General features: G+C 40.3%; 1 protein-coding gene across 1 annotated transcript; it reads right to left on the bottom strand.

Annotated features, from left to right (window-relative positions):
- Positions 1–19,325: 19,325 nt before the first annotated feature.
- LOC129025639 (protein GVQW1-like) lies at positions 19,326–54,805 on the bottom strand (the record flags this gene model as incomplete). The annotated part of the gene is made up of 5 exons (XM_054473286.1): positions 19,326–19,342; positions 29,779–29,845; positions 30,515–30,550; positions 54,163–54,255; positions 54,683–54,805. Coding segments are annotated over 5 exons (336 nt in total), but the record flags the coding sequence as incomplete, so codon positions are not given.
- Positions 54,806–72,089: the final 17,284 nt, after the last annotated feature.

Raw genomic sequence — 72,089 nt, 5'->3', positions numbered from 1 at the left:
ACAGAGTTTTATTCACACCTTTTCTGGACCAGGCTTCTATCATACAGTGATGACGGTCATCTTGGTCCCCTTTTATAACCATAGGTGTAAGTGTCAGTGGCTTCAGTATTACTAATATGATTAAACTTATACTATATGTGAGCACCCTTCTGGGCAACAACCTTGGCAGCATTTGCAAAGATAACATGACAGTAAACTAATCAGTACAAGTATGAGTATAACTAACTGTGCTTGTAAATTCAGTCCACTATGCTTGTAAATTAAATCCACATTTACCTTTGTGTTGTTGACTTCCTCAGGCTTCGGCCATGCATAGACTAGCCAGCTTCTGGCTGTGTGACAAGAGCATGGCTTGATGTTTCCTTAAGGTTCAGCCATGTGTGGACCAACCAGCCTCTGGTGTGGTCAGCGCAAGGCAGTTGTCCTTGTCAGCGGTGGCTTAGTTTCACCTCAGGATCATCCATGTCAGGTGGTCTGGGTTTTGTTGACTAGTCCACTGGTCTTGAATTGCAGTCACTGCTGGTTTCAGCTGGCTATGATGAACCCAAGGTGTGATACCTGCAACTTTAACAGCAGTGGGGGTAGATAAGGTCACAGTTTGGGGACCATCCCATAAAGGCCCTAAGATGGCTGGGTTCCATCATTTGATGCAGACAGAGTCGGTTGGAAGGGATGTACTGCATCTCTGAGGCTAACAGGTATTCTTTCTCTTACTCATCCTTCTGTTTCCTGCATGTCCTCACCTAAGGCTTGCATTTGCCTTCTTAAGGTTAATTTCCCAATTTCTTTTAAATCCCCTTTTAACTGAGTTATGATTAGGCGTGGTCAGCCGAACACTATCGCATAGGGTGAATACCCAGTTAATTTAGTAGGGGTCCACCTGACTTGGAGAAGGAACATGGGCAGCACCTGATCCCATCTGAGATGAGTTTCTTGGCAAAACTTCTTTAACAGCTGTTTGAGTGTCCAGTTAATTCTTTCAACTTTTCCAGAACTCTGTGGATGATAAACTATATGCAGATTCCATTTGGTTTTTAACATCTGTGTTAGCTGTTGTACTATCTCTGCCACAAATGCTGGGCCACTGTCCGATCCTGAAGTTAGAGGCAGCCTAAATCTAGGAATAATGTCCTTTAATAAGATCTTGGTTACTTCCCGAGTTTTCCCTGTCCTGGTGAGAAATGCCTCTACCCACCCTGAGAAACTGCAGACAAACACTAGCATATACCGGTAGCTTCTAGCTTTTGGTGGCTTGGTAAATTACACAAAGAGGTTTTCACAAGGTGTAGCTCCAGTTTCTCGAATTCCTGGGGGCTGTGTTGGCCCGTGCTGTGGATTGTTTTGGGCACAAGTTAAACATTGCTCACAAATGGCTCTAGTGATGGCAGTTAGGTGTGACACATAGAAATGGTGTCCTGCAAGAGTCTCTAATGCAGTTTTTTCTCATATGCATTCCTTGATGAAACTGCTTTGTGAACCGGGGGGGTATTACTTCTGGTGTAGTGAGCCTCCCATCTGAGAATTTCTGCCAACCTCTTTTCTGGTAACTTCCACTCTCCTGCTCAAACCAAGCCTTTTCTTTAAAGGAGTAGTTAGGGGGTTCCATAAGGGAAAGCTCCAGTAAGGGCATGGTAAGTGTTTCCTCTTCCTTCTTAGTTACCTCTATCCTTGCAGTTCCTTTAGCTTCTCTGTCCCCTTTTCTGTTTCCTCTAGCCTTATCACCTCCTCCTGTTTGATGCCCTTTGCAATGGATGACTGCTACTTCTTTTGGAGCCCATATGGCTTCTGAGAGCTGCTGTACTTTCTTTTTATTTTTGATTTCCTTTCCTTCAGTAGTTAATAATCCTCTTTCCTTATATTTGGCTCCATGGTCATGCAAAGTGGCAAAAGCATACCTTAAGTCAGTATAGATGTTTACTGATTTTCCTTTGGCCAAGAGCAATGCTCTAGTGAGAACTATTAGCTCAGCTCTTTGGGCCAAAGATCTGACTGGCAGAGGGCAGCCTTCGGCTACTGAATTCAGTGTTACCACTGCATGTCCAGCCGGTTTGACACCTTCAGATATGAAGCTGCTTCCATCAGTATTCAACATCTGGATTTTGTAAGGGCAGCTCCTTTAAGTCTTTTAAGTTTGAGAAAACCTCATCCACTGTTTCCACAGAACAGTAATACTCTGGGCCACATAACGGGGGCTTTCCATGCTCTGCCCATTCTGTTGGCAGCAGTGTGGCTGGATTTAGAATATTCAGTCTCCAAGGTTATTAGGGGTTTTTACACAAAATTCCTTCACATGTGAGGGTTAGAAAGCCAGCAATGCCCCTTCTGCTCCATCAGGGTGATGACTGTATGGGGTACCTGAATTATCAACCTTTGTCCAAATGTGAGCTTGTTAGCATCTTCTGCCAACAGGGCAGTGGCTGAAAATGCCTTGAAACAGAGTGGCCATCCCATAGCCACAAAGTCCAGTCACTTGGGCAAATATGTCATGGGCTGATACCATGACCCTAGTGTTTGTACCAAGACTCCTGTAGCTATTCTTTTTCTTTCATGGACATACAGGTAAAAACGCTTTGTCATGTCTGGCAGTCCTAATGCTGGGGCCTGGATCAAGGCTTTCTGATTTCTTTGTAGGCCATGTGCTGCTCTTTTCCCCACAGGAGGGGTTCTTTTCCCCCACCCTTTTGTAGACTCATACAATGGTTTTGCCAAAAGCAAGTAATTTGGAATCCAAATGTGACAGAAGCCAGCTGCCCCTATAAATTCCCTCACTTGTTGTCTAGAGTCAGGTCGAAGAATGCCATGCACAGTCTCTTTTCTCTCACATCCACACTCACGCTGCCTTTCAGAAATGTTAAAGCCAAGATACTTTGCTCTTTGGACACAGATTTGTGCCTTTTCCTTAGACATCTTATAGACAGCCTCCCATAGAACACGAAGGAGGCTTTCTGTGCCTTGAAAGCACTCTTCTTTTGTGGGTGCATAAATCATCTATATACTGCAACAGTACACAGTGGCCACTTGGTAGCAGAAAGCCTTCAGGTCTGAGGCTAGTGCTTCCTCAAAAATGGTTGGGGAGTTTTTAAATCCTTGGGGGAGTTTGGTCCAAGTATACTGTGATGAGCTCCACTCAAAGGCAAAGATTACCTGTCTTTCAGGAGCTAGTTGGATGCAGAAGAATGCATCCTTTATGTCTAAGCATGTAAACCAAGCAGCATCAGCAGGAATTCACCCAAGCATTGTGTATGAGTTGGGCACAATGGCATATAATGTAGCTGCAACCTTGTGTATGGCCTGCAAATCCTGTACCAGCCAGTAATCTCCTATGGGCTTTAACACTGGTAACAATGGAGTGTTCCAAGGAGAGGCACATCTTTCTATTATCCCAAATTTAAAGAGCCGGATGATATGCTTTGTAATCCCATGGGTGGCTTTTGCTTGGATGGGATACTGATGAATTTGCACTGGGTAAGTTTCCCACAGCAGTTCCACCACTACGGGGGCCTGATTTACGGCTAGCTCAGGGAGACTGTCTTCCACCCAGATCCCTGGCAGCTTGAGAAACAATTTCTTATACATTGCCTCATTTTCCTGCTGGCAAAATGCATCCTTACAACTTTTGCATGCCTCATAGAGTCTCTATTCCTCTGTTGTGGGGATGGTAAGGGTCATTATCATGGCTTTTCTTTGACCTAGGTTTAGAGTCATGTCCCCTTCTCAGGTAAAGGAGATTTGTGCTTGCAATTTCTGGAGCAAGTCTCTTCCCAACAGAGGACCAGACAATTTGGCAAATATAAAAATCCATGCTGGACTTGCTGTCCTCCAACCACACATCTTTAAGATTTGAAGTAAGGCCTCTTTTCTATTATTCCTGTAGCTCCAATTATATTGACATAATTTTTAGACAGTGACCCAATTACTTGAGTTACTACTGAGTGCTCTGTGCCAGTATTGACCATAAAGTCCATTTTCTGGCCCCCTACCTCCATTGAGACCATATGCTCCTCAGGGCCTAATGAAATGGAGCCTGGTCTATCACAGTCCTCATAATAATCATTGATTCCAGCCAGTCCGATTAAATCCATGTCTGACTTCTGAACCCCTTGACCGGTGGCAGTGGGTTCTGGCAAGCCATTTTTTCCCTGATTGTTGCCTCTGTCCTTTTCTCTTTCTGGGCATTCCTTCTTACAGTGTCCCATCTGCTTGCATCTTGAACACTGATCTCTATCAAGCCTAGGCTGGCACTCTTGTCCTGGCTTAGCTTCTTGGTTTTGCCTAGCTTGTCCTCTACTGTGACTATGACCATGTCTTCTCACAAAACCAGTTTCTCATCCAATAAAGGCTGCCTCCAGCCAGTCTGCCCTTTCCTTAGCTCTGCATCTAGCTTTTCTGTGGCCTTCTCATCCTGATTTATAAACACCTTAGTAGCCACCTGGATAAGCTGGGTAATATTCATGCCTTTAAAATGTTCTAACTTTTGAAGTTTTCCCTTTATGTCTCCTTGTGCCTGGCTTACAAATGCCACGTTAACCATACACTAATTACCCCGCAGCCTCGGGGTCAAATGGCATGTAAAGCCACTAAGCCTCACAGAGCCTCTCATAAAATTCACTGGGACTTTCATCTGGCTTCTGGTGGACCTCTGAGACCTTTCCAATATTGGTGGCCTTTCCCCACCCTGAGCCTTTATTCCATTTAGGAGTACCTCTCAATACCATTGGAAACTTTGTAGCCCTTAAGCCTGGTTAGGGTCCCAGGCTGGGTCAGCCTCTATCAGGAATGCTTGTTGTGCATACTGCCTGATATCCCCTGTGCCTGCAGGTGCACTGTTCTACAGCCACTGGAGAGCAGCTTGTATAACTCTATGGTGCTCTTCCGTATTAAATAATGACAAAAGAAGTTGTTTGCAATCAGCCCAGGGAGGATTGTGAGTTAGGAAAATAGACTGCATTAGATCTGTAAGAGCCTGAGGCCTCTCTGTATAATAAAAGGGAGTATGTTGTCTCCAATTTAAGAGATCAGTAGTAGAGAAGAGCTGATAAACGAATAGCCATTCTCCCTCCTGGACTTCATTCTGTGCATTTTAAATAAGTTTCTCCCTGTGTTTCTCAGAGGGGCCTCTGCATTGCTCGGGCACGGTCCTACCTAAGGTGGCCAACCTCATCCCCCTGGAGTTTCTCCCTTGGCTTTTCAGGCAAGGGCTCTGGCTCCTTTCTGCATGGTGTTGCCTGAGGGATGCTTTCTTCTGAGTCTGAATCTCCAGAGGCAGCTGGGGCAGCATCCTGTCTAAGGCTTCCTGGCCAGGGATGGATAAATTGGTGCATAGCGGGGTGGACTTTCTATCTCTTCATGTGGGGCCTGTAGGACAGGTTTTTTCTGCTTTTCCGGTGACCCCTTTTCTTTTTCTGATGCCTTGCAGTCTGTGGTTCGTGCTTTTGTCCGGGCCATTAGAGTCTCACAGTAGGTCTCAAAGCAGGCCTGCAGCCACTTAGGGTGGGTTCAGCCAGCCAGTCTACATTGAAAGGCAGCCAGTCTGTCTCACAAAGGGTTCTCAGTTTCTGTGGCGTTAGCTTAACACCATAATCACCATTAAAACCTTTTTTAAAGTTTTTCAGCATGCACTCCAGTGGAGTAGGTTTTGATGTTTTTTTCCCATCATTTCCTCCCTCACAGCACACTTTAGCTCTCACTTTCACTCTTGGATCCACCAGACCGGACCCTATTATGCTTGGTTCAGACACTCCTTAGCCAGGAGGCTGCCTTAATTCCTGTCACAGCTAGCTGCAGCCATGGAGCTGCTCCTATGGGCTGTAGGCAGTGTCCTAGGTCCGTTTTTTCCCACACTCACCTGGGAGCACACAGTCCATGCTAAGAGATCTGTGCCTCCCCACATCACGCCCCACATTGATCTCTCCCAAGACAGTCTCTTTCACACACTTTCACAAACCTCCCCCATCCCTGAAACGTGTTTCCTTTCCGACCAACTCCTGAGTCCCACCCACATCTGGTGTCACTAGGGAGTGAGTTTCATATGAGTCAACAGGCCTGTCCCCGTGTTCTCAACCCCCTCGGGTCAGACTAGTCATCACACCCTGGGAAGTGATGAGGCTCCCCATCCGTCCTTATGGGACACTTCTTGACTTAGGGCCCAAACTTTACCGCGGTGGTTCAGATGTCTGTGTGCTGCTCCTGTGAGCGTCCTGCAACCCTTTCTACCGGTTCTGTTTGCGCTGTCAGGGGAAAGCTTCAGAATGCGGGATGGTGGTTCTCCTCCTGGGCTAAAATTCTCCCAAAGGCGCCAAAATGCGGGAGGGCCGTTCTCCATCGGGGTGAAACTCTCCCAGCGGCACTGAGGACCTCAGATCTCCTGTGTCCTGGGGCACTAGCCCATAGGCAAAGGAGACAGAAAATCTGCCGTCTTCAATCCCGGAAGGGCCCTCAGAAATGTTACGGGACAATCAAAGACTGGAGAGACTGAAAAAGGTTCAGGAGAGTTTGTTAAGGTGATCGCTGGCTCAGCCAGACATACGTCCAGAAAGTCTGAGCCCTGAACAAAGGACGTTTCCCACTTTTAAACACCTTATGGTGGGAACTACATGAGGTAGGAAGCAAGTTACAGAAGGGAAAAACAAAGACAGTTAATCAAGTATTACAACATTTCTTACATCTTGAGAAAAACATGTCTTGCAACCTAAACTTCCCAGTCTTGTGACCCTGAAGCTGTCCTAGTGAGGTAAGCAGGAACTCTCTAGGCCTGTAATAAACTTTGAGCATTGTGGAGTTGGGGAGTATAGATAAGGTCCACTGACCACAGAGAGAAGAAAGGCTGTTAATATTCTCTTTTAACTTCAATGTAAGGTGGGGTGGGGGGTCACACTTTGCAGCAACTTTAAGAGGATTTTGAAATTTGTATTACTACTACTACTATTAGGTTATAGTTGATTTTAATAATTCCTTCTTCAACGTAATATGTACACATAAACACATATATAAATTTTAAAATATTTACAGAATACACAATTGCATTATACAATGCAATTTTTAAGCTTTTGTGGCCAGTTCAGTAGACAGTCTGATTAAAGAATTTGAGTGACATCACTATATGGTAAATGAAAACATTTTTGATATGACCATACAACCAAAAAGCAGTATATCCTAGGAAAAAATTAAGTTCAGCTGAATATCTGATTCATTAATCACTTTTAAATTGTAGTTTCATACAGCTTGGCATATTAGGTATAGATCTTTGTTTTCATAGAGAAGAAAGCTCTGATTTAATTATAGATGCAGGTAAGGCAATTTAGTTTTTCACATAATAGCTTATGCCCGTAACTGTCCCTCGTTCTGCCATCCAGGTCATGAGCCTGTTTGGTGTATCAGGCCATGAGCCTATTTTGTGTATCCCCAGTTGTGTCACTTAAGACTGTGTCCATGGTGTGAGCCAGGCTAAGTAAACTTAGAGACCTGAGAGCCCATCTTGAAGAGCTGAGGAAACAGCCAAGAAACTTTATCAATTCTGTTGGATTATCAGAGCACCTAATATGATCAGAGAATTAAAATTTGTAAGAGTCATGTAATAATAGCTGTGATACAGATCCTGTAATGCCAGGTGCAGTTTCTTGTGACTTCATAGCTGTCTGGAGGCACAGTTTTCAGAAACCATAGACATCTGAGAAATATGTTTCTGGCTTTTATGCTCAAGCAAATTTATTAAAGACCACAAGGCCACAGCAATATTCAATAAATCATGATATGCTGGTTATTTCAAAAGCTCCATATAGCAGTAAAAAATACCACTTACATTTAATTAGTTTTATTGAATGAAAAGCAACTTTTGTTGTAATGAACCACATGTTAGGATTAAGGATGTGTTTTAATGACCTTTAAGTAATGTGAACAAGTTGTTGCTCTTGACCTCACAGCAGAGGCTTTCCTACATTATTGAAAACTTCAGAATGATTTTTAAGTTATCATGAAAAGCTTCAAATGACATTCTCATTATTATGTCTTTATTCAGTCATCTGATGTCGACTATACTAGATGAAATGCATTCCTCTCAATGCTGATGTGTGTGTAGAAATGAGCTTCTTGCCAACTTGTTCTTTATTTTAATGTATCCAAAGGTAGTTTGATGTATGAAAGTTTCATGTTTTGAAAATTACTATGACAATGTAATATTTACATTCTCAAACTCACTCTATTCCTGGAATCATTTGAGTACATATCAAACATTCTACTGGAAGTTTCTTAATTCTCAGGTTATTAGAGAATATTTCTTTTGGTGTAAACTAGCATAATTGTCTTGAAAATGAATTTCTGCTGTTAATAGTTAATACATAGTTTTAGCTGCAGTAACACTTGCAATGCGGTCAATTAGTATGGTCAACCTTTAGTCCACCCTGTCTGAAGCCTCTCTTCTTTAGAAAGGCTGAGGCAGGTGGATTGCTTGAGGTCAGGATTTCCAGACCAGCTTAGGCAACATGGTGAAAACCCATCTCTACTAAAAGTACAAAAATTAGCCAGGCATGGTGCTCTACCCCTGTAATCCCAGCTACTCAGGAGGCCGAGGCACAAGAATCACTTGAACTCCAGAGGAGAAGTTTGCAGTGACTCGAGATCCCACTACTGCACTCCAGCTTGGGTGAAGAGAGAGACTCCATCTCAAAAAAAAAAAAAAAAAAAAAAAAAGAGAGAGAGAGAGAAAACTGACTTGCGGATATCTTTCACAGTCTCTTTAAAGCCGTGTGAACTCACTTTCACATTGAACATACTTTCACAGAGCTTGTAAGGTAGGAGTGAGGAGGAGGTATCTTTTTGCCTGTGTGTTTTCTGCGGGCAGGTGTGCTTGGGGAAGTCTAAGCTCCTGCTGCTGCTGCTCTCCACCTTCAGGGCTTGGGTGGGAGGCACTGTGTGTGTGGTATTCTCCAAACCATGTGTGTCAGATGTGATCCTTGTCCTGGGTCTTCTAAGGACCAATATTTTAGAGAGTAATTTTGGATCTTCAGTCATGAACTTTATCTTTTCCTCTGATTTTGGAAACATATCATTTTGTGTATGAAGTCACTTTCTGCTACATGGTCTAGGATGGCATCTGTTTCCTGTACTGAAAAGTGACTGATACATCTTAAATCCAAAGAGTTTTTCACCCTCACCAATAGCCCAGGTTGGAGGTCCAAGGGCAGCTTTGTCATCCCTCATATATAAGTTTGCAGGCTGGGTCCCAGTGACTGCTCCACCTCCACAGTGGCCCACAGGGGAGAGGAAGCAAGGGCCCAGTGAGTAATTGGACCCAAAGGAACACATGTCCCTTCTTATCTTCTGCTGTCCAGAATCAGTCACCCGGTCCTAAACAGCTGCAAAGAAGTTTGAGAAATGCATTATTTAGGTGGGAAGCCACCCACCATCTAAAGCTCCAAATTTCTATTTTTCAAAGGAAATGAGAAGAAACATGGATGGTCTCTGCTGAGCCATTGCTTCATTGTCGTTGAGTGTCTGATTCACCCGTGCTTCTGCAGAGTGGAGTGCACTAAACCATTTGGGGAGTTCTCAGAGGATTGTGCTGCCCTGAGAGCAGGATGCCCCTTTAGAATTTCTGTTAAAATTACCAGTTTTATTAGCATCGATTATTATTACTGTTTTTTCAGACGGAGTCTCACTCTGTCACTAGGCTGAAGTGCAGTGGCGCGATCTTAACTCACTGCAACCTCCACTTCCCAGGTTCAAATGATTCTCCTGCCTCAGCCTCCCAATTAGCTGGGACTACAGGCATGCACCACCATGCCCAGTTAATTTTTGTATTTTTAGTAGAGACAGGGTTTCACCATGTTGTCCAGGATGGTCTTGATCTCTTCACCTGGTGATATGCCCGCCTCGGCCTCCCAAAGTGCCGGGATTGCAGGCATGAGCTAACATGCCCTGCCTTGCATCAATTATTTCACACGCATTCTTGAACAAGCTCTAAGCAGTTTACAAATCGCTTTGTTAATGACTCACATACACTAAAATAGAATATAAATGAAATATCAATAGAAAAATAGTATGTCTTCTAGAAATGAAAGAAGCCATATCAATTTTAGATGATTGTATCTTCTGTTTACAATTTTTTTTTAAATACTTTAAGTTCTGGGGTACATGTGCAGAACGTGCATGTTAGTTACATAGGTATTCACATGCCATGGTGGTTTGCTGCACTCATCAACCCGTCATCTACATTAGGTATTTTTCCTAATGCTATCCCTCCCCTACCCCAGCACCCCCAAACAGGCCCTGGTGTGTGATATTCCCCTCCCTGTGTCTATGTGTTCTCATTGTTCAACTTCCACTTATGAGTGAGAACATGTAGTGTTTGGTTTTCTGTTCTTGCATTAGTTTGCTGAGAATGATGGTTTCTAATGTCATCTGTGTCCCTGCAAAGGACATGAAGTCATCCTTTTTTTGTGGCTGCATAGAATTCCATGTTGTATATGTCCTAAATTTACTTTATCCAGTATGTCATTGATGGGCATTTGGGTTGGTTCCAAGTCCTTGCTATTGTGAACAGTGCTGCAATAAATATACATGTGCACATGTCTTTATAGTAGAATGATTTATATGCCTTTGGGTATATACCCAGTAATGGAATTGCTGGGTCAAATGGTATTTCTAGTTGTGGATCCTTGAGGAATCGCCACACTGTCTTCCACAATGGTTGAATTAATTCACACTCCCACCAACAGTATAAAAGCATTCCTGTTTCTCCACATCATCTCCAGCATCTGTTGTTCTCTTTTTCATGATCGCCATTCTAACTGGCATGAGATGGTATCTCATTGGGGTTTCGATTTCATTTCTCTAATGACCAGTGATAATGAGCTTTTTCTCATGTTTTTTGGCTGCATAAATGTCTTCTTTTGTGGAGTGTCAGTTCATATCCTTTGCCCACTTTTTGATGGGGTTGTTTTTTTCTTGTAAATCTCTTTAAGTTCTTTGTGGATTCTGGATATTAGCCCTTTGTCAGATGGCTAGATTGCAAAAATTTTCTTCCATTCTGTAGGTTGCCTATTCACTCTGATAATCAGTTTCTTTTGCTGTGCAGAAGCTCTTTAGTTTAATCAGATCCCATTTATTTCTTTTGGCTTTTGTTGCCATTGCTTTTGGTGTTTCAGTCATGAAGTCTTTGCCCATACAAATGTCCTGAATGGTATTGCCTAGGTTTTTTTCTAGGGTTTTTATGGTTTTAGATCTTACATTTAAGTCTTTAATCCATCTTGATTTAATTTTTGTATAAAGTATAAGGAAGGGATCCAGGTTCAGCATTCTGCATATGGCTAGCCAGTTTTCCCAACACCATTTATTAAATAGGGAATCCTTTCAAAGATCAGATGGTTGTAGATGTGTGGCATTATTTCTGAGGCCTCTGTTCTGCTCCATTGGTCTTGGTATGAGTTTGTTTTTTTAAGTGATAGACCATGACATACCACTCTCCAGCCCTTCTTAAGAAGCAATATGGTAGACAAGAGTTCTGTGCAGAAAACATGAGGAAGCCCTTCAGCCATGCTGCCGCTTTTCTGAAAGGATCACTGGAATGCATATGTAGAATCAACAGTAACGACAATGCCCAATACAAATGTAAAAGCTGAGCCCAGAGGAACAGGCAAGATTGAGGTGTTCAGGAACGGGAGAGAATAAATTCACATACCTAATATATTTAAAGAAATCTGAGAGGATGTTACTAGCAACCTAAATAAAAACAGAAGCTATGAAAAAAATCAGGTGTAAAATAACTCTAAGAAATATATGATTGCTGAAATTTTAAAAAAGTAAGTAAGTGTGGAAAATGAATTATTCCACATCCCTCAGAATGCAGGTCAGGGATGGGAAATACTAATTGATGGTTACCAGTTTCAGCTTGGTCCTCAGTGCTCCTGTAATCCTTGTTATAAAGTATAATCAACTGTGGTTCTTCTTACTGATGGCAGTGCTTTCAAACTTTTCCACTGTCCTTTAATTTCTGATCCAACTGTCTTTCCTTTACCAGTTCATCTTTCTTTACTGGGAAAATGGATTCTATCAAATAGAAATCTTCAGTATCCCACTAATAAATGAAGAACATTACCTCTATTCTAGCATTTTGCTGATAATTACAATAAAGGATCAGTCCTTCTAAGAATAGTAATTTCATGGCTTTCAATTGATCTTGTCCTTGAATAGACCTCTTTTGTCCTTGAATAGACCTCTTTTGTCCTTGAATAGACCTGTTTCCCTCACCTACCCTTTATATTGTACAAAACAGTGATCAATGGCAACATCCCACATGCAGTCATACATCTTTATATAAACTTTTAACTTCCTACAGAATTAATTATTAATAGCCTACTACTTACTGCAAGCCTTACTGATAACAGACATTTGATTAACACATATTTTATATGTCATATATATTACATACTGTATCCTTAAAGTAAAGTAAGCCTATGAAAAGATTACTAAGAAAATCACATTATAAGATATAATATGCTTATACTGTATTTATTGATATCGCAAGTAGAAATCATCTGTTTACAAGGTGAATTGTCTGTCTGAAATCGTGGGCAGCTACAAGCTGCAGACTTCAATCTACCACACATACTAAGCATTTAGCTTTTTCTTGTAACATCATGACTTTCACTTCTTGGGAGTATTTCCAGCATCACCAGGGACACTTCTTATGGGTCCCATGGTGTTATTCAATGTTCACATCATGGTATTGCACTAAACACAATGCAAAATGTGTGAGCACCATAAGCAAGCACTTGTTACTGTGCTTCATGGTGTCTTGGAGCAGAGAACTGCTCACACAGAGATCATTAGTTCCACATGGCATTTTCAGTGGATCCTTGCATCTCACAACAGGAGATGGCTACATTATTCCAGTAGCACAGAACATACTACAGTTAGTTTAATACAGTTAGGAATTAATACTTCATCTTTATGATTGCGTGTTTCTGGACTGCAGAAGATGGCATGTACTGTCTGTGTGTGTGTGTTTATTTTACTTTTAGCTTTTTATAATTTTATGATATATGTATTTATATTTTTATGTATAAATTTATAGATTTATGTATATTTTATAGTAGTGACAGATGACTTCTGCATATATTTTATGCTCTCATGTTACATCAACCTTTAAATATTCAAAAAAATATTTCTAGGCTATGTGGTTTGTCTTCAGGTTTTTTCAAATTGTTTAACAAATTCCCAAAAAGTTTTCTAATATATTTATTGAAGAAAATTCATATATAAGAGGACGTGCACAGTTCCAACCTATGTTGTTCAATGACTAACTGTACTCCAGCCTGGGTGACAGAGCAAGACTATTGCAAAAAAAAACCTAAAAAAAATCACCCCAAAAAATCCAATGTAGCTAAAGCCAGTTTGATAATAACAATGATGTTTAAATGACAATTGTGTCAGAAAAAAACACAAACAATAATGAACAGCCCCTATGTAACCTATCTCCAGAAACCCACATAAAGAAGAAAACAGGGCTGGGCATGGTGGTTCATGCCTGTAATTCCAACACTTTGGGAAGACAAGAAGGGAGGATAACTTGAGCCCAAGAGTTGAAGACCAGACCAGATGACATAGTGAGACCCCATCTCTACAAAAAATTAAAAAGTTAGCTGGGCATGGTGGCACATGCCTATATTCTGAACTACTTAGGAGACTTATGTGAGAGGATTATTTGGAACTAGGAAGTCGAGACTGCAGTGAGCCGTGATTGCACCACTGCACTCCACCTGGGAGAGAGAATGAAACCCTGTCTCAAAACAAAAATGAAGAAAAAAATGATACCTGTGATATTAACTGTGATCATCAGTGAGTGGGAGGATTATGGTTCTTCCCATTTTCTTTTAGCTTATCTTCATTTTTTAGTTTTCTGGAGGAGCATTTATTGCACTAAGAAAAAAAAAAATTGGCTGGGCTCTGTAGCTTACCCCTGTAATCTCAGCCCTTTGGGAGACCCAGATGGGCAGATCATGAGGTCAAGAAACCTAGACCATCCTGGCCAACATGGTGACACCCTGTCTCTACTAAAAATACAAAAATCAGCTGGGCATGGTGGCATGTACCTATAGTACCACTTCTCAGGAGGCTGAGGCAGGAGAATCACTTGAACCCAGGAGTCGGAGGCTGCAGTGAGCCCCAAGATAGCACCACTGCACTCTAGCCTGGGCAATAGAGGGAAAAAAAAATCACTTAGTGGTAAAAAGCTAAAATGACGTTGGCTAGTAAAATGTCATTAGTAAGAAACTCTGCCTTCATTAATGGACTTTTTTTCTTTCTTTTTTTTTTTGAGAGGATATCAGTCCAGGCTCATTTAGGCTGGAGTGCAGTGGTACAAACTTGGCTCACTGCAACATCCACCTCCTGGGTTCAAGCGATTTTCCTCAGCCTCCCAAGTAGCTAGGACTAGAGACGTGCCACCATGCCCAGCTAACTTTTGTGTTTTTTGTAGAGACAGGGTTTTGCCATGTTGGCCACGCTGGTCTGGAACTCTTGATCTCATGTGATCCATGTGGCCACTTTGGCCTCCCAAAGTGTGCTGTATTACAAGCATAAGCCACTACACCTGGCCCTTCTTTCTTTTGGCTAACTCTGAGCAAAACTCTTTCTGCCATGGGAGATTATTACCTTATCATTGGTCATTTTCAGGGTCTCCTGAGAACACAGACCAGAAGTACTGAGGTAATCTTGGCATATTTTCTAAACTATTTTATGCTGCTTTTCAAATACCTTATATATAGCTGGGAAGAAAGGTTTTGCTAGATGATCTTTCAACTTTCATGAAAATAAATATTTTACTAAAAAGTTTAAACCAGAGGCACTGATGGAAAATACAGAAGAAAACCTAAACAAAGTTTCAGTTCTCAGCCCCTCAGCAGCGACGAAGTGATGCGCGTTTCCTTCACTCCCCAGTGACCACTTATTGTTTGCCCTGCATGGTGCAGGGAAGCCAGAGTGGGCATGGGAGGAGCAGGTCAAGAAACAAGCCTTGGGTGGGGGCCACAGAGGGCTTGGGTGAACTCCCAGGACAGGGCGGGAAGGGAAGGCAGAAAGGCAATGAGCATGGCCTGCGCTCTCAGCTTTGGAAGGGCGCAGTGACCCTGCATCTGTGGGAAGTATGGGGCACAGGCAGCCCGAGCTGCAGCCTTAGAGTGGACTCATCTTGGGGTCCACCTGGCCGTAGCCTGGATTAAGTTTAAAATGATGAGCCCATCTGCACCTTCCATACATGACTTTGCACAAGTCTGACAAACACTTTTGGGCCTCAGGGAACAGCACCTTAAGTCAGAGTGCCTGCTTTTACCTCCGATCTTTGTCTTCTTCCACATTGAATTCTGAATAATCATCAGAATCTGACAGATGACCATCCACCAAATCCGCTGTTTTTAGCTTTATATTTGGGAGGTCAAGATATTTGTCTTGGAGTGTCTACTTTTAATGAGTTTTTTTTTTTTTTTTTTTAGTTTCTTTGTATGTTTTGTGTGCAAGTTGGAAATAAATGTGCTGAACTGATTGAAAAAGATGTTACTGCCAGTGGGTTGGAGGACAAAAAAGGGTCAATATGGAGCCATGTCCAGTTGGAGTCTTGGGGGCTGGGACTCTTTGTAGGCACTGCCTGGAAGGCTGGCAGTAGTCCCTGTACAAATACCTGAGCAGGAGGCTGACATAGGTCACTTATGAACCACGACAGTGGCTCGGTTCTCACTAGGGGCCATACCCTGAGTAGCTGAGGGCTGAAGATAGGAGCACCACCAGGCAGGAATTCCCCTGTGTGTCTGGCTCAGTCTTGTATTGGGGCTGGTTTGTGACCAGTAGGGTCATTGGCCTTTCCTGACCTTTTGTTTCTCCAGAAGTTACCTTGACACAAATGGCCTCTAGTTGTTTACATACACAAAGAAAACAAAGAACAAAGAAACATTGTGTTTATCAACATGTCCACAATTTTGCTTTCATCATTAATCCATTATGGACATTTTTTCTAAATTATATTTTACATATAAAAGTTTATGTAGAGTGTCTGTACTAAGGTAGTGTTTTTAAGACCTTTCTGACCAGAAACAGGTTGGGCTTAGTGGCTCATTCCTGTAATCCCAGCACTTTTGGAGGCCAAGTCAGGAGGATCGCTTAAGGTCAGGGGTTGGAGGTCACCAGCCTGGCCAACCTGATGAATCTCCATCTGTACTCAAGACACAAAAACTAGGATAGGTGTGGTGACTCACAACTGTAATCCTAGCTCTTATTATCTCTTAATTGGTCATGAAATCAGCTTAGTGGATTATGATTTTTTTTTTTAAGTGATACAGAAGAAGACCAGGTGTGATGGCTCATGCCTGTTAGCTCAGTAATTGGAGAGGCTGAGGCAGGCAGATCACCTGAGGTCAGAAGTTCGAGACCAGCCTAGCCAAGATGGTGAAACCCCATCTCTACTAAAAATACAAAAAAAAAAAAAAATTAGCTGGGCATGGTGGTAAGTGCCTGTACTCTCAGCTACTCAGGAGGCTATGGTAGGAGAATTGCTTGAATCTGGGAGACGGAGGTTGCAGTAAGCCGAGATTGCATCATTGCAAGAGCAAGATTTTGTTTCCAAAAAAAGAAAAGAAAGGCAATTACTAACTCCAGGAAAAAGAAAAAATAAAGGAAGATATAATCATTGTAGTCACTGGTTGATCTTTGAATATCATTGAAATCATCATTATAATGGAAACACTGATAATTTCTTAAACCAAATGTTGTGACCTAAATATTTAAAGAGTGTGGTAGGAGGGAAAGGACATTTGTGATTCCATGGAAAGGCATGCAGGAGAGTGTTACAGCCTGAGGGTTTCTTCTTGTCTGCTGCCACCCGAAAACCCAATGCACTGAGAACAGCACATGTTGCAGCAAAGAAGGAGGTTAATAATTGCAGAGACAGCTAAGTGAGGGGAATAGGAGAGATTTATCAAATCTGTCTCCCTGAAAAGTTGGAAACTATGGTTTTTGAAGGTACTTTGGTGGTCAGAAGGCCAGGGAACTGCAACAATTGCAACAATTGATTGGCTGGGGATGAAATCGAAGGAGTGTCTAAAACTCTCTTTGTGCCTGTGAGTCAGTTCCCAGGAAAGGATATCTCAGGACCAGCTGGCATCTCTTGATCCTGTCAAAATGCTAAATCTGAAAAATGTTTCGGAGACCATTCTTTAGGTTTTACAATAGTAATGTTATCTATAGGAGTAGTTCAGGAAGTTATGCTTTTAGTGATCCCTGGTTACTTGACTCTGGTGCAGTGAACAACTTACGGGAAAACACGCTAAATGATGGCAGGTCATTGATTAATTATGCCTATTGTTCAGCACAGTTCAAGCCCCTACGGTAATTCTAACCTTGTTTTCTGAATGTAGGTTGAATCTGCAGTCAAGGAGTGGGGTTAGTTTCCTTGCCTCAAAGTTTTATGTACACTCCCTCTCTGCCTCCCTCCTTCTCTCTCTCTCTCTCTCTCTTTCGTGTGTATACAATTATTTAGTTATTATTACTTTTTGAGACATGGTCTTGCTCTGTTTCCCAGGTTGGAATGCAGTGGTGCAATCATGATGGAGCCACCAAGAGCTGGAAGAGGCAGGAAAGATCCTCCCCTAGAGCTTCCAGGGGGAGCTCAGCCCAGCCCTCACCTTGGTCTCAGATTCCTGCTCTCCAGTACTGGAAAAGAAGAAACGCATGTTACTTTAAGCCACCCCAGTTATGGTTATTTGCTACAGCATCCATAGGAATTTAAAACCTAAGAGGTATGAATGTTATTTTGCTGTCAAAAGGCTTCTTCTGCAATAAGTAGATATCTCACCTATATAGTTGTATCTTTTTCTCCTCTTCATTGAGATTGGAAGTCAGTTGATGTCTTCAGTCCTCCTATCTCAATGTTAATTTTACTTTATCTTTAATTCTGTGTTCTAAAACAATGATCCTTTTTGTATTGCTTAGTTAAATATCAGTGTCTTTCTCGTAAACATGAGACTAAAATCCTTTTTACTTTGGGTCTAAGAGGAAGCAGTATTCTCCTTCTCCTCCTTCTCCTCCCCTTCTACTACTCCTCTTCCTCATCTTATTCCTCCTCCTCCTCCTCCCCCTTTCCCTCCTCCTGTTTCTTTTTCCTCTTACACTTTCTCCTTCTTCTTATCTGTCTTTTTAGAGATGGAATCTCTCTCTCCTGCCCAGACTAGAGTGCAGTGGCATAATCTAGCTCACTTCAGCCTCAAATCTCCTGGACTCAAGTGATCTTCCTACCTCAGCCTGCTGAATAGCTAGGACTACAAGTATGCACCACCACCTTTTGTTTTGCACTTTTTTGTAGAAATGAGGTCTCACTATGTTGCCCAGGCTGGTCTCAGGCTTCTAGCCTCAAGTAATATTCCTCTGTGGCCTCCCAAAGCACTCAGATTACAGGTGTGAGCACTACACTTTGGCCTGGTGGGTTATGCAGTAGCAGAGCAGGGATGGTGGTAGTGGCTCCATATGGATTCCTACAGAAAGTGGCATGGGTGAATACTGGATGCCCGGTTATGTAGGAACATCTAAATTCCTGAGCTAAATTAGAAAAAAGAAGCAGCTCTTGAAAAGAGTGATGTTGTGAAGGAGAGATGCTTGGAGGAACCAGTATTCAACCCTTATAAATAATCTGATACCATTGGTTTTGATGCCCGGTCCTTTTAAACAGTTGCTGATTGAAATGACACAGCCAGTTGGGGTGGCTCAAGCCTGTAATCCCATCACTTTGGGAACCCAAAGTGGGTAGATCACCAGAGATCAGGAGTTCGAGACCAGCCTGGCCAACATGGTGAAACCCCATCTCTACTAATAATACAAAAATTAGCCAAATCTGGTGGTGCACGCTTGTAATCCCAGCTACTCAGGAGACTGAGGCAGGAGAATTGCTTGAACCTGGGAGGCAGAGGTTCCAGTGAACCGAGATTCAGCCATTGCACTCCATCCTGGGTGACAAGAGCAAAACTCCATCTCCAAAAACAGCAAAGAAATGATACATAACTCTAGCTGACCTTTTCCAGATAAATTGCCCTGGAACATCAGAGTTTCTCAGATAAATTGATGTGGAATTTCAGAATGGGTTGTAATGTCTAAGATAGTAATGTCCAACATTCACCTCAGTGTGGGGAAACTGGTTGTGACCAGGGCTGGTTACAAGCTGAGTTGTATGGGTGACAAGTTCATCTGATAAACAAAAAAAAACATGTGAGTCCTGGTTTGTGAGGATTGATTTCACAGACAAATAGTGACCATGGAAGTCAGTGTTTAAAAAAAAAAAATAGATTTGGCCAGGCGCAGTGGCTCACACCTGTAACCCAGCACTTTGGGAAGCTGAGGCATGTGGATCACGAGGTTGGGAGATCAAAACCATCCTGGCCAACATGGTGAAACTCTGCCTCTACTAAAAATAAAAAAATTAGCTGGGTGTGGTGGCACACACCTGTAATCCCAGCTACTCAGGAGGCTGAGGCAGGAGAATTGCTCGAACCCAGGAAGGGGATATTGCAGTGAGCCAAGATTGTGCCATTGCACTCCAGCCTGGTGACAAAGCAAGACTCTGTCTTAGAAAAAAAAAAAAAAAGATTCAGGCCATAAGTGTGCAGGTTTGTTGCACAGATATATTGCCTAGTGGGGGCGGGGGATTGGCCTTGTAGTATATCTATCTCCCAAACGTGAACATAATACCAGATAGGTAAGTTTTCAACCCTCACACCCTCCCACCTTTCCCCATTTTAAGGTGTCCAGGGTCTGTTATTCCATTCTATAGGTGCATGAATACCCACTGTTTAGCTCCACTTTTTAAGTGGGAACATATGGTATTTGATTTTCTGTTTCTGAGTTCTTTCACGTAGGCCTGCAGCCACATTTACCTTGGTGCAAAATACAATTTCATTCTTCTTTTATAAATGCATAATATTCCTTGGTGTGCGTATACCACATTTTCTTTATCCAGTAAACACTAAGGTTCATTCCATGATTTTGCTGTTGTGAATTGTGCTGCAATAAACATACAACGGGAAGGTGTCTTTTTTTTTTTGAAATGGAATTTTGCTCTTTCACACAAGTTGCTGAATCATGAAGTGGCATGATCTCAGCTCCCTGCAACCTCCACCATCTGGGTTCCAGCGGTTCTCTTGCCTCAGCCTCCCAAGTTGCTGCAATTATAGGCATCTGCCACCATGCCCGGCTAATTTTTGTATTGTTAGTAGAGATGGGGTTTTGTCATGTTGGCTAGGCTTGTCTCAAACTCCTGACCTTGGGTGATCCACCTGCCTCAACCTAGCAAAGTGCTGGGATTACAGGCATGACCCACTGCTCCGGGCCACAGGTGCCCTCTTTGATAGTTTATTTTTGTTTGGGTAGATAGCCAGTAGTGGAGTTGCTGTGTCAAAATTAGCTCTGTTTTAAGTTCTTTGAGAAATCTACATACTGTTTTCCATAGAGGTTGTACTAATTTATATTCTCACCGACAGTGTATAAGCATTCCCTTCTCTCTGCATTCTTGCCAACATCTGTTGCTTTTGGAAATCAGTGTTTTTCTATGAGGCCTTTATATTGGCTACGAATGAAAGTGATAACTTGAAAGAGAGTCTACTTCTGGACAAGCATAGAGGGGAATGGGAATGGTCAGGAAACACACTGGAATTGTAGGAGAGCTTGTTATTTTGATCTGAGTTGAGCTCATGAATGGAGTAGCCTCTTAGTGGAACAAAGTTTCTTCCCTTGTAATAGTAGTTGTCAGAGGCAATAACAGTGAAAGACATTAAAAAAGTGAAAACCAGAGGAATCATTTGATTAGAACTTTCAGTGGCTTTGAGTCGCTATACCAAACAGCTCAATTATGTTATCTCTGCTGTGAAAAAAACATCTTTTTCTTATATGTACATCTCTTGAACACAGTCTCACATAAAACATGCCCTAATTACATGGTCCCTGTTAGACACTGTACCAGGGAGTGCTTGACTTTGATGTTGCCCAGATTGTCTGAAGTCTACAAAAATCTCCTGCAGGCAGAGCTTGCATGGAACCGTGCATTCAAAGGTTGTAAGCCACCTTTGAGATTTTTTAGGCTGGCTACCTAGTCCTATATAGGAGAAAGATGAAGTCTATCAAAGTCAAGTGATTTTCAGCCACACAATGTGTACCTTGGTCTAGGGTCAAGTTATTCAGCCTTCTATACTACACCAAGTTTTAGAATACAGTTTTTATTAGGTGGGATTTAATTAATGTCATTGTTGTATAAATTTAAAGAAAAAATGCATGTTACCGATATAAGACATAGAGATTATAAATGTATGTATATACATAAGAGAAATAGATGGACAGATGGATAGATCGATGGATAAATAGATGATAGAAAAATATGTACATGGCAAGGTATGGTGGCTCACACCTGTAATCCCAGCACTTTGGGAGGTCGAGGCGGGTGGATCATGAGATCAGGAGATCGAGACCATCCTGGCTAACAAGATGAAACACCATCTCTACTAAAAATAGAAAAATTAGCTGGGCGTAGTGGTGCACACCTATAGTCCCAGCTACTCGGGAGGCTGAGGCAGGAGAACGGCTTGAACCCAGGAGGTGGAGGTTGTAGTGAGCCGAGATCGGCTACTACACTCCAGCCTGGAGACAGAGTGAGACTCCTTCTCAAAAAAAATATATATATAAAATAAAATAAAACAAAATTATAAAATAAAAAAATAAAATTGTGTCTGCAGCTGAGTGAGGTGGCTCATGCCTGTAATCCCAGCACTTTGGGAGGCAAAGGTGGGCAGATCATGAGGTCAGGAGATGAAGACCATCCTGGCTAACATGGTGAAACCTTGTCTAAACTAAAAATATAAAAAATTATCCTGGTGTGGTGGTGTGCGCCTGTAGTCCCAGCTACTTGGGAGGCTGAGGCAGGAGAATCAGTTGAACCCGAGAGGCAGAGGTTGCAGTGAGCCAAGATCACATCACTGCACTCCAACCTAGGCAACAGAGCAAGACTCCATCTCAAAAAAAAAAAAATGACGAAAGATTATGCCTTGCGTATGGTTTCTTGTCTGGCAAGTGTTGCATATTAGGCATTTATATTGAGAGTTTAAGATAAACTCCTGAATTAATTCTGCAGGCAAAAACATTGGTGTTAGTACCATTTGATCACTTGAATGCATGTAATAACATTTTAATATGCTTACAGCAAGGGGGATGAGACCATATCAAGGATGTACGTACGTGGTTGTTATTAAGGTTAAAAATACCAAGACAGCTGGGCACCGTGGCTCACTGCTGTTATCCCAGAAGTTTGAGAGGCTGCGGCACGTGGGTCACTTGAATTCAGGAATTTGAGACCATCTTGGGCAATGTGGCAAAACCCCATCTCTACAAAAAATACAAAAATTAAACAGGTATGCTGGTGCATGCCTGTAGTCCCAGCTACTTGGGAGGTTGATGTGGGAGGATCTCTGGAGCCTGGGAAGTCAAGGCTGCAGTGAGCAAGATGGTGCTACATTCTGGGTGACAAAGTGAGACCTTGTCTCACAAATAAAAATCAAAAAAATAAAAATCAAAAATCAAGGTAGGAACAGACATTTCCAAAGAAATAAAATGTCCTCATATGGGGATTACTGATGTACTAGTCTATTCTCACACTGCTAATAAAGACATACCTGAAACTGGGTAATTTACAAAGGAAAGAGGTTTAATGGACCCACAGTTCCACATGGCTGGGGAGACCTCACAATCACAGCAGAAGGCAAATCAGGGACAAAGTTACATCTTACATGGTGGTGGACAAAAGAGTGTGTGCAGGGGAACTGCCCATTGTAAAACCATCAGATCTCATGATATTCATTTACTATCAACAAGGACAGCACAGAAAAAAACCCACCCCAATGATTCAGTTACCTCCCACCAGGTCACTTCCACCACATGTAGGGATTATTACAATTCAAGGTGAGACTTGGGTGGGGACAGAGAGCCAGACCATATCAATTGACAACTAGCACATTAAGGGGAAAAGCGTGAATTGATTGACTAAGACAGCTTTCATGTTTTCCTCAGGTTGATTATTATACAGTTTTCCTCCTGACCTCCTTATGTTTTTATTTTTTTTTTATTGATACATTATAGATGCACACATGTTGGGGGTCCATGTGTTTGTTAAATATATTCATATAATTTGTAAAGATCATGTCAGTGTGATCAGGATATTCATAAACTTAAATATTTGCCTTTTCTTTATGCCAGAAACATTTAAATTCTTCTAGCTATTTTGAAATGTATAATAGATTGTTGTAAACTACAGTCACCCTGCTGTTCTATTAAACACTAGGTCTTACTTCTTTTATCAAACTGTATATTTCCAAGGTTGGAAGACTGCTTGAGCCTCGAAGTTCGAGACAAGACTGGGCAATCTAGTGAGACCCTGTCTCTACAAAAAATACAAAAATCAGCCTGGCATGGTGGCATGCAGCTGTAGTCCCAGTGACTAGGCAGGCTGAGGTGGGAGGATCACTCGAGCCCAGTAGTTTCAGGTCACTGTGAGCTATGATCACACCATTGCACTTCTGTCAGAGCAACAGAGCAGAATCCTGTCTCCAAACGACAAAAATCAAACAAACAAAACCCCTACATATTTGTACTCATTAATCAAACTATTTTTATCTCCCTTCTCTGCTCCCTTTCCCAGCCTTTGGTAGCCACCAGTCTACTCTCTATCTCCATGAGGTCCAGTTTTTATGCTCCCACATATGAGTGAGAACATGCAATATTTTTCTTCTGGATTTGCCTTATTTCTCTTACATAATGAGCTACAGTTCATTCAGGCCTCCTTTTTCATAGAGGATTTATGTTAGAAAACTTGGAATTGTGAGTTCTTTCTCTACCTATTTGTGAGGCAAATCTTCTAGCTTCTTTCTAGTTTTACAACCCAGGAATGCCTTTTGGAGACTTGAGAGCCATCCCTTTAAAATGCAATAATCGAAGGAGATGACACATCTGTCTCTCAGTCTTTCTAGTTTTGGCAAAATTCCAACAAGCAAACACAGATAGTTTTACCACTCTTTCTCTTTCTCCTTTCTCCTCTCCCCTCCCCTTTTTTCTTTTCTTTTCTTTTCTTTACTTTTGTTTGTTTGTTTTTTGGATGGAGCCTCACTGTCACCCAGGCCCATCTGCAATGGTGCGATCTCTGCTTACTGCACCCTCGGGTTCAAGCGATTCTTCTGCCTCAGCCTCCCGAGTAGCTGGGATTACAGGCACATGCTACCACACCTGCTGATGTTGTACTTTTTGTAGAAATGGGGTTTCACCATGTTGGCCAAGCTGGTCTCTTAACTCCTGACCCCAAGTGATCTGCCTGTCTCAGTCTCCCAAAGTGCTGAGATTACAGGCATGAGACACTGCACCCAGCCCACACTTATTTTTGAAAAGCAATTCTTGATTTCATTTATTTAAAAAGGATCCTCTCTTTCTTTTGTTAGGGTGATGTGTGTGTGTGTGTTTGTCTTAAATAGCAAATTGAATCAAATAGATGGCACCCACAGTAGCATCTTTGTAAACTTAATAACTTAGAAATCAATGATATTTGACATTCTGGTGTTCTCTCTTAGACCCTCATGTGAGATTTAGCTGGTGGGTGAAAATGCATGAATGGTAATGTTTTTTGCAATGAAAGGAGCTGTCTAGTACAGAGAACCCATCTGTGTAATTATTGTTGCATCCTGGGTCAGCCAGGTGTGCTTAGAATGTGAGAAAAAAGTTTTCCTATCATTTCCAGGTAAGGTCAACCAGAGGTGAATGAAGCTGGCTTAGTCACCTGCTTGGGGTACAAATTAAGACTGCATCTTGAAGAGAAGCATTACAAGGGTGTGTGGGGAATGTAGTGAGTAGTGTGGGGTCTTACACTCTACTTGGGCTGATTTAGAGTTTAAAAATAAGGCAACACTGCGGCTAATGCCTGTAACCCAGCACTTTGTGGGGCTGAGGTGGGCAAATCACGAGGTCAGGAGTTTGACAACAGCCTAGCCAAAATGGTGAAACCCAATCTCTACGAAAAATACTAAAATTAGCTGGGCCTAGTGCCAGGCATCTGTAATCCCAGCTACTGAGGCTGAGGCAGGAGAACTTCTTGAAGCCAGGAGGTGGAGGTTGCAGTGAGCTGGGATCACAGCACTGCAATCTAGCCTGGGTGACAGCAAGACTCTGTCTCAAACAAACAAAGGCAACATTTTCTCCCATTATTTTTAGTCGATTTTTAAGGTTTGTATGCATTTTTTAAATTTAATTATATTTATTGCTCTGTTTGCCAGACACTGTGCGAGGCCCTGAGGATGCAAGATAGAATAGTCTTACATGTAGAGATTTCTAAATTAAAGAACACAGCAGGCAGACAGACAAATGAAAAGTCAGCAATGGCTGAGTGGTGATGTGTGTCACACACACATGTGATGTGTGATTGCTTACAAAGCATGGAGATCTGCATGCAATACCCAGGACAACCTTCGAAATCAAAGGACCTATGAAATTGAGCCATTTTTTTTTATTTACTTTTTGCATGTTATTTGTTACTTTAGTATTTCCAATATTCTCTGCTTCCTCTAGGAACAGAATAATATTCTGTTGTTATTCTGTTCTGGGAGCAACTCAAAATTTGTAAAACAGAAGGCTCTCCTTAATACCATCCCAAAGCCACCTGTCAATTGAGATAACTAGTTAAGTGTCTTCTCTTTTTCTTCTTTCCTGGACCCACCCGTAGCCAAGTATCTTCTCAAACAATTGATAAATGAAAATATAAGTCAGTCAGCTGAGTCTTTCAATTGCCTTTTGAGAATGTCTTTTTAGAGTATGCAGACGGAGTTTGAAAGTGATCTACTAAAGTTTTTGTTACTATGAGGAAGAATATAAAGCACAATGTCAGTGCTTCATTTTCTTATTCTTTCTGATGTGTTGGTTAAAAATTATCATTTGAAAATCATTTTTTCAATTTCTTAACAGCATTGTCAACCTTACTTACTATATGTTGTATAACAGCCACTCAGGGCCAGGAGTGGTTATTCATGCCTGTAATATCAGCACTTTGGGAGGCTGAGGCAGGAGGATGGTTTGGGGCCAAGAGCTCAAGACCACCCTGGGACACATAGTGAGACTCCATTTCTACAAAAAAATTTTAAATCTTAGCCAGATATGGTAGTGTGTTCCTGTAGTCTCAGCTGCTCAGCAGGCTAAGTTGGGAGCATCGCTTGAGCCCAGGAGTTCAGGGCTTTAGTGAGCTGTGATTGCACCGCTGCACTCCAGCCTGAGTGATGGTGTGAGACCTCGACCCTAAAAAACAAACAAACAAAACTCACTCAAAATGTGGTCAAAACCCAAATCAGTTTGGAAAGGGTGAAGATGTGTATCTGTGGAGATGTACTCAGTAACACATTTAGTGAAGCAGCAGTCTTGTGGAAGGAAGCACAGGCATGAAAGAACATGCCCTAGGTTGTGAAAATGTTTCCAGAAGTCAGAACAGCACCTATGAGTATGCAGATAGCTCTAAGGATATTACTTTAGAAGAGTCAAGATTATCTGTGTACTTTCACAGATTTAAACAAAATATGTGTATTTTAGAATGGTCAGTGTTGCCCCATAAATGTCATGCTTGGTACTCCCCAGTACTAATAGTATCTGTGGCTCTCTGTACAGAAAACACAGGTCTTAAAATGGAAGTTTTGGTATTGGTCCCAGTGGCTTATGCCCATAATCCCAGCAGTTTGTGAGGCTGAGGCTGGAGGATGGCTTGAGCCCAGGAGTTGGAGATCAGCCTGGGCAACATAGCAAGATCCTGACTCTACAAAAAAATTTAAAAACTTAGCTGCACATTGTGTTGAACACCTAGTCTCAGCTACTCTGGAGGCTGAAGTGAGAGGATTGCTTGAGTCCAGGAGGTTGAGGCTGCTGCGAGCCATGATTGCACTATTGCCTTCCAGACAGGGAGATACAGCAAGACCTTGGGTCAAAAAAAAAGAGGAAGCTTAAACTAACACATTTCTGCATTCTTTTTATTCGTCTCATACTACCAAATGGTAAATGAAGACATTTCATTTTCTTTACTCAATCCTCCAATAAAAATTTGCTGGAGAATCAGATGCCTTTTGTGTTTATTGTTGTTTCTGATTTGGGGATGACAAACCATTCTAACTCCTCTATGTTCATTGCCTAAGTGTATTTTATATACCAAATTTTCTTGAATTACTCAGAATTAATGACTTAAATTGTTTGTTTCATGTACAAATATGTTGAGCATAGGTCTAAGCTAGGTAGTATATATTTTTTTCTGGCCTCCTAAAATTTCATAAGCTTTAAGAATATTTTTATTTTTTCTTTATTATGAAATTAACATGAATGCCTTTTGGAACTGGTGATCTCCTGGGGAAGATAAAGTATATACTTATAAATAAATAATAATCCAGGTTCAAGGATCACATAAACTCTCTACAGAGAAAATACCACAAGAAGTCAACACAAGACCAAATTAAAGATGTATCTGTTAGCTGGCGTGGTGGCTCACACCTGTAATCCAGCATTTTGGGAGGCCAATGCAGGCAGATCACTTGAGGTCACGAGTTTGAGACCCAGCCTTGCCAACACGGTGAAACTTCATCTCTACTAAAAAATACAAAAATTAACTTTGGGAGGCTGAGGTGGGCAGATCACGAGGTCAGGAGATCGAGACCATCCTGGCTAATACTGTGAAACTCCGTCTCTACTAAAAATACAAAAAAAAAAATTAGCCGGGCGTGGTGGCATGCACCTGTAGTACCAGCTTCTTGGGAGGCTGAGGCAGGAGAAAGGTGTGAACTTGGGAGGCAGAGCTTGCAGTGAGCGGAGATCATGCCACGGCACTCCAGCCTGGGCAAAAGAGTAGCACTCTGTCTCAAAAAAAAAAAAAAAAATTTGCCAGGCATGGTAGTAGGCACCTGTATCTCAACTACTTGGGAGGTTAAGGCAGGAGAACCGTTTGAGCCTGGGAGAGAGAGGTTTCAGTGAGCCGAGATTGCACCATTGCACACCAGGCTTCCAGCCTGGGCAACAGAGCAAGACTCCATCTTTAAAAAAAAAAAAAATGTATTTATTAAGTACCAAAAGCCACTGTGTGAAGAAAGTCAACCATAAGTGTTTTATCAATGATTAAATTTTCATTTTTTAGCCTTTACACCTTGTTTTCTATCCCATCCCACAAATTTGAGCAGCTGTATATCTGCAGTATCTGAAATTTAGAGTGCATGAATTTAATATTTTCTCATTTTCCTACTTCTTGATAACAACTTTTGAAACACTTGCATTATATTGACCTTTAAAGATGCCCTTCTGAGGGAGAAGTTTCTTTTTGTTTTGTTTTTTTTGTTTTAGACAGGGTCTTGTTCTGTTGCATAGGCTAGAGTGCTGAGGTTCTATCACAGCTCACTGCAGCCTCCACCACCTGGGCTGAAAGTATCCTCCTGCTTCAGCCACCTGCGTAGCTGAGCCTACAGACTTTGCCACCATGCCTGGCTAATTTATTTTATTTGACTTTTTGTAGAGATGGTGTCTTCCTATGTTGTATAGACTGGTCTCAAACTGTTACGCGCAAGTGCTCTTCCAACCTTGGCATCCCAATGTGCTAGGATTACTGGTGTGAGCCACCATGCCCTGCCCCAAAGTAGAAGTTAAATCCAATGTTCCCTCAGGGAGGAATCCGTCTTCATTTTAAAATTCTACTTTCCCTTGTTCCAGAGCCATGTATTTTAAGAAAATTAACATACCATTTTCCCTTTTGATTACCTAATTCTTCTGTTTGTCCCTCAGAATACATTACCAGGCATATAACCAAATATGGTAATAATTAGACACTTTCCAACTATTTTCTGTGACAAACAAATGTATTTATTAATTGGCATTTCATCTTGGCAAGTAAAGAAGCCAAAAACCATTATTTCAGCAGTTAACACATGATTTATTGTTAAAGGGAGAAAGTCAAATGTTGGAAATCATTTACAAAGCAAACTTAATATCCACATATGCTTAATGCTTAATATTTTAAGAGTTAATTGTTTTCTTCCATTGTTAAGCATCAGTGCACCTGAGCATATTCTTTTTCTTTTCTTTTCTTTTTTTTTTTTTTTTTTCTTTTTTTGAGACGGGGTCTCTCTTTGTCATCCAAGCTTGAATGCAGCGGCCTGAACATGGCTCACTGGAGCCTCAACCTCCCAGCCTCAAGCAATTTTCCTGCTTCATCTTCCCAAGTAGCAGGGACTACAGATATACACCATGACACTTGGCTTATTTTTAATTTTTTTTGTAGAGATGGAGTCTGGCTATGTTGCCCAGGCTAGTCTTGAACTCTTGGGCTCAAGTGATCCCACCACCACACAGCCTCCCAAAATGCTGAGATTACAGGCATAAGCTATCACGCCCAGGCCACCTAGGCCTTTCCAAAAAACATCCCAGTTTCTCATGAGAACAAAGAGGGTTTTCTCGTTCTACCACCAATACAGCTTCCCCCGAAGAGAAGCAGGTGTACTAGCAAGGTAGAAATTGTTCCAAATGATGGATGACTAAATGCTTGGCATTGACAATGAGTACCAGCCTTCTGAAAGCTGCCTTGGCAATAACATCTACTAGCAGAAAATGTTTCATGGAAAGACACTCGTCATGTGTCCCCTTTTCTGGTTCTTAAAGGGTTCAGCATGAGAAACTATCAGTCAGAAAGAGAGAGAGAAGGTTTGACATGGTGGTTCATACCTGTAATCCCAGCACTTTGCGAGGCTGAGGTCGGTGGATCTCCTGAGCTCAGGAGTTTAAGACCACCCTGGGAAACATGGTGAAACCCCCTCCAAAAAATTAGCTGTGCATGATGGCGCAAACCTGTAGTCCCAGCTACTTGGGAGGCTGAAGCACAAGAATTGCTTAGGTCCGGGAGGTGAAGCTTGCAGTGAACTAAGGTCATGCCATTGCACTCCAGCTTGGGCTACAGAGTAAGATGCCGTCTCAAAAAAAAAATAAATAAATAAATAAAGAGAGAGAGAGAAATGTAGACACTTTCTTTACCTGAGATGGAAATTTGCTTGTTTAAATAATAAATATAGTTACAGAATAGCCAAAATCGTGGTACTTTAAATGCATCAAAACTAAAGCCAATTCTCTTTTCTGAAGGAAACATGAGGTTGTAATATTTCTACTTGGCTGCTGGAATTGTGTGTGCAAGTGCTTATGGAAAGAGTGGAGGCAAGACAGCTTCTTAGGAAGTTGAAATTATGAATTTGAATGAGTCTAGACCCCCTGAGCCCATGTACAGATTTGAAATTTGGTATTCACATCCCCCTTCACTGGGCTCTCGAAATACATTTAAATTAATTATCCAAGACCTATTTTGTTTAAAAAATGCTGTAAGCCCGGGCACGGTGTCTCACACCTGTAATCCTAGCAGTTTGGGAAGCTGAGGCGAAGGATCACTTGAAGTCAGGGGTTTGAGACCAGCCTGGCCAACATGGTGAAACCCTGTCTCTACTAAAAATACAAAAATTACCCAGGTGTAGTGGTGCATGCCTGTAATCTCAGCTAGTTGGTAGGCTGAAGTAGGAGAATCACTTGAACCATGGAGGTAGAGGTAGCAGTGATAGGAGAACGTGCCACTGCACTCTAGCCTGGGCAACAGAGCGAGACTGCCTCTCAGAAAATAAATGCTGTAAGCAGGAAAAAAAATCAGAGGTGGTTACATAGATGCTAAATTTTCTTCATTGTAAACTTTTGGAAATTTGAAATCCATACAAAATTATACACAAACCACTGAGACTATTTCATGAAACCAAAGATACATTACTTTTGAAGTGTTTTACATTTCCTTTCTATCTAGTTTTCAACTTAAAGAATAATCAGATCATCTTTCATAATTCACTGTAATAGAATTTTTTATTTGTAGACCTTCTTTGATATTAATTTGCAATGTCACAAAATTTCTCAGCATGGACTCTCAAAAACCAGCTATGAACATAGTAGGTTCCAAATACATTTGCAAAATGGAGTTTCCATTTCTGTGGTCCAAAGCAATTGATTTAGAGGAACCACAACAAATTTATTGTTGAGATCTGATGGATGAGGGCTAAACAGCTTAAATAGCCATTTTTCTAGAGTTCCATATGGTCAGTTACTGATCAAAATGGAAAAGAAATGAAAATATGAAAGAGAAAAGATGTGACTAAGAAGATGGAGAAAATTAGAAAAAAATCAAAGGGCAGAGAGAAAGACAGTGGGGGGACAAGTTGAAAGGAGAAATTTTAAACCAGCTGCCACAAAACACAACTTCTTAATGCTGTCAGCATGAAAAACTGATTTAAAATACTTTTATTATCTGTGTATTATGAGCTATGCTGTGTTGACTATTTGTGCAAACATGTTGTTCTGCCTTGAGCTAAAACAGAACACAGACCAACAGCTTAAGGGAAACAAATTCTCCTACCAAGTTATGACTGCTCTTAGCTTCTGCTTCTACAGAAAAGCAGTGCTGAGTTCTGGACAGAATCTTGGCCTCGGTTTTGGAAATTCTGGGCTCAGCATCCAACTTTACAATTTTAGGCTGTGTAAACTAAGAATTATCTTCTGGGAGTCATTTCTTCAATTATGCAATGCAAGTGATGCACACACAGAGAGAAATATATATAGAGAGAGAGAATAGAGTGTAAACTAAGAATTATCTTCTGGAAGCAATTTCTTCAATTGTACAATGGAAGGGATACACAGAGAGACAGAGAGAGAAAGAGAGAATTATTATTATTAGATAAGTTTCTTGGCAAATATTTGAAGAGTGAGTTTTGCTCATTTAACTCAATCAGCCTCCACCGAATGGCTAAGCTCCAATTCTAGAAGAGTCTTTCTTTCCCCTCTCTTTTTTTAATTATTTGAGACATGATCTTTCTCTGTTGTCCAGATTGGAACACAGTGGTGTAATTCTGGCTCAGTGTACCCTTGACCTCCTGGACTCAAGCAATCCTCCCACATCAGTCTCTTGAGTAGCTGGAACTATAGGCACACACCATAACATCCAGCTAATTTTTATTTTTATTTATTTATATATATATATATATATATATATATATATTTATTTATTTATTTATTTAGTAGAGTCATGGGTCTCACTTTCTTGCCCAGATGGGTCTCAAACTCCTGCACTCAAGCAATCTTCCCACCTTGGCCTCAAAAAGTGCTGGAATTATAGATTTCTTAATGTTTACTTTTGCTCCCTCCCAGAGCTGGAAAACGAGCCTTAACTACTAGGATTCTCATTTTGTTAGAACTATTGCCCTTTAACTGGACATCTGTCCTTAAAATCCACTTACTATAGCATTAGCAATGGTGCATCTTTAACAAGTATGGCTAGGCATGGTGACTCATGCCTGTAATCCCAGTACTTTGAGACATGAAGGCAGGTGGATCTCTGAGCTCAGGAGTTCAAGACCAGCCTGGGCAACATAATGAAACTCTGTCTCTACTCAAAATACATAAATTAGCTGGGTGAGGTGATGGTCCAAAGCAATTGATTTAAAGACAACAGGTACATACCTGTTTTCTCAGCTGCTTGGGAGGCTGAAGTGGGATGATTGCTTGAGCTCGGGAAGTCAAGGCTGCACTGAGCTGAGATTGTACTGTACTCTAACCTAGACTCTATATCAAAACAAAATAAAACAAGTGTATTAGACCTATGGAATAGGATCTCATTTTCTGGTGCAGCTTAGCCTAACAGTACTGAAAGCCTATTCCATGATGCAGCACCTCCAGTAGGATCAGAGAGCCCAAAAGATTTAAATTTTGGGGTTGTATTATTTGACTACTAAATCAAAACTTCTGGGATGAGGTCCCAGAATCCATGTGTTGCCAGGCCCTTTGGTTGATCTTTATGTGAGTAAAGTTTGTGCGGCCAGGCTCTGCTAGAAAATGCATTGGATGGGGAGTCAAAATAGGGCTTTCTTTCTCACACCAGCTAACAATTAACTTTGTGAAGGTCATTTCATCTCTTTGCATCTTAGATTCCTTGAAAATTCCCCTGCTTTTTGATGGTGTGTTGAAGAGTGCAGAGATTGCATCACGAACAGCAGGACAACAGACAATACAATGTGCTTGATTTCGCAGTGTGATGACATAGGGAAGATAGAACAATTATTTGGCTTTCTCTGTGTGGATTTGGGCAACAGAGCTGCGCTATAAACATTTTCTTTGAAGAGCAGTCTATGGAAATGGCACTAGACCCATCTTCCTTCCCTGTTGGCTTCTGTATCTGCTTTGGTATTTTTTTGTTTGTTTGTTTTGGTGGGTGGCAGTGAGCATTAACTTAGGCATAATCTGAAGAAAACTTGCAAATAATAAGTGTTCTCTCTGAGTGGAAAAGGCCAACTGCTGTCATGGGAGGTTTCACATGTCCCATCCTCAAGAGTGAGGAGGGAGATTCCAGAACTAGGTGAGGAGCTAGAATTCATGACTCTGGATATGTCTTCTCACTGTGAAATTTTTATTTAAAAGAGAGTGATGTTCGTCACTACATGTAAATGCTTTGTGAATGAAAACAATGTTACCAGGAGAAAATATTGGTTAAAGATGGTGAAAGGCCCAGTGTGATGGCTCACACCCGTAATCACAACACTTTGGGAAGCTGTTGGGAGGGTTGCCTTGAACCTAGAACCTCGAGACCAACCTAGGCAACATAGAGAGCCCCTGCCTCTACAGAAAATTAGCAGAGTGTGGTGTGATACATGCCTGAAGTCCCAGTTGCTTGGAAGGCTGAGGCAGGAGGATTGCTTGAGCCGGGGAGGTTGAGGCTGCAGTAAGCCGTGATCCTGCCACTGCAGCAGAACAAGACATTATCTCAAAAAAAAATAAAGACAGTGAGAAAAACAAGCAGATGAATATTTCAAACAATGCTAATAAAAGTTTAAAAGTTGATTAAAAAAAATTTAAGCCACTTTGAACATTTTGCAGGACTACAGCAAATATATTCTCACAGCACTCATTAAAATAGATTTGAGGCATCTGATGTCAACTTATTTTTCCCTTGACCTACTACCCTTAGGACATGAAATAAACTTGATTGAACTTAGCTAATGATGGGCAAGTAAGTTCTTCCCAAAGTACGGTGTAATACTTTCCACTATAACTCCAAATTATTATTATAACAGTCACAGCTTGACAAAATAAAATAATTAGAGTTAATGAACATCATGACACCTGTTGTTAAGATTTTTTTAGGTATCAATTTTTAAATTAAGCATTAAATATTTATTATGAAGTAATGTCACATATTAAATATTAACTATTTGATATTTAAAATATGAATTGCAACATTAAACAGCAGAATCAATACTTACACATTATTTGGTTATATAGTTAAAATTTTTCTTAATGGATTTAGTGTGTGCAATTTTTTTTGTTTGTTTGTTTGTTTTTTTTTTAGGCAGAGTCTTCCTCTGTCACCTAGGCAGCAGTGCGGTGGTGCAATCTCAGCTCACTGCAACTTCTGCCTCCTGGGTCAAGCCATTCTCCTGCCTCAGCCTCCCAAGTAATGGATTACAGTCATGTGCCACCATGCCAGGCTAATTTTTTGTATTTTTAGTAGAGGGTTTAACCATGTTGGTGAGGCTGGTCTTGAACTCTTTACCTTAAGTGATTCACCCTCCTCCGCCTCCTAGGATTACAGGCATGAGCCATGGTATCAGTCACATTTTTTATATGGATATATTGTGTCATAGTGAAGTCTGGATTTTTGGTGTAAATATCAGGAGAATAGTGTACATTGTATGCATTAAGTAATTTCTGGAACTAGGTGGGGAGCTAGAATTAACACACCCGAATACTGTACAAAATACAGCCCCCAATCCTGCCACCTATTCTAGTTTCCAGTGTTCATTATTCCACTTTCTAGGCCCATGTGTACACATTATTTAGCTCCCACATATACATGAGAACATTCAGTATTCTATTTTCTGATTTTTAGTAATTTCGCTTAAGATAATAGGCTCCAGTTCCATCTATGTTGCTGCAAAAGACATGATTTCATTCTTTTTTTATGACTGAGTAGTATTTCATTGTGATATATAAATATATATTATGTGATATATATATAACATGTTATCTGGTCCAGGGGATATTTAGGTTGATTCTATATCTTCACTACTGTGAATAATACTTCAATAAATATGAGAGTGCATGTATCTTTTTGATGCAATTATTTATTTTCCTTTGAGTGGATACCCAGTAGTGGGATTGCTGGCTGGAATGTTGGTTTTATTTTAGAAATCTCTTATGTTTTCCATAGGGGTTGAACTAGTTTACATTCTCACCAGCAGTGTATAAGCCTTCATTTTTTTCTGCATTCTTGCCAGCATCTGCTGTTTTTTGACTTTTTAATCATAGCCATTCTGACTGTTGTAAGATGGTGTCTCACTGTGTTTTTAATTTGCAAATATAATAATTTGTGTTAATCACAGATTCAAGCACACTCTCTTTTAGTTAGTTTTGTAAGTTTACACGTTAAACAAAAGCTGATATTCTGAACAGATCTTAAAGAAACAGGCTATCACAAAGAATCGTTTTAGTTCTGTTGAAGTCATGTCTATATTTGCCTTCCAAACATGCATAAACTTCAAGTGTCCTATGGGAGATCAATTTGAAAGCTTTTGATGACAGGAATGGTTTATATGATTTATTTCCTAAGTCACTATAATTTTATAATGCTGATAAAATCTGCCCAACAGAGAAAAAGAAAGTTCTGTGAATGTGCTTCTGCATGTTCAATCCAGAAATCAGTTTCCCTGTCCAAAGCAAAATAGGAATAATAGAAACAGAGAAATAAAATGCTCAGAAATTAAATTAGCTTACATATTTCTTGGTAAAATTGTGTCTAAAATATACACCAACAGGGAATCACTAGTTATTTCTCTGAGACATACTGCTCTGAAAGTTAGTGGCTAAAAAAACAACTACTCATTGTTTAGCACAAGAGTGTCTAGTTTTGTAATTTGGACTAGGCTCAGCTGGATGGCTCTTCTTGTCTTGCCTGGGCTCCCTCATGTATTTGTGGTCACTTCACAGGTTGGCTCATGGCTGGAGGGTCTAGGACAGATTCAAGCATGGTGACAACTCATTTCAGCTCCTAGTGGTTTGAATGAACTCTAGTAGTTTGGTTCAGATTTGTACATGTGGAACCTCCGTAGAGGAGGTCCAAGAGCAGAAACATGGTGACCTTGTGAAGCCCAGGTTTAAAATTGGCATGCTGTCCCTTCCACTGCATGCTGTTGGCAAAAGAAAGACAATGAAGATTCATGTAGAGGGCTAATGCACTTCTCTTATTAATGAGAAGAGGGACAAAGTTGTCTTGCAAAGGGTATGAATGGGGAGGGGCTATGGCAGGTGGCCAGTTTGCAATGAACCACAAATAGTAAAACGTACTATTGTTGAGTTCTCTATAAGTATATTATATTTCACCTCAAAATAATAAACTAAGACGAGTGTTGAAATCTCTCTAGAAAAACCATATAGCTAGATTTTTAGGCTTTATATTGATAATGATGATACAAAAAATTAAACTCTTACTGGAATAACTTGGAAATTAAACAAAGAACAGGACAGCTTTTTTAATGGCACTTTTTCATTTTATATATATACACACATTATATGTATATATATTCAATATATATATTCTATATATATATATAAAATAAAATTATTTAAATCCAGGAACAGATAGTAGGGATTGTCAAATGAAAGCATTTTTATTGAGAGCCATACAGATGTGTCACTAAAGTATCACTTAACTCTAGTCTTTTTAATAATGCACACTCACACTTTTAAGAGAAAAGAGTGAAATACAATGTAACACATAAATTTTTATTTTTAAATTACACTTTAAGTTCTGGGATACATGGGTAGATGTGCAGGTTTGTTACATAGGTATACACATTCCATGGTAGTTTTCTGCACTTATCAACCCGTCATCTACATTAGGTATTTCTCCTAATGCTATCCCTCCCCTAGCCCCTCCACCCACTAACCCAGGTATGGGATGTTCCACTCTCTTTGTCCATCTGCTCTAATTGTTCAACTCCAACTTATGAGTGAGAACATGTGGTGTTTAGTTTTCTGTTTCTGTGTTAGTTTACTAAGAATAATGGTTTCCAGTGTCATCCTTGTCCCTGCAAAAGACATGAACTCATCCCTCTTTATGGCTGCATACTATTCCATAGTGTATATGTGCCAAATTTTCTTTATTCAATCTATCATTAATTGACATTTGGGTTGGTTCCAAGTCTTTGCTATTGTGAACAGTGTCACAATAAACTTATGTGTGCATGTGCCTTTATAGTAGAATGATTTATAATCCTTTGGGTATATACCCAGTAATGGGATTGCTGGGTCACATGGTATTTCTGGTTCTAGATCCTTGAGGAATAGCCACATTTTCTTCCACAATGGAAAAACTAATTTACACTCCCAGCAACAGTGTAAAAGTGTCCCAATTTCTCCACATCCTCTCCAGCATTTGTTGTCTCCTGACTTTTTAATAATCACCATCCAACTGACATGAGATGATATCTCACTGTGGTTTTGATTTGTGTTGGGAACAGGCCCCCCAAAATCTGGCCATAAACTGGCCCCAAAACTGGCCATAAACAAAATCTCTGCAGCACTGTGACATGATCGCGATGGCCATGACACCCATGCTAGAAGGTTTTGCGTTTACCGGAATGAGGGCAAGGAACACCTGGCCCACTCAGAGTGGAAAACCACTTAAAGGTGTTCTTAAAGCACAGACAATAGCATGAGCAATCTGTGCCTTAAGGACATACTCCTGCTGCACATAACTAGACAAACCCAACCCTTTATTTTGGCCTTGCCTTTGTTTCCCATAAGGAATACTTTTAGTTAATCTATAATCTATAGAAACAATGCTTATCACTGGCTTGATGTCAGTAAATATGTGGGTAAATCTCTGTTCAAGGCTCTCAGCTCTGAGGGCTGTGAGACCCCTGATTTCCCACTCTACACCTCTATATTTCTGTGTGTGTGTCTTTAATTCCTCTAGTGACGCTGGGATAGGGTCTCCCCGACCGAGCTGGTCTTGGCAGATTTACATTTCTCTAATGACCAGTGATGATGAGTTTTTTTCATATGTTTGTTGGCTGCATAAATGTCTTCTTTTGTGAAGTGTCTGTTTATATTCTTCCCCACTTTTTTATGGGGTTGTTTGTTTGTTTTATTGTAAATTGGTTTAAGTTGTTTGTAGATTCTGGGTATTAACCCTTTATCAGATGGATAGATTGAAAATATTTTCTCCCATGCTATAGGTTGCCTGTTTACTCGGATGATAGCTTCTTTTGCTGTGCAGCTCTTTAGTTTAACTAGATCCTATTTGTCAATTTTGACTTCTGTTGCCATTGCTTTCAATGTTTTAGTCATGAAGTATTTGCCCATGCGTATGTTTGGTATGGTATTGCCTAGGTGTTTTTGTTTTTGTTTTCATTTTTGTTTTGAGACAGAATCTCATTCTGTCACCAGGACAGAGTGCAGTGGCACAATCTCGACTCACTGCAACCTCCACCTCCTGGGTTCAAGTGATTCTCCTGCCTTCAGGCACGCGCCACCATTCTCAGCTAATTTTTGTATTTTTAGTAGAGACGGGGTTTCACCATGTTGGCCAGATGGTCTTAATGTCTTGACCCTGTGATTAGCCAGCCTCAGCCTTCCAAAGTGCTGGGATTACAGGCATGAGCCACCACTCCCAGCCTGCCTAGATTTTCTTCTAGGACTTTCGTGGTTTTAGGTCTTATGTTTAAGTCTTTAAGTCACCTTGAGTTAATTATTGTATAAGGTATAAGGAAGGGGTCCAGTGTCAATTTGCTACATATGGCTAGCTATTTTCCCAACACCATTTATTATATTTGGAATCCTTTCCCCATTGCTTGTTTTTGTGAGGTTTGTCAAAGATCAGATGGTTGAGATGCGTGGTGTTATTTCTGAAGCCTTTATTCTGTTCCATTGGTCTACAAATCTGTTTTGGTACCAGTACCATGCTGTTTTAGTGACTGTAGCCTTGCAGTATAGTTTGAAGTCAGGTAATGTGATGCCTTTGTTCTTTTTGCTTAGGACTGTCTTGGGTATATGGCTCTTTTTTGGATCCATATGAAATTTAAAGTAGTTTTTTTTTTTTTTTTAATTCTATGAAAAAAGTCATTGTTAGCTTGATGAGGATAGCTTTGAATCTATAAATTACTTTGTGCAGAATGGCCATGTTTCATGATATTGATCCTTCCTATCCATGAGCATGAAATGTTTTTCCATTTGTTGATGTCTTCCCTTATTTCTTTGAGTGGTGGTTTGTAGTTCTCCTTGAAGAGGTTTTTCACATCTCTTGTAAGTTGTATTCTGAGCTGTTTTATTCTCTTTGTAGCAATTGTGAATGAGAGTTCACTCATGATTTGGCTCTCTGTTTGGCTACTATTGGTGTATAGGAATGCTTGTGAATTTTCCACATTGGTTTTGTATCCTGAGACTTTGCTGAAGTTGCTTATCAATTAAGGAGATTTGGGGCTCAGATGATGGGTTTTCCTTTTTTTGTCTTCTTCTGAGACAGAGGCTCACTGTGTCACCAGGCTAGAGTTCAGTGGCCCAATCTCGGCTCACTGCAGCCTCTGCCTCCTGGGTTCAAATAATTCTCCTGCCTCAGCATCCTGAGAAGCTGGGACTACAGGCATGCTCCACCACACCCAGCTATTTTTTTTTTTTTTTTGTATTTTTAGTACAGACAGGCTTTCACCATGTTGGCCAGGATAGTCTTGATCCTTTGACCTTGTGATCAACTAGCCTTGGCCTCCCAAAGTGCTGGGATTACAGGCATGAGCCACCGATGGGGTTTTCTAAATACACATTCATGTTATCTGCAAACAGAGACAATTTTACTTCTTCTCTTCCTATTTGAACACTCTATTTCTTTATCTTGACTGATTGCCCTTGCCAGAACTTCCAATGCTATGTTGAACAGGAGTGGATCAAGAGGGCATCCTTGTCTCGTGCCAGTTTTCAAAGGGAATGCTTCCAGCTTTTGCCCATTCAGTATGATATTCACTGTGGGTTTAGCCTAAACAGCTCTTATTACTTTGTGATATGTTCCATCAGTACCTAGTTTTTTGAGTTTTTAGCATGAAGGGGTGTTGAATTTTATTGAAGGCCTTTTCTGCATCTATTGAGATAATCATGTGGGTTTTGTCATTGGTTCTGTTTATGTGATGGATTACGTTTATTGATTTGCCTGTGTTGAACCAGCCTTGCAGCTGACTTGATCCTGGTGGATGAGCTTTTGATGTGCTGCTGGATTCAGTTTGCCAGTATTTTATTGAGGATTTTTGCATTGATGTTCATCAGGGATATTTACCTGAAATTTTATTTTTTTCTTATGTCTCTGCCAGGTTTTGATATCAGGATGATGCTAGCCTCATAAAATGAGTTAAAGATGAGTCCCTCTTTTTTCACTGTTTGGAATAGTTTCAGAAGGAATGATACCAGCTCCTTTTTGTACGTCCAGTAGAATTCGGCTGTGAATGCCTCTGGTTTTGTGCTTTTATTGTTAGTAGGCTATTAATTCCTGCCTCAATTTCAGAACTTGTTGTTGGTCTATTCAGGCATTTGACTTCTGGTTTTGTCTTGGTAAGGTATATTTGTCCAGTAATTTATCTGCTTTTTTTCTAGATTTTCTAGTTTATTTGCATAGAGATGTTTATAGTATTCTCTGACGGTAGTTTGTATTTCTGTGGGATCAGTGGTGATATCCACTTTATCATTTTGTATTGTGTCTATTTGACTCTTCTCTTTTCTTCTTTATTAGTCTGGCTAGCAGTCTATCTATTTTGTGGATCTTTTCAAAACACCAGCTCCCGGATTCACTTTTTTTTTTTTTTGAAGGGGTTTTTGTGTTTCTATCTCCTTCAGTTCTGCTCTTATCTTAGTTATTTCTTGGCTTCTGCTAGCTTTTGAATTTGTTTGCTCTTACCTCTCTAGTTCTTTTAATTGTCATGTTAGGGTGTTTATATCTTTCCTGCTTTATTTTGTGGGCATTTAGTGCTATTAATTTCCCCCTAAACACCGCTTTAGCTTTGTCCCAGAGATTCTGGTACATTGTGTCTTTGTTCTCATTGGTTTGAAAGAACGTATTTATTTCTGGCTTAATTTTACTATGTATCCATTATTCAGGAGCAGATTGTTCAGTTTCCATGTAGTTGTGTGATTTTGAATGAGTTTCTTATTTCTGAGTTGTAACTTGATTGCACTGTGGTCTGAGAGACTGTTCATTTTGATTTCCATTGTCTTGCATTGGTAAGGAGTGTTTTACTTCCAATTATGTGGTCAAACTTTACAGCTGGTTCTCCGGGGGTGACATCACATGTTGGCGGGTTCCGTGATGCCCCTGAGCCACAAAACCAGCACGTTTTTATTAGGGATTTGAAAAAGGGAGGGTTGCGTGAATAGGGAGAGGGTCACAGAGATCATAAGCTTCAAATGGCAATAAAAGATCACAAAGGCAGAAGGGCAGAGCAAGGTCACAAGGCCAGGGCAAAATTACAATTACTGATGAGGTTTCATGTCCCACTGTGCACACATTGTCATTGATAAACATCTTAACAGGAAACAGTGTTCAAGAGCAGACAACCTATTGGACTAAAATTCCCCAGGCTGGAATTTCCTAATCCTAGCAAGCCTGGGGGCACTGCAGGAGACTAGGGAGTATTTCATCCCTTATCTTCAACTGCATAAGGCAGACACCCACAGAGTGGCCATCCATAGGACCCCGTGGGAATGCATTCCCTTGCCAGGGTTATTCCTTGCTGGGAAAAGAATTCAGAGATATTTCTCCTACTCGTTTTCTGCAATAAGAAAAATATGAATTAGTCTTGCCGAGCCCCGCAGGCAGTCAGACATTATGGTTATCTCCTTTGTTCCCTGAATATTGCTGTTATCCTGTTCATTTTCAGGCTGCCCAGATTTCATATTGCTCAAACACACATGTTTTACAAACAATTTGTGCAGTTAATGCAGTCATCACAGGGATCTGAGGCAACATCCATCCTCAGCTTATGAAGATGATGGGGTTAAGAGATTAAAGACAGGCATAGGAAATTATAAGAGTATTGATTGGGGAAGTGATAAATGTCCATGGAATCTTTACCGTTTATGTTCCGAAAATGCAGTAAAGACAGGCATAAGAAATTATAAAAGTGGTAATTTGGGGAACTAACAAATGTCCATGAAATCTTCACAATTTATATTCTTCTGCCATGGCTTCAGCCGGTCCCTCCATTCAGGGTCCCTGACTTCTAGCAACAAAATACTCCTCCATCTTTTTTTTTTTTAAGCCCATGTGTGTCTTTGCACCTGAGATGGGGTTCCTGAATGCAGCACACTCATGGGTCTTGACTCCTTATCCAATTTGCCCATCTGTGTCTTTTAATTGGGGCATTTAGCCCATTTACATTTAAGGTTAATATTGTTATGTTTGAATTTCATCCTGTCATTTTGATGCTAACTGGTTATTTTGCCCATTATTTGATGCAGTTTCTTCATAGAAACTGCTTGTCTTGCTAATTTGGGGAAGTTCTCCTGGATAGTATCCTGAAGAGTGTTTTCCAACTTGGTTCCATTCTCCTTGTCACTTTCTTGTGTACCAGTCAAATGGAGGTTTGATGTTTTCACATAGTCTCATATTTCTTGAAGACGTTGTTCAGTCTTTTTCATTCTTTTTTCTCTAATCTTGATGATCTTTACAGTTTGGTATGTTTTTGCAGTGGCTGCTACCAGGTTTTCCTTTCCATATTTAGTACTTCCTTCAGGAGCTCTTGTTAAGACAGGGCTAGTGGTGGCAAAATCTCTCAGCATTTGCTTGTCTGTAAAGGATTTTATTTCTTCTCACTTATGAAGCTTAGTTTAGCTGGATGTGAAATTGTGGGTTGAAAATTTTTTTCATTAAGACTGATTAATATTGGCCCCCACTCTCTTCTGGCTTATAGTGTTTCTGCAGAGAGATCCATTGTTAGTCTGATGAGCTTCCCTTTGTGGGTAACTCATCCTTTCTCTGTGGCTGCCCTAAACATTTTTTTCTTCATTTCCACCTTGGTGAATCTGATGATTATGTTTCTTGGGGTTGTTTTTTCCAAGGAGTATCTTTGTGGGGTTCTCTGTATTTCCTGAATTTGAATGTTGGCTTGTCTTGCTAATTTGGGGAAGTTCTTCTGGATAATATCCTGAAGAGTGTTTTCCAACTTGGTTCCATTCTCCTTGTCACTTTCTGGTATACCAATCAAACGAAGGTTTGGTGTTTTCACATAGTCCCATATTACTTGGAGGCATTGTTATTCGGTCTTTTTCATTCTTTTTTCTCTATTCTTATCTTCACACTTTATTTCATTAAGCTGATCTTCAATCTCTGATATCCTTTCTTCTGCTTGATCAATTCAACTGTTGATATTTGTGTATGCTTCACAAACTTCTTGTGCTGTGTTTTTCAGGCACATCAAGTCATTCATGTTCTTCTTTAAACTGGTTATTCTAGTTAACAATTCCTCTAATATTTTTTCAAGGTTCTTAGCTTGCTTGCATTGGGTTTTAGCTCAGAGGAGTTTCTTATTGTCCACCTTCTGAAGCCTACTTCTGTTAATTCTGCATCCAGTTTTATTCCCTTGCTGGTGAGGAGTTGTGATCCTTTGGAGGAGAAGAGCAGTTCTGATTTTTGTTTTTTGGAATTTTTAGCCTTATTGTGCTAGCTTTTCCTCATCTTCATGGATTTATCTACTTTTGGTCTTTGATGTTGGTGTCCTTCAGATGGGATTCCTGTGTGGACTTTTTTTTTGTTGATGTTAATGCTACTTTTTTTTGTTAGTTTTCCTTCTAACCGTCAGGCCCCTCTGCTGCAGGTCTGCTGGAATTTGCTGGAGGTCCCCTCTAGACTATCTATATATTTTTTTGAGACAGGGTCTTGTTCTGTTGTCCATGCTGGAGTGCAGTGGTGCAATTATACCTGTCTGCAGCCTCTACTTCCCAGGTTCAAGTGATCCTCCTGCCCTAGCCTTCCAAGTAGCTGGAATTACAGATGCATCACCACGCCCAGGAATTTATTTATTTATTTATTTATTTTTATGGAGACAGTGTCTCACTATGTTGCCCAGCCTCACCTCCACCTCCTGGGCTCAAGTGATTCTCCTGCTTGGGGCTCCCAAAATGCTGGGATCAAAGGCATGAGCTGTCATGACTGGCCATATTAGCACTATAATTTATTTTTTTCCACAAATGTAAAACAGCATAATTAATGGTGACTGATTTGCCCACAATCACATATCTAGAAAGTGTGTAAGTCAGGACTAATTTGGATCTCCTGACATCTAAGTTGGTGTTATTTCCACTAGAAGTTTTCTCATTCTTAATATGAGGAGAAATTTAAGTATTTCTTAATCTGTCTAGGTCAGGGAAACCTTTCTCAAGGGATCATAGTTGAGCTAGAAAATAAAAAAACAGAGAGCAACAGCCACTGATGTTATCTCAGGTAGAAAGTATTCCCAGCAGTGTGGACAACAATAACAGTTTTATTTCTTTAATCCAAATACACAAGAGTCGTACATATTAATGAGATGTTTATGAAATTATGATACAAGCATACAATGTTTCATGATCAAGTCAAAATACTTGCCATACCCATCACGTCAAGTATTTATTATTTCTTTGTGTTGGAAACATCCTAATTCCACTCTTTTAGTTGTTTTGAAATAGACAATAATTTTTAGTTGTTTTGTTTTGTTTTGTTTTTTTCCAGGCTGGAGTGCAGTGGCTTGATCCCAGCTCACTGCACCCTCTGCCTCCCAGGTTCAAGCAATTCTCCTGTGTGAGCCTCCCAAATAGCTGTGATTACAGGCCTGCACCACCACTCCCAGCTAATTTTGTGTATTTAGTAGAGACAGGGTTTCACCATGTTAGCCAGACTGATCTCAGACTCCCTACCTCTGGTTATCTGACAGCCTTGGCCTCCCAAAGTGCTGGGAAATTATCATTAATCAGAGTTACCCTATTATACTGCCAGACGCTAGATCTTATTCCTTTTATCTAGCTGTAGTTTAGCAGGTGTGGTGTTCATGCTTGTAGTCCCAATGCTTTGCAAGACTGAGGTGGAAAGATTGCTTGAGGCCAAGAGTTTGAGACTAGCCTGGGCAGCAGAATAAGACCCAATCTAAATAAATTTAAAAATTAAAAAATTATCCAAGTGTGATGGTGTGCACTTGTAGTACCTCCTACCTCAAGAGATAAGGTGGGAGGATCACTTGAGCCCAGGAGTTTGAGGCTGCAGTGAGCTATCATCATGCCACTGCACTCCAGCCTGGGTGGCAGAGTGAGAACTTGTCACTAAAAAAAATAAAAATAAAAAACATTTAAAATAACTTTGTTGTATTTATTAACAGTAGCAGAGACAGGCTGCAAAACAGATGGAAAGGCGCAGAAGAGTGGCAAATGATCGCTGTATCTGGGGATCCATAGTCAGCAAAAGCCAGTGATGATAATAAAAAAGAATCACAAATTATAAGAATGATATTTCTTTTAATTTCACAAGAGAATATGAAAGGTTTGCACAACAGAGGTGGTGACATTGGGCAGGACAACTGTACAGGTGTCGGTGGGACTGGCTGCATCCATGAATCATATATATGTATGAGGAGATGCAGCTATAGGACCACTTGAAATATTTTTATTTTTTCTATTCTTTAGTAAAACTAGGTTCAGTTATCAACTAATAATAAAGAGCAAAAAAAAAACAATACTTGAAAAGAGAAGAAAGAGTGAGACTTCTCTCTAGAAGACTGTTAAAGGTCCTTGGGAAATATATTAGCTTTATTGGGTACTATTATATACATACTTGAGATTTGGGGTCATAGACTTAAAAAGAATGAATTGAAGTGGCTGTTTCTTCTTTTCCAGCCCCTCTAGCTGCCAGTGACAATCAGTTACTTACAACTGTGTACCAATAAAAATTAATTCATAAAAACCAAAGAGGACTAAACAATAGGCTGAAGTTTGCCAGCCCCTGGTATAGACCTTGAGGATAAGAAGCAGGTGTGGTGTGCACCATAAGATCCCAAGAGAGTTGAAGTCCACAACTGAGAAAAATGATGGTTATTCCCATGGCCAATTTCAATGAAGTAAGAAATGGGCTCACATATCCAGGTTCTATCTAAAGCAGAGATTATAGTAATGGACAGTTGTCTAGATTGTGTCCTGGTTAGCATGGAAATGCATGCTTGGAGTGAGGTTAAAGTTGTAAGAAAAGGTGGAATGAATATTGAAGGCAATGGTGGGGTTAAGCTATTATAGTCAAGGTAGAAATAGTAGCCAGAAAGACGGGAGTAGGGCCTTAGATGAGGAATGCCTGGGTGACAAAAGGAGATACTTTCTCTTAAAAAAAAAAAAAAGTCAATTAATTAAAAAGAAATAAAAATACCAATGAAAATGATTGGTGGTGTTAGTGGCACCACATTATAAATATATTTAACACCACTGAACTGTACACTCAAAAATGATTAAGATGATAAATTTTATGTTGTATGTATTTTACCATAATAATAGAGATTTCTTCTTTAAAGTAAGTTCAAGGCTGGGTGTGGTGGCTCAGGCCTGTAATCCTAGCACCTTGGGAGGCTGAGGAACAGGAGCTTGAGATCAGCCTGGGAAACATAGCAAGAACCCATCTCTGAAAGAAAAAAAAAATTAAAAAATTAGCCAGGCATTGTGCCATGCCCTTGCAGTCCAGCTACTTGGGAGGCGGAGGCTGAAGTGAGCTAGGATGGCACCACTGCACTGCAGCCTGGGTGACAGAGCAAGACCCTGTCTCTAAGAAAGGAGGAGCGGGAGAAACAAAGAAAGAAAGAAGGAAGAAAATGGTTCAGAGTACAAAGCAATTTATCCACTAAAATTGAAAAAGACCAAATCATTTGGTTTTCAATGGGTAGCAAATTTCTAGGTCTTAAAGTTCTACCAGGAGTAGAAAATAAGAACTTGTGATGAAAATACATGCCTAATTTAACAGCAAATTTGTTGGGGGAAGGCGAAAGCACAAAAATTTTCAGTGTAAAAAATGAAATGGGTTTTTTTTCTGCACTTTTTTTTTTATTATACTTTAAGTTCTGGGGTATGTGTGCAGAATGTGGAGGTTTGTTATATAGGTATACACCGGCCATGGTGGTTTGCTGCACCCATCAACCCTATCTACATTTGGTATTTGTCCTAATGCTATCCCTCCCATAGTCCCCTATCCCAAGACAGACCCTGGTGTGTGATATTCCCCTCCTTATGTCTATTAGTTCTCACTGTTCACCTCCCACTTGGGAATGAAAAATTGCAGTGTTTGGTTTTCTGTTCTTGGGTTTGCTGAGAATGATGGTTTCCAGCTTCATCCATGTCCCTGCAAATGACATAAACTCATCCTTTTTTATGGCTGCATATTATTCCATGGTATATATGTGCCACATTTTCTTTATCCAGTGTATCATTGATGGGCATTTGGGTTGGTTCCAAGTCTTTGTCATTGTGAATAGTGCTGAAATAAACACATGTGTGGATGATCCATATAGTGAAATGATTTATAATCCCTTAGGTATATACCCAGTAATGGGATTTCTGGGTCAAATAGTATTTCTAGTTCTAGGTCCTTGAGGAATTGTCACACTGTCTTCTGCAATGGCTGAACTAATTTACACTTCCAGTAACAGTGTAAAAGCGTTATTTCTCTACATCCGTTCCAGCATCTGTTGATACCTGACTTTTTTACACTTAACCATTCTAACTAGCATGAGATAGCATCTCATTGTGGTTTTGATCTGCATTTCTCTAATGACAAGGGATGATGAGCTTTTTCTCATATTTGATAGCAACACAAATGTCTTCTTTTAAGAAGTGTCTGTTCATAGCTTTTGCCCACTTTTTGATGGGGTTGTATGTTTGTTTCTTGTAAATTTGTTTTAACTTGTTTGTAGATTCTGGATATTGCCCTTTTTCACATGAATAGATTGCAAAAATTTTCTCCCATTTTGTAGGTTGCCTGTTCACACTGATGATAGTTTCTTTTGCTGTGCAGAATTTCTTTACTTTAATTAAATCCCATTTGTCAAATTGGCTTTTGTTGCCATTGCTTTTGGTGTTTTAATCATGAGTCTTTGTCCATGCCTATGTCCTGAATGGTGTTGCCTAGGTTTTCTTCTTGGGTTTTTATGGACTTAGGTGATAGGTGTAAGTGTTTAATCTATCTTGAGTTAACTTTTGTATAAGGTATAAGGTAGGGGTCCAGTTTTAGTTTTCTGCCTATGGCTAGCCAGTATTCCCAACCCCATTTATTAAATAAGGAATGCTTTTCCCATTGTTTGTTTTTGTCAGCTTTGTCAAAGATCAGATAGTTTTAGATGTGTGGCATTATTTCTGAGGACTCTGCTCTGTTCCGTTGGTTTATATATCTGTTTTGGTACCAGAACAATGCTTTGCTTACTGTAGCCTTGTAGTATACTTTGAAGTCAGGTAGAGTGCTACCTCCAGCTTTGTTCTTTTTGATTAGAATTGTCTTAGCTAAACAGGATCTTTTTTGATTCCATATGAAATTTAAAGCAGTTTCTTTTTTTTTTTCTAATTCTGTGAAGAAGTCAGTGGCAGCTTGATGGGGATAGCATTGAATCTATAAATTACTTTAGGCATTATGGCCATTTTCTCAATATTGATTCTTCCTATCCAAGAGCATGAAATGTTTTTCCATTTGTTTGTGTCCTCCCTTATTTCTTTGAGCAGTGGTGTGTAGTTATCCTTGAAGAGGTTCTTTGTATCCCTTCTAAGTTGTAGTCATGGGTATCTTATTCTCTTTGTAGCAATTTTGAATGGGAGTTCACTTATGATTTGGCTCTCTGTTTGTGTATTATTGGTATATAGTAATGCTTGTGAATTGTGCACATTGATTTTCTGTCGTGAGATTTTGCTGAAGTTGCTTATCAACTTAAGGAGAATTTGGGCTGAGATGATGGGGTTTTCTAAATATGTAATCATGTCATCTGCAAACAGAGGCAATTTGTCTTCCTCTTTTCCTAACTAAACACCTTCTATTTCTTTCTCTTGCCTGATTGCCCTGGCCAGAACTTCCAATACTATGTTGAATAGGAGTGGTGATACAGGGCATCCTTGTCTTGTGCTGGTTTTCAGAGGAAATGCTTCTAGCTTTTGCCCATTCAGTATGATACTGTGTATAGGATTGTCATAAATAGCTTTTATTATTTTGAGGTACATTCTATCAATACCTACTTTGATGAGAATTTGTAGCATGAAGGGGTGTTGAATTTTATCAAAGGCCTTTTTTGCATCTATTAAGATAATCATGTAGTTGTTACCATTGATTCTGTTTATGTGACTCATTTAGTTTATTGATTTGTATATATTGAATGAGGCTTGCATCCCAGGGATGAAGACAACATGTTCAGGGTAGATAAGATTTTGGTTTTGCTGCTGCACTCAGTTTGCCAGTATTTTACTGAGGATTTTCCCATCACTGTTCATCAGGGATATTGGCCTGAAATTTTCCTTTCTTCTTGTGTCTCTGCCAGGTTTTGGTATCAGGATGATACTGGCCTCATAAAATGAGTTAGGGAGGAGTCCCTCTTTGTACCTCTAGTAGAATTCATCTGTCAATCCATCTGGTGCTGGGCTTTTATGGTTGGTAGGCTAATAATTACTGCCTCAATTTTAGAACTTGTTATTGGTCTATTCTGGGATTCAACTTCTTCCTGTGTCAGTCTTGGGAGGGTGTATGTATCCAGGAATTTATCTATTTTTTCTAGATTCTCTAGTTTATTTGTGTAGAGGTGTTTATACTATTCTCTGATGGTAGTTTGTATTTTTGTGGGACCAGTGGTGATATGCCCTTTATCATTTTTTATTGTGCCTATTTGATTCTTTGCTCTTTTTTTTTTTATTATTAGTATGCCTAGTGGTCTATTTTGTTGATCTTTAAAAAAAAAAAAAAAAAAAAAAAACAGCTCCTGGATTCATTATTACTGTTTTTTTTTTTTTTTTTTTTTTTTTTTTTTTTTTTTTAATGGAGTCTCACTCTGCTACCCAGACTGGAGTGCAGTGGCATGATCTCGGCTCAGTGCAAACTCCACCTCCCAGGTTCATGACATTCTCCTGCCTCAGCCTCCAGAGTAGCCACAACTACAGGCAACCACCACCATGCCCGGCTAATTTTTTGTATTTCTATTAGAGACAAGGTTTCACCATGTTAGCTAGGATGGTTTTGATCTTCTGACCCCATGATCCACCTGCCTTGGCCTCCCAAAGTGCTGGGATTACAGGCATTAGCCACTGTGTCCAGCTGGATTCATTAATTTTTTGATGGCTTTTTCTTGTCTCTATTTCCTTCAGTTCTGTTCTGATCTTAGTTATTTCTTGTCTTCTGCTAGCATTTGCATTTGTTTGCTCTTGCTTCTCTAGTTCTTTCAATTGTGATGCTCAAGTGTCGATTTTAGATCTTTCCCACTTTCTCCTGTGGGTATTTAGTGCTGTAAATTAACCTCTAAATACTGCTTTAGCTGTATCCCAGAGATTCTGTTACATTGTGTCTTTGTTCTCATTGGTTTCAAATAACTAATTTTTGCCTTAATTTTGTTTTTTACCCAGTTATCATTCAGGAGCAGGTTGTTCAGTTTCCATGTAGTTGTGTGATTTTTAGTGAGTTTCTTAATCCTGAATTCTAATTTGTTTGCACTTTGTTCTGAGATATGTTTGTTATGATTTCCATTCTTTGCATTTAGTCAGAAATGTTTTACTTCCAATTATGTGGTCAATTTTATAATAAGTCTGATGTGGTGCCAAAAAGAATGTATATTCTGTTGATTTGGGGTGGAGAGTTCTGTAGATGTCTATTAGGTCCACTTGGTGTAGAGCTGAGTTCAAATCCTGAATATCCTTATTAATTTTCTGTCTCATTGATCTGTCTAATATTGACAATGAGGTTTTAAATTCACCCACTGTTATTGTGTGGGAGTCTGTCTCTTTGTAGGTCTCTAAAAAATTGCTTTATGAATCTGGGTGTTCCTGTATTGGGTACATATATATTTAGGATAGTTAGCTCTTGTTGCATTGATCCCTTTACCAATATGTAATGCTCTTCTTTGTCTCTTTTTGATTTTTGTTGGTTTAAAGTCTGTTTTATCAAAGATTAGGATTGCAAACACCACTTTTTTTTTTTTTTTTTTTTTGGCTTTCCATTTGCTTGCCAAATATTCTTCCGTCTCTTTATTTTGAGCCTATGTGTGTCTTTGCACATGAGATGTGTCTCCTGAATATAACACTCCAATGGGTCTTGGTTCTTCATCCTATTTGTCAGTTTGTGTCTTTTAATTGGGGCATTTAGCCCATTTATATTTAAGGTTAATATTGTTATGTGTGAATTTGTTCCCATAATTTTAATGCTAGCTGGTTATTTTGCCCATTAGTTGATATGTTTTCTTCATAGTGTCAATGATCTTTACAATTTGGTGTGTTTTTGCAGTGGCTTGTAATGGTTTCTCCTTTCCATGTTTAGTGCTTCCTTCAGGAACTCTTGCACAACAGGCTGCATGGTGACCAAATCTGTCAGCATTTTCTTGTCTGTAAAGAATTTTATTTCTCCTTTGCTTATGAAGCTTTGTTGGCTGGATATGAAATTCTGGGTTGAAAATTCTTTACATTAAGAATGTTGATATTGGCCATCACTGTCATCTGGCTTGTTGGGTTTTTGCAGAGTGATCCACTGTTAGTCTGATGGGCTCCCCTATGTGGGTTGCCCAGTCTTTCTCACTGGCTGCCCTTAACATTTTTTCTTCATTTTCACCTTGGTAAATATGAAGATTATATTTCTTGGGGTTCCTTTTCATGAGGAGTATCTTCATGAGGTTCTCTGTATTTTCTGAATTTGAATGCTGGTTTGTCTTGAGAGTTTGGGGAAGCTCTCTCGGATAATATACTGGTTTGTCTTGAGAGTTTGGGGAAGCTCTCTCGGATAATATACTGAAGAGTGTTTTCCAAATTGATTCCATTCTCCCCATCACTTTCAGATTCACCAATCAAATGTAGGTTTGGTCTTTTCTCATAGTCCTATATTCCTTGAAGGCTTTGTTTGTCCCTTTTCATGCTGTTTTTTCTAATCTTCTCTTTACACTTTATTTCATTAAGTTGATCTTCAATTTCTGCTATCCTTTTTCCTGATCCATTTAGCTAATGACACTTGTGTATGCTTCACAAACTTCTCATGTTGTGTTTTTCAGCTCAGTCAGGTCATTTATGTTCTTCTCTAAACTGGTTATTCAGTTAGCAATTCCTCCAACCTTTTTTCAAGGTTCTTAGCTTCCTTGCATTGAGATAATGAGTTAGGAAAATAAAGAAAAAAATTAAAGAAAGAGAAACAAGCTTTCTGTGTTAGGCTGACTCATCCCGAAGACAGTAACAGGCAAAACCGAGACCCAAGCAAAGTTTCAATAACATTATTAAGGATGACAGAGATCAAAGGATTGTGCTCTGGAAACTCTCAGCACTCCCTCAACATTGAAAGAAGAAAATAAATTTTCCTTTTCTCCATGAGTATACTTTTGAGTTTGTAGATTTCTCTTTTCTATAACTAGTAACTTCAAGTATTCTGTCTTTAATCTAAGCAGCACAGTGAACATCATAAGACATGCCTAAACATGACTGTACTCCAGCCATCTAGGTGCCATAGTGTAGGTTATAAAATAAGCCCATGCAAGGCACTTAAGTAAACCTAGATAATAGCCATCTGGACCACATAGCGAAAGTCATATGTAAGCCTGAATTATAAACCTGTCATAGTTATTTAACTTCCTTTGTTCTGCTTCTGTACATTCACTTTCATGCCACTATGCTTCACACCACTGTAAGCTTGTTTCAAATTAGCTAACCCCCTTTTAGAAGTGTGTATGTAAGCCAAGCCCTGTCTTTGTTCAGGGCCCAGTTTTTGGATGTTAATCTGCTGGGTCTAAGTGGACTCAGTAAATCTTCCCATTCCACCCCATGTTCTCTCCAGTCCTCATTCTTTCCCACAGTATTTTGGTGAGCCAGCCAGGAGTGGAGACCACAGTTTGGCTGTGTTCTTTGTGTGTCTGGGGGATCTGGGCTGTGGGAGACCCTTGACCTCAGGCGCACCACTTGGGGAAGTTCAACCCAGAGGGGGGATGGGCTGTCCCACAACCTGATGTTTCTACCCAGCTGCACAACAGAATATGAGGGGCAACAGGACGATTGCAGGAATAGCCCATTACAGAACTGCGGTAAGGTTTTCAGGCCCAACACAGGACCAGTCTCACAAGGATGAAACGGAATCCTGATCACCTTCCTGGATGTAACTAGTAGTCCAACAAAGGACATGAGAGTGACCCCCAAAGCCAAGGGAACTTAAACCACAACTGACTGGAGTGAAGAGTGGCTTGCTAAAGTTGGTTAGGAAAAGGTACTGGGAAAAGGGAAGTGTGTGAAAGTGAGTGGGAGAGATGGTTCTGGGAGGAACCAATGCAGGGAGTGACATGTGGGGGCCACAGGTCTCTTAGTAGAGACTGTACTCTGTGCAAATTGTGGGGCCAACTGGAACTAGGGTTGATCTACCTACAGCTGACATAGCTGTCTTACAGCTTAGGAGTTGTGGTAGGATCAAGGAACTCTCCAAAACTAAGTGGCATCTGAAATACTACCATGAGGGGGATGGTCTAATCGGTCCGGAATGAAAGGAAGAGTGAGTGTGCTGTGCCATGAAGGGAGAAGATGGGAGAAAAATTGTTGAAACCCACCCCATTAAAATGCTTGTTAAAGAATTTCAAGAAAGGCTATGCAGGGCATTATAAACTCAAGTTAACCCCTCAGATGTTAAAAACTCTCTGTGAAATAGAATGATCTTCTTTGGTGTTGGATGACTGGCTGAAGGCACTGTAGATAGGGAAACAATTGGCTGTGTGTTTAAGGTGGTGACCAGAGTCAGAAGACAGTCAGGGCATCCAGACCAATTCCCCTGTATTGATTCATGGCTAAATATAATTCAAATTTGACCAGCGTGGCTGCATCCGTGTTTGCCAGCATACTGTAAAAGGCTTGGGGCCTGAGCCAAATCCAATGTGAAAGTAAAATCAGCTGCATTGGCAGCTACGGAGACAAAGGAAAAGTCACAGGAAAGACCAGAAAAGCCAGTTTTGCAGGAACCTCTGGAGGAAACAGAATTCCCTCCTCCATATGTTCCAATCTACACCCCTTTACCAAGAGTAACTATCCCTGAGGAGTAAAGTTCAAATGGATACACACGCCCAGTCTCACCTGAGAGGGAGGAATCAGAACTCCACGAAGTTAAAGTGGAAGGTTTGGAAATTCAGGCCCATAGAAAGATGCCCTGACTGCGTGTATACTACTTGAATAGAAAACACGGTAGTTGACGCGGCACGGTGGCTCAAGCCTGTAATCCCAGCACTTTGGAGGCCGAGGTGGGCGGATCATGAGGTCAGGATATCGAGACCACGGTGAAACCCCGTCTCTACTAAAAATACAAAAAATTAGCCGGGTGCGGTGGCGGGCGCCTGTAGTCCCAGCTACTCAGGAGGCTGAGGCAGGAAAATGGCTTGAACCTGGGAGGCGGAGCTTGCAGTGAGCCGAGATTGAGCCACTGCACTCCAGCCTGGGTGACAGAGCAAGACTCCATCTCAAAAAAAAAAAAAAAAGAAAGAAAACACGGTAGTTAAGTGTTTATTGTACCATAGACGTCTTAGTGAACAAAACAACCACCACGTAACTAATAGTTCTAACTATTAATTTTGCCAAATATAAAAGATCTGTGTTGTCATAAAAAACTACATTGTAGTGATGCTTTCTATTAAATTCCATTTATAGGAAGCATCAAAGGGAAAAAATGAGTCAGGAAATTAAAGAAAAAAATAAAATTGAAAAAAGAGAAAGAAGCTTTCTGTATTAGGATGACTCATCCCAAAGGCAATAACAGGCAAAGCCCAGACCCAAGCCAAGTCTTGATAACATTATCAAAGAAGCCAGGGCTCAAAGAATGTGCTCTGGAAACTTTTCCAGCACTCCCTCAACATAGGAAGAAGAAAACAAGTTTTCCTTTCCCCTGTAATATGAGTAAACTTATGAGTTTATAGATTCCATTTTTTTTTTTGAGACAGTGTCTCCCTCTGTTGGCAGGCTGTAGTACCATGGCACAATCTTGGCTCACCGCAACCTCCAACTCCCTGGTTCAAGCAATTCTCCTGCCTCAGCCTCCCGAGTAGCTGCGATTAACAGACATGCGCCACCATGCCTAGCTAATTTTTGTATTTTTAGTAGAGATGGGATTTCATCATGTTAGCCACTGTGCCCAGCCAGATTCCTGTTTTCTGTAACTAGCAACTTAAGTATTCTGTCTTTAATCTAAACAGTACAGTGAAGGCCATAAGACTCGCCTGAATAGGCCTAGACTGAGCCATCTAGATGCCATAGTGAAATAAGCCCATGTAAGGCACTTAAGTAAACCTAGATAACAGCCATCTGGACCACATAGCAAAAGTCATATGTAAGCCTGATTTATGAACCAGTTGGTTAACTGCCTTTGTTCTGCTTCTGTACATTCACTTTCGTGCCACTAGGCTTCCTGCCACTATAAGCTTGTTTCAAACTAGCCAACGCCCTTTTAAAAGTGTATATATAAATCAAGCCCTGTCTTTGTTTAGGACCCAGTTTTTAGATGTTAATCCGCTGGGTCTAAGTGGACTCAGTAAATCCTCCTGTTCCTCCACCCCATGGTCTCTCCAGTCTTCCATCATTCCTGCAACATTAGAATATGCTCCTTTAGCTTGGAGGAGTTTCTTATTACCTACTTTCTGAAGCCCACTTCTGTCAGTTGGTCAAACTCATTCTCCATCCAGTTTTGCTTCCTTGCTGGCAAGGAGTTGTGATTCTTTTCAGGAGAAGAGGCCTTCTACTTTTTGGAATTTTTAGCCTTCTTGCACTAGATTTTCCTCATCTTCGTATTTATCTACCTTTCATCTTTGATGTTGGTGTCCATTGGATGGGGTTTCTGTGTGGACATCCTTTTTGTTGATGTTGATGCTATTCCTTTCTCTGTGCTGCTGTTTCTTCTAGCAGTCAGGCCCCTTTTCTACAGGTCTGCTGGAGTTTACTGGAAGTCTACTCCAGAGCCTGTTTGCCTGGGTATCACCGGCAGAGGCTGCAGAACAAAAAAGATTACTGCCTGTTCCTTCCTCTGGAAGCTTCATTCCAGAGGGGCACCCGCCAGGTATCAGCCTGACCTCTCCAGTATGAGATGTGTGTCAACTCTTGCTGGGATGTGTCTCCCAGTCAGGGGGCTCAGGGGTCAGAGACCCACTTGAGCATAGCAGAGCTTGAGCACTGTGCTGGGAGATCCACTGCTCTCTTGACAGCTGGCAGGCAGGAAGGTTTAAGTCTGCTGAAGCTGTGCCCACAGCTCCACCTTCCACCAGGTGCTCTGTCCCAGGGAGATGGGAGTTTTATCTATAAGCCCCTGACAAGGGCTGCTGCCTTTCTTTCAGAATGTCCAGCTCAGAGAAGAGCAATCTAGAGAGGCAGTCAGCTCCAATGGCTTTGCAGAGCCGCAGTGGGCTCTGCCAAGTTAAACTTCCCGGCACTTTGTTTACACTGTTAGGGGAAAACTGCCTACTCAAGCCTCAGTAATGGCAGACATTTCTCTCACCACCAAACTCAAGCATCCCGGGTCAACTTCAGACTGCTGTGCTGGTAGCGAGAATTTCAAGCCAGTGGATCTTAGTTTGCTGGGATAATGGGGGTGCAATCTGCTGAGCCAGACCACTTGGATCCCTGGCTTCAGCTCCCTTTCCGGGGGTGTGAACGGTTCCATCTCACTGGCAGTCCAGGTGCTCATGGGGTATGAAAAAAAACTCCTGGAGCTAGCTAGATGTTTTGCCCAAACAGCCTCCCAGTTTTGTACTTGAAACCCAGGGCCTGGGTGGAGTAGGATTCACTTGAGAGAATCTCCTTCTCTGCGGAGATTTACCTGAGGGAATCTCCTGTGTGCGGGCTGTGAAGATCATGGGAAAAGCATACTATCTCAGCCAAAAAGCACCGTTCCTTATGGCACAGTCCCTCATGGTTTCCCTCAGCTAGGTGAGGGAGTTCCCCAACCCCTTGTGCTTCCTAGGTGAGGCAACAACCCACACTGCTTCTGCCCACCCTCCATGGGCTGCACGCACTGTCTAACCAGTCCCAACAAGACAAGCCAGGTACCTCAGTGGGAAATGCAGAAATCACCCACCTTCCGTGTTTATCTCACTGAAAGCTGCAGACCAGAGCTGTTCCTATTCAGCCATCTTGGCAGCCACCCCAGAATGAAATCCGTTTTGTTTTCACATGAAGAATGGGAAATACAGTTAATTGAAATCCAAACTATCACATTATAAAGGAAAAACTTAATGAGCATATTCCGCATCTGCCACAGTGATAGAAAAAGCTGAACAACCAATAGTATATCTACTTTTTAAACAGCATATTTACTCCGTGTGGATTTCTGTAATTCTACCAGCATGTGATGGTTTGACATATGATGTGGAGTTGTTGGATGATATTTAACAACTTCACTGAGTGCTATTTATGTGAAAAAGCTGCTATATTATTCATGTCACAATTATTATTTGATCTAATAAATATATTAGTTGTTTTTTCTGATTTCTTTGTCTTTTCACATTTTCTGTGTTTCTAAGTTTCATATAAAATTGGTATGTGTAAAGTGAATTCAATGAAACTTTTCAAAATGTATTTTAACCAATTCTGTCCTCAGTTTTGTCTTCCTCTTTTTTAAAATATTTATTTATTTATTTATTTTATTTACTTTTGAGATGGAGTCTCGCTCTGTCACCCAGGCTGGAGTTCAGTGGTGTGATCTTGGCTCACTGAAACCTCTGCCTCTCAGGTTCACACCATTCTCCTGCTTCAGCCTCCTGAGTAGCTGGGACTATAGGCACCTGCCACCATGCCTGGCTAATTTTTTGTATTTTTGCTACAGATGTGGTTTCACCATGTTAGCCAGGATAGTCTCGATCTCCTGACTTTGTGATCTACCCATCTCAGCCTCCTAAAGTACTGGGATTACAGGCGTGAGCCACCTTGCCTTGTCCTATTTTTGTATTGTTTTATAATGCCTGCTTTGACTTGACAGCTGATTTCTCTTCCTTGGACTTGACTCTGTCTAAGCAAACAGCTCCAATGATTTCCACGTCTCTCATCGTCTGACAATTGGCCCTTATCCCTGACTTTGTTGAAATTATTCATGCATGATTGAGTTTATCCACTCATATTCATGATCAGTCAATTGTCACACATTGGAGGGCTTCAGGGATGTGTGTCTGAAAGAGAAACTTTTCAGAAAAAGTGCCGAAGCCACCAGCAGACTAATGAACACTCTCTGATGTGGCTAAGTTCACAGAGAACTTAAGTCATAAACCTCTGGATTCTGCATTGTTAGGTAGGACTATAGAGCTATGAATTCACCCATTGTAATCTGATAAAACCGTAAATGTGAATCCAGGTGGAGACTCTATGTCTTGGTCTCTGCTACCTAGTCAAAGCAGAAATTTGTGAATATTACTTGGATCACTAGAGCAAAAAGAATGCTTTTTTTTTGTGAATTCTCTCCTTCTGGGCTTTAGCTGAAAATCAAGCCAGCAAGTTGTGTGGTACCAAACAAAAGAGTGAGGTTAACTTTTTTTTTTTTTTTTCGAGACAGAGTCTTGCTTTGTTGCCCAGGGTGGAGTACCGTGGTGCAATCTTGGTTCACTGCAGCCTTTAGATACCGGGCTCCGACAATCCTCCCACCTCAGCCTACAAAGTAGCTGGATCTACATGCATGCATCACCATATTTGGCTAATTTTTTTGTACTTTTTAGAGAGATGGGGTTTTGCCATGTTGCCCAGGCTAGTCTCAAACTCCTGGGCTCAAACGATCCTCACTCCTCAGCCTCCCAAAATGTTGGGTATTACATATGTGAGCCACCACACCCATCCTAAGCTGATTACTGGATTGGTTAGTTGGTTGGTTGCATACTATGACATCAAAATAAAAAGAAAAAAGAAACAAACAAGCAAACAAAAAAACTCCCTGGTTGGTTTTATTAAAAGAATCTTAGTATTACCTCTTTTGATATTCATGATTTTGTTTATAAATAAAGCCCACATCATGGAATTTGAATAAGAAGTAAACCTTGGTTATAAGACACTGCATTTGGGGAGTCACACAGTACTGCAGCTAACCTTAAGCTAAATTTAATTGCAGCCTAAGCTAACAGATGCAGCATTTACAAAGTAGCACTCATACACTTACCCAAAACATGCACTTAAAAACATGCACTTAAGCAATGTTACTTAAAGGAACACTTTGAAACCCTTCTTATTTCCAGGTATAAATAGAATTTGCTACCGGTTTAAAATTCCATTATTAAGAACTGCTGGAAAGACAACTCTCCCCCTAACTATATGCACACCACACACACACACACACACACACAAAAGCTTTGCATCTTCCTGGCCACTATCCTTTCTGTTAAACTATATTTCCTATGATATCAGATTAAAAAGAAAAAAAGAAACAAACAAAAAAACTCCCCAGTTGGTTTTATTAAAAGAATTGACATATTGATGCTGAAGGCACATACAATTAAATGATCATTCATTTAGCAATCAATAATGTAGATAAACTCAATATTGAGCTTGTACTGGAAGCTGAAATCACAACAGTGAATAGCCATGTGGATTTACTGAATCTCAGCATAATAAAATTATAAGAAGATTCTGATCTGTGATTTTAGGTCTTCGAGTTGAGGCATTATGAAGTACATCAAAGAAAGTAAATACATGCAATTTTTGCTAAAATGTCCATTATCCAAGTGAAACTGATAAATAAGAAGGTTGTAATTCAAAGAAAATATGAATAAGAGCAAATTATAAAAAGGAAACTCAGTGATTTTATTTTCTTTTATCTACTTGCCTCAACTCCCCACACATTATTTCAAGGGAAGTCCAAGACATCAAAAGGAAGAATGTATTCTTATTAGCATGAATGCATTTGATTTGCAAAATAGGGAAAAATGATACCAACTTCACTGGATCATTATGAAAATTGAATTTAAAAATTCATGAGAAATAACTTACATTATAATCCATTATCTTTAAAAATGCAGGCTGGGTGCAGTGGTTCATGCCTATAATCCCAGCACTTTGGGATGCCAGAGCAATGGGCCTTGGTCAGGAGGTCAGGAGATCAAGACCAGCTTGGCCAAAATGGTGAAACCCCATCTCTATTAAAAACTACAAAAATTAGCTGGGCACAGTGGTGGCTGCCTGTAATCCCAGCTACTCAGGAGGATGAGGCAGGAAAATCACATGAACCTGGGCAGCAGAGGTTGCAGCAAGCCAAGATCAGGCCACTGCACTCCAGCCTGAGCAACAGAGTGAGACTCAATCTAAAAAAAAAGCCAAATTCATTTGTAAATTTCAAACTTCAGAGAATTCAGACAATTTTGTCTTCATTTCTCCCAATAACTAATTTGAGTATGTATTTTGTGCACATGAATTGTTTACCCACACAAAAATATGCTTAAATGTACACATGAGAAAATGGGGCAAAGACCTTCTTACCTCTCCTTTGGTGTGTTGCTGTTGTTGTTTTGAGATGGAGTCTTGCTCTGTTGCTGAGGCTGGAGTGCAGTGGCATAATCTCAGCCAGGCTAGAGTACAGTGGCATGATCTCGGCTCACTGCAACTTCCATCTCTTGGGTTCAAGCAATTCTCCTGCTTCAGCCTCCCAAGTAGCTTGGACTACAGGTGTGCCACGCCACGTCCAGCTAATTTTTGTATCTTTAGTAGAGATGGGGTTTCACCATTTTGGCAAAGCTGGTTTTGAACTCCTGACCTCAAGTGATCCGCCCACCTTGGCCTCCCAAAGTGCTAGGATTACAGGCATCAACCATGGTACCCAGCCTCCTTTGGCATGTTCTAAGGGCCACATGAACCCTAAATATGCTATTTTTTTCTCTTTCATTCTTTTTATGTTGAATGAACACCCAATCTTAGAATAATGAATTTTGCACAGCAAAAATACATCCTGTGCTTACACAGAGTTTATCTGTGTCAGGCATCTAACAAATGTCTGATTTTGAAAGTAACTAGACAGAGAAGAGAATGTTTGTTGACAAGTTTAAATTATTTATTATGTGAATAAAAGATAACAGTGGTGGTCAGATGCAGTGACTCATGCCTGTAATTCCAGCACTTTGGGTGGCTGAGGCAGGTGGATCATGAGGTCAGGAGATTGAGTCCGTCCTGGCCAACACAGTGAAACCCTGTCTCTACTGAAAATGTAAAAATTAGCTGGGTGTGGTGACACGCACCGGTAATCCCAGCTATTCAGAAGGCTGAGACAGGATAACTGCTTGAACCTCGGAGGCGGAGATTGCAGTGAGCTGAGATCACACCACTGTACTCCAGCCTGGCAACAGGGAGAGACTCCCATCTCAAAAAACAAACAACCAAACAAACAAACAAAGATTAGAGTGGCACCCCTGAAGATATATATTGATGGTGGCAGCCTCACGTGCAACAGTAGGGCATGAGTGTTTTATCCCCTAGGAATAGAGGGGCATGCACTTTTTTATAAGGAATAAAGGCTTTCTTATATGTTAGAATGTTTCAGTGATAAGTGAAGCTGGATTCAAATCCAGCTGCCATGGGATAGAGAACTATAAATATGACAGTGGGCAAGACACTCTTCACACAGTAAAGCAGAGATAGATGAAATATCGAAGGGAGATGGATAGATAGATGATACATAGATGGTAGATTGATAGATGATATATAAATTAGAAGATAGATACATAGATAGATACATAAATACGTAGATATATAGATGAGATGGAGGAATCGATGATTGATAGGCTAGGTAGACATAAGATACTTGAGATAGCTAATATTAATAGATGGGTACATAGAGAGATGAATGCATGAGAGATGAATGCATAGATAGTAGAAGAGATAAATGATGATGACACATAGATAAATACATATATAGATGATAGAATAGATAGATAAAATACCTGATAGATACATGATTCATAGATAGAAATAGTAAATATAGAGGATTATGATGATGATGAAAATAGATATATGATAGCTAGATAATACAGATGACAAATAGATAAAATACCTGATAGATACATGAGTGATAGATAGAAATATTATACATAGAGGATTATGACGACAAGGAGGAGAGATAGATGATAGGTAGTAACACAGATGACAATGATAGATAGATAGATAGATAGATAGATGACTAGGAACATTTTAGAATACATACATGATGATGGTAGATACATAGATGACAAAATATATAGATGAGATTGATAAAATACATGATAGATAATTGATAGAAATAGAGAGATAGTATACATACAAGATTAGGGTAATGATAGATAATAGAGACAGATAAATTATAGATAGCTAGATAAGATACATGATGAAGATATAGATTGATGGATGAGATACAGACAGATAAAGTAAACATGATGATGAAGATAGATATAGATAAAGAGATAGATGACAGACTAGATAGATGATTGATGATAGAATAGATGATGAAGATAGATAAATGATGGTAGATAAAAGAGATAGATGATAGATTATATAGACAGACGATGATAGATGGTAGATAGATAGATAGATAGATAGATAGATAGATAGATAGAAACAAAGAAAGAAATACTCTGCCTAGAATTCTATCATAGGTCACTTGAGGGAATATCAGTTCAAATGCAGTAGGGACATGCTTGGCACAAAGCCGTTATTGGAATTTTATGTATGTTTTGCCTTTGCTCCCCCAGCTTCTCATAAATCTATTAATTCAGTAAGTCCCACTGGTAATCTCATTTTTTGTTTTTGGTTTTTGGTTTCTTTTTTTGAGATGGAGTCTCACTTGGGCCCAGGTTGGAGGGCAGTAGCAGAATCTCAGCTCCCTGCAACTTCTGCCTCCTGAGTTCAAGCGATTCTTGTGCCTCAGCCTCCCAAGTATCTGTGCCAACCATCACGCATGGCTAATTTTTGTGTTTTTAGTAGACATGGTATTTCACCATGTTGGCTAGGCTGGTCTTGAACTCCTGACCTTAGGTGATTCACCAATGTCGGCCTCCCAATGGAGGGTTGGGATTACAGGTGTGAGCCACTGCATCTAGCCAGAGACCATTTTTAAGCCCTTAAACTCCTTAAAGATGATAAATGAGAGATGAGATCTATACACAGTGGCTTTTTATATCGAGGAATGTTATATAGAGTAATATCATCTTTATATCATGACTTGTAGTTTCTTTCTTTCCTGTAACGTCCTCAAGCTTGCATTTAAATGTTAATGTGCAAACTTCCACCCAACTTGCTAAATGACAAAAGTTTTTTCCTTAAAGGCTTCTCTTCTCCATTTGCTGTGATGAAAATTTGTATCTGTAGATAAGTTATTTTTATGCTAGAAAATGGCAATCTCCTTAGCAGCAATAATGAGTAAGTAGGCTACATTTTCATATTTATACAAATAAATATTTGATATCCGTTGATATGAGTTTTTGTTTTGTTTTGTTTTCCTTTTCCTCTGGAAGATGCCATCATTTCATCTGGCTTTATCCACTTTTTTACAAATAAAACTTAGGTAATCTCTTTTTCTAACATCTTCCTGCTTTCCACATCATGAATCCTTCCACATTTTCTCAATAACTTTAATGTTTTATTTATTTTTTATAAGCCTCTCTAAAAGCATTATATATTGAAAGGAAAACTAATCCCCAAGCCTTCCATTCTCCTCCTGCGAAGCCATTTTTCAGCATTCTTCACTCATCCCTTAGTGTAAGTCTTAAATTGGGGACTTTGTGCATCAATCCACATTCCTAAGTTCTTCAAACAACTATATACATTGTTGGATTTGAAAACTCATTTTTAAAGGAGAAGAACTTTCTAGGACTAGATGGGTGACTGTTAGGAAGAACCAACAACCTCTTTAAAAATGAGAGGTGACAGATGGACTATTAGTTTTTTTGTCCTACAGGTATAGCATATACTTGTCTCATTTGCTTTCCAAACTGCCCCATAACAAGCACCTGCGAAGTGGTAAGGCTCAGGGTCATAGCCTGTGTCTGAACTCTTATGTGTCTGTCCCTGCAGAGGCTGAAGAACCCCCCCCAAAAAAGCATTAGCATGGATTGTTGACAATGGATCCACCAAGCCATAGTTTCAGAGTTAGTTTGGTCAGCCTGAGTTCTGGATGTTCTGAAGTACTTGGACAAATATTTCCAAAAGGAAAGCTGTCTACAGCCAGCCATGTTTTTGTTTTTCTAATGAATAATGAGTTCCATTTACCTGGCTTTCTTTTGATTATTAGACAGACAATGATGCCCTGAAGAGCAGCTACCAGCAACCTGCACATCTCAGCCAGCAAGAAACTATATGCAGACTATATCAATAGTCTGGACTGGACTCTGTGATTTTGCTAGAGTTCTGGGAAGCTATTTGAGATTGTTCGTGTCCTGGAATAAAGATTGCTATTACCCTGGATGGAACTTCCATCTCTCTACTCTGCCTTTCTCTTACAAAATGAATGAAAGAAAACTCACTGAGCTAGAGGCCACCTTAAGCATGAAAAATGTGGATGCAGCTTGAACCACAGCATTAGCGGTCTCAAATAATTTAACAATTTCTAACTCTTCATTACCTGAAATGTCAACTGTAACCCAGCAACCCTAATTTTGAGCACACATACCCACTGGAAACAAATTGCCTTGTTTTTGTTTTGTTTTGCTTTCATTGTTATGCATGGATTTCACACTTAAACAACAGTCTGTGCTTTTTGCTCTTTGGGTGGAGCAAACACTCTTTCCATTTGCTGCACAATGAAGTGTTTCAAAGATAAAGATTTATTAAAAACCAGAGAGGAGTTAGTGTGATAGAAATCGGGGGCATACTAAGAGGGAAGGTCTCAGGGACTCCAATACCTTCCCCTGTTTCTTCCCTTGTCATTAGAGTTGGAGTATCTATCGGGCCCTGAAATGCTGCCTGATTGTGTTTGCTTTATCTGATTGGATGCAAAACGAAAATCTTTCTCCACGGACCATCTGCTCTCTCCTCTAATCAACTGCATGCATTGAAACCCAGTTACAGGATAGGAGCCTGATGAATTGACTTCGAGAATATTAATTTTTGCTTGAAATGTCAGAAAATAGAGTAGAGGTATTATTCCAGGCCCAGCTTCTTGAAGTCTCCATTTTACAGATTGTTTTTAAGGCATCCTCTGGAATGGGAAGACCAACTCTGTAAGGCATCATGAAACCATCTAACAAAGCAAGTGTGGGTGCACCTGAACTTTGAAAGCTCAGCCTCTGCTAAGTGATTGCATGAGTTAGAATAACCAGGCAGGTCAGGTGCAGTGGCTCACGCCTATAATCCTAGCATTTTGGGAGGCTGAGCTGGGGGTATCCCCTGAGGTCAGGAGTTCAAGACCAGTCTGGCCAACATGGTGAAACCCCATCTCTGCTAAAAATACAAAAATCAGCCGATGTGGAGGTGCATGCCTGTAATCCCAGCTACTCAAGAGGCTGAGGCAGAAGAATTGCTTGAACCCAGGAGGCAGAGGTTGCAGTGAGCAGAGATCATGCCACTGCCCTTCAGCCTGGGAGATGCAGCAAGACTCTGTTTCAAAAAAAAAAAAAAATACAGCTTCCCCTGTATCTTTAGGTCTTCATTCTAAAGATGCCTATGTATACATGCTAGTAAAATTCATATTCAATTAATCTACCTCTTGGAAGTTGAGTTTTTCAGTAAACCTTCAAAGAGTTAAGAGGAAAGCTCTCCTTTTTCCCATACAGCCTGACAATCGCTAATCATTTTTGAACATATATAGTTTCAACTTATTAGATTTGGGCATCCATGTGTAGCTTCATTACCTGGATATATTGCATGATGCTGAGATTTGGAGTGTGATTGACTCCATCATCCAGGTAGTGAGCATAGATAACACCTAATAGGTAGTTTTTCAGCCTATGATGCCCTCCCTCTTTTTCCACTCTAGTATTCCCCAGTGTCTGTTGTTCACATCTTTATGTCCATTAGTCCCCATTGTTTAGCTCCCACTTACAAGTAAGAAACATGCAATATATTACTTTCTGTTCCTGCATTAATTCACTTAGGATAATGGCCTCCGGCTGCATCCGTGTTGCTGCATAGGACATGATTTCATTCTTATTCATGTCTGCATAGTATTCCATGGTGTACTTTGTCACGTTTTCTTTATCCAATCCACTACTGTTGGGCACCTAGGTTGATTCCTTGTCTCTGCTATTGTGAATAGTGCTATGATGAATATACGACTACATGTGCCTTTTTGGCAGTACAATTTCTTTTCCTTTTGTTATATGCCCAGTGATGGGATTGCCTGGTCCAATGATAGTTCTGTTTTAAGTTCTTTGGTCCCAACAATCTCTACTCTTTAGCTTAGACCTTTACACATTGCAGTTTTGTCTTCTGGAAAAGTTCTTTTTCAGAAACTTCCTTTCTTCTTTGCTAACTTAGATCCTGAGAATTCTCATTTTATAATCCCCTTTCAGGTATACTTGCCCTGAAAATATGTCTCTTATGGGCTATAGGTCAACTTGCTAATGCCCCACAACAAATCATACAACATGAAGAGACTATACAACCTATTTGCTCACAGCTGAACTCCAATTCTGACACCTGTATGTGCTGCAAACATTTGCATGAAATATAGGTGCACATGTAGCAATGATACAGACACACATGCACTTGTGCCAGAGGCTGACTTTTGTCTGCTGAGGGCTCTCCTGGTTCATTCTCTCTGATGTAAAATAATGTTCTGCTTTCTAGGTATGTGAATCATCTGCATGCTTCAGCTTCATTTCATCTGTCTCAATTTGCTTCTTTTTCTGCCCCAGGAAAGACACAATGCTATGGTACTGTTCAAATGATTTTGTATGTATTAATATTGTCCAAAAGACTGTTCTTGCTGCTTATTAATAAATGAAAATAGGCTGGGTGCAGTGACTCTAGCCTGTAATCCCAGCACTTTGGGAGGCCAAGGTAGGGGGGTTTGCTTCAGCTTACGAGTATGAAACCAGCCTGGGCACCCATCTCTAAACAAACAAACAAACAAACAAAAAACCAATTAGCTGGGTTTAGTGGCAAGTGCCTGTGGTCCCAGCTACTCAGGAGGCTGAGATGAAAGGATCACTGGAGCTGAAGAGGTCAAGGCTGCAGTGAACTATGATTACAGCACTGCATTTTAGCCTTTGTGACAGAACAAGACCCTGTCAAGAAAGAAAGAAAGAGAGAGAGTGAGAGAAAGAAAGAGAGAAAGAAGGAGAGAAAGGAAAAGAAAGGAAAAGAAAAGAAAAGAAGGAAGGAAGGAAAGAAAAATAAAGAAAGAACAGAGGGAGAGAGGGAGGGAAGGAGGGAGGGAGGAAGAAAAGAAAGAAAAAGGGGAGGAAGGGAGAGAGGGAAGGTGGAAACTAAGGGAGGGAGGGAGAGAAGGAAGGAGAGAGAGAGAGAGAAAGAAAGAAAAATGAAAATAGAAGTATGAACAAAACAGCACATTGTATTTTCTTTAACTTATGTTTGGTCACCCTAGATATGCCCCCATAATGTGAACTTCTTCATGGCATGATGTGTCTGAGGTCCCCAAGACCATCCTCCCATTTCACAATTTGCTAGGAAGTCTCAAAGAAATCAGAGAAACTGTGATCCTCATGTGGTGGTGACTTCTTATGGAGAAAGAGTGCAAACTAAATTCTTCAGAAATATCTCCCCACTCAAGTCCATAATGATTGTACCACCCTAGTTTTCTCCACATCTTTGTTACATCTTGTATTCTTTTTAATAGCCTTCCTAACAGGTGTGAGTTGGTGTCTTTGTGTTTTAGGTTTTCATTGCCCTAATGGTTAGTGATTTCAGCACCTTTTCATGTATTTGTTAGAATATATCAGATCATCACATGGCACACCTTAACTGTATACAACTTGGGAAGCTGAAGCAGGTGGATTCTTTGAGCCTTAGAGTATGAAGTTAACCTGGGTAACATGGCAAAACCTCATCTCAACAAAAACTATAAAAATTACCTAGTCAGGTGTGTCTGTAGTCCCAGTTACTTGAGAGGCTAAGGTGGGAGGATCACTTGAGTCCAGGAGGCAGAGGTTGCAATGAGCCAAGACTGCACTCCAGCCTGGGTGACAGAGCCAGACCCTGTCTCAAAAATAAAATAAAATTAAATAAATACACAACTTTATCAATTATACCTCAAATGAGCTGGAAATTTTTTTTTCAAAAATAACTGAATATTGAATTTGATGATAGTATTTCAAAATAAATAAATATAATTAAATGTTACACAAATTTGCAAAGGTAAATATACATATGGCAAAGTTCAGATGAGCCCAGACATGAGTTTCCAGTCCTCGTATTCCAGCAGAGCCAGAAGGATAGCACTGAATTCTTCCAGCAACACTGTGAGACAACACAAATAGAATGATGTCAAGGAGGAAGGCTCAGTGGAGACTTGGTGTCTACAGTTTTTACTAGGGAGACAGACTCACAGGCATGAACCACTTGCAAGCCTTACCTTGGTTATTAATACGCCAGTTTGCTAGCACAGAGGTCAAACTAATGGCCCACAGTCTCAGGAAAACAAAAATATATGGATTCACCTTAAATCATGTTGTTAGAATAGACTAACCTGACATGGTCTCAGACACTCATCATAAAGGGTATACCTTGGCTGATAGGTTATCACATAGATGCTGTTGAAGTCCTTTCTTTGGCACATGGTGGGTTAGACCACCTGAAATCTCCTGCATTCACTCTACTATACACATGCCTACTTGCAAGCAAGAACTATCCAAAAGTGTGGAATCTACAGCTGCCACAGACATCCACTTAAAACTATTTAGATTTTTAAAAGCTGTTCATTGATTCTAAGACTGAACAGTTGAAAGGCATGAGTCACCCCAAGACCATTCAAACTCATCTGGGTTTTTTTTTGCCATTAAGTTCTTTGCTGTTAAATCCTAGTTGCAAAGTAATGTCTGTACTTAAAAGTCAATGAGCCCTCAAAAGTACTTCAAAATTACCCTTAAAAGTTATCTATGCCAACCTTTGAGGATAACTTTGTATTGCAACTGATGGAAAAATTGGAAGTCTCTATTTACATGCCCCAGGGGATGCAATTGAGGTAACTTTGAGTTAATCCAGCCCTTTGAAGAGTACCCTGGGCAAGAACCTCAATTTTATCTTATTCCAAATAGCTGTTGGCAAAACACAATCAAAACCATCTGGTTTGCAAGAGTGTGTTATGTAAACTTATCAGCTTCTAAGATTTCCTTTTTTTTGTTGAGATGAAGTCTCACTCTGTCACCCAGGCCAGAGTGCAGAGGCAAAATTTCGGCTCACTGTTACCTCTGCTTCCAAGGTTCAAGTGATTCTCCTTCCTCTGCCTCCTGAGTAACTGGGACTATAGGCACCTACCACCATACCTAGCTAATTTTTGTACTTTTAGTAGGGACAGGGTTTCACCATGTTGGCCAGGCTGACCTTAAATGCCTGACCTTGTGATCTGACTGCTTCAGTCTCCCAAAGTGTTGGGATTACAGGTGTGTAATTTATAAAGGAAATAAGTTTATTTGGCTCCCACTTCTGTAGGCTATACAAGAAGCATGGCACCAGTGTCTGCTTCTGGTGAGAGTCTCAGGAAGTGTCCATGCATGGCAGAAGGGGAGGGAAGCCAACAGTGCACAGCGCATGGTGAGAGAGGAAATAAGAAAGAGAGGAGGCAGTTGCCAGGTCCTTTTAACAACCAGCTCTTGCAGGAACTAATAGAATGAGAACTCAGTATTATGACAGCATCAAGCCAGTTTTGAGGGACCTACTCCTGTGACCCAAACACCTTGCACCATAACCCTCCTCCAACATTAAGGAACAATTTCAACATGAGGTTTGGAGGGTCAGATGTCCAAGCTATAGCAGGTAGGTATGAATCTGTTAACCAAATCCTCTCAATGGGCTCTGTACCAAATACCATAACAATATCTCCTCTTCTTCCACCGTGAATGGATACAGCCTGAAACCCTCATCCAATGCAGATGCTGGTGCCATGCTTCTTCTGCAGCTGAAGAAATGTGAGCTAAATCAGCCTCTTTTTAAAAATGAATTAGTCAGCCTCAGGTATTCCTTTATAGGAACACAAATGAACTAAGATGCTACCTCATGTTCATGGAAGTTGCTGTGAGTCTCAAAGAATCTGGAAAAGCATTTTGCAATCTTTAAAATTCCTGTGTTTCTCATAACAAAGTACCACCTATTTCATGCCTTGAGACAATAGAAATCAATTCTCTCACAGTTGTAGAGGTCAGTGCAAAGTTGAGGTGTCAGCAGGACAATTATTCCTCTCAAGGCTCAAGAAAAGATCCTTGATATTCCTTGGCTTGCACATGCATTACTCCAATCTCTGTCTCTGCCATGAAATGGCCTTCTCTGTGTGCCTGTGTTCACATAATTTTCTCTGTGAGATTTTCTCCCTGGGTATCTTCTCTTCACACTGGATTAAAGCCCAATCTAATGAGTTCGTGTTAACTTAATGACGTTTATAAAGACATGATTTCCAAATAAGGTCACTAAGAGGCATTCTTAATTACTATGGGGTTAGAAGTTCAACATATCTTTTTCAAGAACACAATTCAACCATCAATAGATTTACACTTATTTTCTCCTCAACTCACTTCCTAACTATTATTCACACTCCCATCTGTATGTATTTCCATGTTTCACAGGTCAAATTCCATGATGTACATTTCAGTCAAACCTTGCTTGCCATCTCAACCCACTGGCTTTTCTCATTCTTCTGTGCACATGCTGCAAATCCAAATATTAACTCTCACATTTTATTCATCAGCAGGTAAGTGGCCAGACATTGCAAAAATAAAATGATCCAACCAATATAATAAGTGTCTCCAGAATTTTTTGCAACAATTACATGGGTGTTACAAGGGTGGAGTCAGAAATTCAAAGATCCTTTTCCCATGTTATGGATTGAATTATGTTTCTCAACATTCATATATTGAGGTCCTAATCTCTGTCTGAGTCAGCTTGGGCTTCTATAATAAATTACCATGATCTGGGGGGGTCTGGGAGTCTTAGACAACAACACTTATTTTATTTATTTATTGATTTTGAGATGAAGTCTCGCTCTGTCACCTAGACTGGAGTGCAGTGGCATGATCTTGGCTCACTGCAAGCTCTGCCTTCTGGGTTCAGGCCATTCTCCTGCCTCAGCCTCCTAAGTAGCTGGGATTACTGGCACCCGACACCATGCCTGACTGATTTTTTTTTTTTTTTTTGTATTTTTACTAGAGACAGTGTTTCACCATGTTAGCTAGGATGATCTCAATCTCCTGACCTCATGATTCACCCTCATTGACCTCCTAAGATGCTGGGATTATAGGCGTGGCCCACTGCACCCAGCCAACAAACACTTATTCCTTACAGTTCTAGTGCTGGAAATTCAATGTCATAGCATGACAGATCTGGTTCTTGATGAGGACTTGCTTTCTGGTTTATAGATGGTGCCTTCTCAGATGGTAGAGATTGGAGAGCTCTGGTTTCTCTTCCTCTTTTTTTTTTTTTTAATTCAACTTTTATTTTAGATACAGGATGTACATGGGCAGGTTTGTTACAGGACATATTGCAGTAAGGTAGTGAGCATAACACCCAATAGGTAGTTTTTCAACTCTTGCGCCTCTAATTCGCTTCTCCTCAGTAGTCCCCAGTGTCTATTTTCTTCTCTGTGTCCATGAGTACACAATGCTCAACTTCCACTTATCAGAGAGAAAAGGTTGTACTTGCCTTCCTGTTTCTGTGTTAAT

This window comes from Pongo pygmaeus, chromosome Y (assembly GCF_028885625.2).
Source record: "Pongo pygmaeus isolate AG05252 chromosome Y, NHGRI_mPonPyg2-v2.0_pri, whole genome shotgun sequence".
Taxonomy (NCBI): domain Eukaryota; kingdom Metazoa; phylum Chordata; class Mammalia; order Primates; family Hominidae; genus Pongo; species Pongo pygmaeus.
This window is presented reverse-complemented; position numbering and strand designations above follow the sequence as displayed.